At 46.8% G+C, this 72,089-nt stretch overlaps 1 protein-coding gene across 1 annotated transcript; it reads left to right on the plus strand.

Moving 5' to 3' along the window:
* Nucleotides 1–262: 262 nt before the first annotated feature.
* Nucleotides 263–46,665, plus strand: sdc2 (syndecan 2). The gene is made up of 5 exons (XM_056414248.1): nt 263–629; nt 38,671–38,782; nt 40,038–40,222; nt 42,355–42,484; nt 44,234–46,665. The coding sequence occupies exons 1-5, from the start codon at nt 570–572 to the stop codon at nt 44,395–44,397; spliced, it is 651 nt and encodes a 216-aa protein (XP_056270223.1). The 5' UTR covers nt 263–569; the 3' UTR covers nt 44,398–46,665.
* The last annotated feature ends 25,424 nt before the right edge of the window (nt 46,666–72,089 follow it).

Raw genomic sequence — 72,089 nt, forward strand, 5'->3', positions numbered from 1 at the left:
CATGGCCGAAGAGAGCGCACGCACGCACTCACTCGCCATGAACGTCAGTCGTGCGCGCGCACCGCGCGCTCTCGTCGTTATTCCCAAGTGAGCGCCGAGGCAGAGAGGAGAGCGCGAGAAGGCTCGTGCCTGATTTCGCTGACACAAGGCGCGCGTGGGGTGAGGGAGGGGGGGGGGGTGGAGGGAGGGAGAGACTTTGTAATTACGCCGTGGTTATTTGTGTATCTTTTTTTTTCGGTGGGGGAGGGGGTCGGGGTTGTTGTCACATTTACGCATTCAAAAAAGAAAGAAGTGCCTGAAGAGAGAGAGAGAGAGAGAGAGTGAGTGAGTGAGTGAGAAGGTGAGGGGGAGGGATAACCAAAAACGCAACACGTATCCGGTGGGATCCCACTCCTGAGAGAGAGAGAGAGAGAGAGGGAGGGAGAGAAAGAGAGAGAGAGAGCAGCGGCAGGAGTTGGAGCCTAGGGTGCGAATAAAGCGAGAAGGGAAGACTAAGAGAAGGAGGGAGGAAACATTATTTTGGACATTTCGCTCGCAACGACGCGGTTTTCAATTAACACAGAGGAATAATGAGGAACGTGTGGATACTTTTGACCCTCGGGCTGGCCGTCTTCCTCTCCGGGGAGCGGGTAAGTTTTCACTTCCATTTGTTTTAAAGCAAACTTGAAAACGTGGTTGAATAACTGTGCGCGCGTGAGGGGGTCCACGGACAGACCACTCGCTGCTTTTACGTGTCGTGTCGGCTTGTTTGATGTTTGTTGCTTCTTCTTTGGACATTGCGACTCGGAGAGCGTTTGCTGGTTCGCTTCCACTGTGTTGTGCGTGTTGTAAAATGATGGAATAAAGGAGTCCAACGTGTTACTTTGTAGCCCCCCCCCCCTCCGGATGAGTTTTTTCCCCGTTTGACGGGCTCACCGCCGCCGCGGAGCACGAGCCCTGCAGCCACGTCTGTGGGAAATCACACCCAGACACCGACATCACGCAGCGGGGCGAGCTCAAAGTGGAGCCCGCGGAGGTCAACGTGCTTTCTGTGTGTGTGTCCAGCGTGAAGCGGTACTTCAAAAAGAAACCTTTTTTGTGTGGATGAAGTTTATTCGACGAGCTGTGTTTTTCTTTCTTTCTTTTTTCTTCCCCCTCTCGCTTCAAACATCTCCCTTCCTTCGCCGTGTGTGACGTAGCTCCGGTGAACAGCGCGTCTCTAGAGCGAGCAATAATCAGAACTTTGGGACGTGGAAGACATAGAAGACGGATGAACGCGGGGCGCCTCCGCGTGAGGGTCGCAGCCGTGCGTGCGCGCGCACACAGCAGGGATTTTGTTGTCCCGTGATGTCGGTTCCATAGGTGACCGAAATAAATGCATCATCGAGGTGATGTCGACATTACTGAAGCCATTACAGCTTAAAACGAGCTTTGAGTGGCTCGGGCATTTTTTATTAATCGGGCAATATCCCAACTTTGACCCCTCCCCCACGTGATGCTTTTTTCTTGATTTTAGTTAAGTCCTAGACAGCGTTGAGCTTCCTGTGTGCCTCTGTGTGTGTGTGTGTGTGTGTGTGTGTGTGTGTGTGTGTGTGTGTGTGCATCATCCTGAAAAATTGGCTGAGGCCCATCAGAATGACATATTTTGGCACTTGGGTGTGCAGCCATCGTCGTTATTGCCACTTCCTGTTGTTCCTCTGTGGGCCTCCTCCTCCTCCTCCTCCTCCTCCTCTGCTGATTCAGACTGTTGTGCTTTAAAAATAATAATGACTTTTGCACGAGGTCACCCTCAGAGTACTTTGTAGTACACACGTTTTCTATGATCTATTTACAACCTAGTCGCGTGCACATGCACCCCAAGTATACACTGGGCAACCATAACACGGGAAAGGTAGACAGTACTTCTTATACGTCACAGAGACCCACAGCAATCAAGAGAGGCAGCGGGTGGTTTGCAGCACAAAGAGGATATTCAGGGATAGTGTCCCGGTCACATCAAGAGTACATCCCACATGCAGAAGCTTTTTTGGCTAATCCATAACTGGAATATGACACGATTGACCATCATCTTCTAGATCACAGGTGTCAAACACAAGGCCCGCGGGCCAAATCCGGCCCGCCGAATCATTGTATGTGGCCCCTGACGGCTTGAAAGACATTTGATCACCTTTTCTTAACCCTTGTGTTGCCTTAGGGTCATTTTGACCCGAATCAATATTACACCCTCCCCCCGCCTTAGGAGTAATTTGACCCCATTCAATGTTTAATGTCGGTGTTCTTTCGGTAGTCAACAAACAAACATAAAGTGCCTCACACTTAAACTTGGAAAACAATATTAATTCTAATAATTTTCTGGATGTTTTAATTGCTGGCGTCAAATTGAACCCAAAGGGTAAAATATGTTAGTAAATATAAAGGTAACAGGAGGGTGAAACATTGAATCGGGTCAAAATGACCCAAAGGCGGGGGGAGGGTGTAATATTGATTCGGGTCAAAATGACCCTAAGGAAACACAAGGGTTAAAGAAATTTAAGACAAATATCCCGTGCTCTTATTTTGAAGGTTTCAAATGAAATGGATTTATGTTATAATATTAGAGAAATGTTCTGATGGACAATATTTCTACACTCAAATAAACAATAATCAAATGCAAAGAGAGTTATTTAACAATATGTTTGAGTAGTTTATACAGAGTTACAGTTACAACCCTTTGAGGGCAGGCGTGATGCTGGTGTGGTGAAAATGAGTGTGACACCCCTGATCTAGATGATTTAAACACACATACACACTCACACACACACTTTAACCTGATCCATATCCCCCCCCCCCCCCCAAGGCCTCACTGGAACTTGAAAGGGGGTGGGTGGAGGCATTGATTCACAATATTGGCACTGGTGTTGACAAGTGGTTGATAACCTGCTTTAGGCACATCGGTCTGCGTGTTAGTTACCCTGTCACGTCGCAGCGGGACAGCACAAGCCCTCATCTCAAACACACACCGCTCCTGGCTCTGAAAAACTCATTATTTCATTATCGAGCAAGCGATTTTTGTGTCACCCGCAATCCCCCAAACGAGAAACCATTTATGTTCTGCTTGATCTTTGTTGTTGTTGTTGTTGATGGCTTGCTTATTTAGCTCGCAATGCTTCCGCAGCAGTGCAGCCCGTGAGCTCCCTGCACACGGCTCTGGTTGAAGATAAAGAAGGGAACAGGCCCGGTGTCACGTCTCTCGTCGGATGGGGTCAACACTCTGCCGACGCTCTGCTGCATTTATTTATTTATTCATGCCTCCTCGTTTCCTCTCAGGCTGGTTTTCGCCGTGTTTTCCGCTCCTCTGCTTCCAACTTCTGTGAGCGAGGAGGACGTTTCTTGTTTGCGCCTCGCCCCCGCGGTCGCGTCTCGGCGCGCGTCACTCACCGGATGTCGCGGCCTGTAATTTGTGTCGCGTGTCGGAGCGACGGGTGGGTGTCGCCCCCCCCCTCCCGTGTACGTCTGAGATTTTACGACGGCGGGTTCTCCGAGTGCCGTCTCGCCGCTCGCTCGGATGCCGGGGGACAAAAAAAAAAGGGGGGGGGTCTCTTTCGAGGGGAGGGTTCGGTTTGTTTTGGGAGGACGGAGGAGAAGCAGACTCGAGATCACACAGAAAAGTTCACGGGATTCGTTTTGTTTACGGACCGACGACCCCCGTCCGCGGAGACGATGCCGGCCCCGGAAGCCGTCTCCTCCGTCCTGTGCGAGTGAGGTCGGACCGCTCTGATGAAGCCGACCTCGGGCGGTCAAGGAAGGAGCGGACGTGCCAAGCCTGATAAAATCCCTCGTAGTATTTCGAGGGTGAAAAGGCCACGGCGGCCACCATTTTCTGACTCGAATGGTAGTTTTCCATTTCTCCTAATTTGGTGGTAATGAAACCAACGGCTCGGACACACGCGCTGACCTTCCTCTCAACTTCAGGCCGCCTCAAGGACATTCGCCCGCCCGACAAGCACATCTACGCCCGTCATGCTCTGAACGACCAACACGTTTCATTTGGCGCAGATCGACGATCTGAAGGCTCAAATGTATAAAAGCATGCGCGTTTTTTTATTTCTCCCCCAGTCCTCCCAGGCCCTCTTTAAGGCCACCGAGCAGAATGCGACCCGTCGACGTTTGTTTCACGGCACAAGGCTCCTGGTGCCTGAATGCACATGGAACTCTTCCTCTTTATTCACCGCCGATAAAAGCAACGCTCTTCATCTTCAAAAGAACACTTCATGGTCGATGCACTTCAACGACGAATAAGTGAAAGGCCCGTTTCGCATTAACCTAGAATTCCTCAAACTAGAGATGCAGTATTAATTTATTGTTTGCAACCAATCCGCCACTAGCACACACAGGAACACAGTTTTATGTCTTAAACCTGTGCACTATGCTGGTGTCCGACCCTTTGGGGGGGGGGGGGGGGGTAAGGATTAGAGGGGGAAGGGGAGGGGGGGGGTTGCATTCACCCGCTCCTCGTCTGCCAAGCATTATGCAATCGCTAATGGACTCCACAGAAGGCTGAAAGCCTAACAGCAACCGCCACCAACCCTTTTTCGCTTCTTTCTTTTTTCTCCCTCCCCCTGAATCCATCTGTGTCCTCCTGTGTTGTGACCATGCACACACACACACACACACACACACATCCGTCGGATAAACACACACTCCGCCGTGTTGCTCCGCTCTCTGCCAGCGTGGTCGAGATGCCCGTCATTACCACAGTGTCTCGGATGGGGCTGAGAACAGTGGCATTATGTTTCCCTCTCCGGCATCTGGAACGAATGAAGAGAAATAGTATATTTTTCTTCCCTTTTCCCCCCCCACACAAGATACACCCCCTTTCCTTTTGGGGGGGGGGGGGGGGTTGTAACCCTTTCCTTTCCGCTAGAATCCGAGTGCTTGCATTGCATTCGGCAACATCTGCAGGTCATATGTGTCTTTTGAAAGGAGCTGCTCCCTCCTCCTCTTCATCAAGAGGCTCTCACGTCCTCGTGCACACTGGTCGAGACCCACAAATAGTCGAAAACACCCCGGCGTGTGCGCGCGTGAGAGTTTACCGCCACGTGTTTTTAGAATACACGGCCATCTCGGCCACAAGGAGAACGCATCAGGGATCCGTGGAGCATCGCATGACGAAAGCTGAGAACATTTAGACTCCCAGCTTCAGTCGGTATGTGAGGGAGAGAGTAGGGAGATGAAGGGAGAGGACGGCACGGGGGAACAGTGTGAACCCAGCCTCCCTTTTGGTGTCCAGACTGGACCTGTCTGCAGCGCTGGCTGTGAGGCGTGAACAGTGTCTGACTCGGCAGGGTGACAACACGAAGGAGACAAACCCACGTGGTCAAAACGAGTGCTGCTGGCCGGTCCGCCTCAGGAGTTATTAGTCTCATTTGATTTTTTTTTAAAGAAAAGAAAAAGATCTCTTTTATTGTCCCCGAACAAAGATATTCAGTTTGATATAAAACCTAGAAGCAAATGTTTGGCCTTACATTAGTTTTCAGCTCTACTTTGTTGAATCTCACACCCTGGCGCGATACCGTTGTGTCGATTTTGAGAGAATCATACATGGCGGGGGTTTCTGAATTCAGTTAGTCCAAGAAATGTGTGTTTTGGTTTCTATATTTTGGCGGTCACCGATCACTGAAATCAGTATCTGCCGATCCGATAATACCGATCACCGATCACGGTGTCGATTGAAGCATTCTATTTATTGTGTAGCATTATTGCCTAGGACTATGAGGAAATACATATATAAAGCACCTCAAACATTAAAGAAATTACCGATTTCTTTAAACATTTAGGACTTTTACTTTGAAAAATGTCCTAATTGATACATTAAAATTGTTTGATTGCTATTGTAGGGGATTTCAGATATGTATGGAACACATCTGCATCATTCATTTCCTGGAACTCTTGGGGAAATCTATAGACAGGACTTGTTTTAACATACAAAAGTCTGACTTATTTTTATAAACTCTTCCTTGGTACAGTAAAAATGTTTTAATGTTAGCATAATTTAAGCTAAATCTCAGAAACGATCTATAAAGATACAAATTCAGTTCATTGTTTACTTGTATATGTTCGTGTATGATTTGTCGACATCTTATTTTGATAAACGGATGTTTCACGTGGTTCTTTCCGCTAACTTTGCAAAACCGGATGTTGTCACTTAAATCCTTCCGCTAACTTTATCAAAACCCTCGCGCTCCCGATGGAATGCGTTTCCCGTGAGCATCAGTCTGTAGGGGCAGACATGTGAGAGTCGTCTGAGTCGACCCAGAGATTCAACTCGGGGGACGGGGACGCCGCTCGGTGCGTGAGGTTTTGAGAACGCCGATCAAAACCGATAATGGGAATATCGGCCGATATGGATCGGCGCCGATCAGATCGGTGCATCCCTCGCGGTCACCGTGGCCAAAGAAGCAGCGCCGTTGTCCGAGCGCCAGATCCATCAGATCCACAGTCGGCCCGGCAAAGTCCTGGTTCCAGTTCCCCGTTGCCTACTCCTTTTCCTCCAGTGGGGCCTCCGGCTGCTCCTGGCCGGAGGAGGAGGAGGAGGAGGAGGAGCTGCCGGCCACTAGGCTACAACTGCAGGTCAAAGTCGTCAGTGAAGCCGGCTCTGGGTCGGTCAGCAATGGGCAGCAGGGTTTCTGGTGAACCTCCGTGACTTTTTCCGGTTCGTCCAGAACATCCTGGCCGTCCTGACAGGAGACAGCTCGCCCTGTATCGCTCCAAACCAAGAAAAGGTATTTTAAAGTTATTGTTCACACGGACGGCGGTGCGTTCAGGTTTCGTTTGTCGGCTCGTCAAAGAAGCGAGGTGAACTGCAAAGCCGCTCGTGAAACTTTCCCCGTTGACTTTGTTCTGCCGCACAGACAACGATCTCCAGGCCCCAAATGGGTTCCATCTGTACGCTGCCCTAAAAAACAAATGCCAGGCATTTTAAACAAATGACGTCAGTGTGTGTGTTTCTCTTTCTTTCCATCCAACTCCCAAGATCGCTGATTTAAAAAAAAAAAAAGCAGCACGGCACATTTAACACATCTGCTCTCTCGCCCCGTATTTACGAGCAAACTTTATCGCCCTCTAAAAAGACGGCAAGTTGATATCTGCATCGGCGGAGCAAATATACCATCGGCGTCTGGCGTTTCCGTTATTTCACCCCCGCCTCGAGATCACAACGGCACCCGATGAGCTTAGGCGTGTAACTCGTGCTTTCAGAGCGGGGAGTAACGCCCGACCGCAAATTATACTCCGTGCACGCACTTAATCTGGAGCTGTTTTCAGGAGGGGAACTCGGGGACTCCGGAGGGTATTTGTGAACGCCGATGAGCTGGAGAGGAATTAATTAGTGAGCTACCCCGCACAGTACGGAGCACTCTCTCCTCTCGGCGCACGCTGCTGTGTAAACTCCTCTTCTTTTTTTTTAGCTCTGTGACGACGAGAAGCGCCTTTTTTTAAAGGATACAATTAAGCCCTCATGAATATTCACTATTACCTACTCTTTGAAAATGCGGAAGGTTATGTTTTGATCGCCGTGTATTCATTTATTTATTTGTATGCGTGTTACTCGCATAACCCAAAAAGTATTAAACCGAATCGTGTGAAATTTGGTGGGATAATTGGTTATTATCCGGGGACCATTTGATTCGATTTTGGGATCGATCGGGTCAAAGGTCAAGGTCGTGAAAAGGTCAAAATCTTCTTTTTACCATAGCACGGTCAATTTGTATCCAATTGGCATGCAACTAATGCCACAATGTTCATAATTCAATGCCCAATCTTGTGATATGCGAAGGTATGCGCTCTACCGAGTGCCCATTCTAGTTCGAGATGCGCTCGTCATCGTCATGCATCACAGGAGAGGGAAAGAGGAAGTGGCGTGTGTTCCCGCCACGGTTTCGTGAGACGGTGTGAGACTCCTGAGTGCTTCCAGCTTTGAGTAATTTCCCTCGAAGCATGCATAACCTGTAATTTGATAACAAGCCGGTTGTATCCGATGTCTCCGGCGCTCCATATTCTTTGGGGCGAAAACAAACATTGTGAGTCTTGAAAATCACGGTTTGCTTCATTTCCTTGTTTTTTGGCTCGGAGGAACCGGGACGCCGAGGCCGCCGGATGACCGGTCCAGATGTGCCGAGCGCTGCAGTGGCAGGCGTCCGACGTTTGAAAGTGTGAACTGTGACCACACCGGCAAGCCGGTCCAGACAGTGACTCACACTGTGAGGCTGAGGGAGCTCCAGCAGCGGAGAAGGGGGCGCATTGGGGACGAAATTAAAGAAAATACTTGTTTTATTTGCGACTGAGGATCAAACTGAGGACCTTTTCACACCGAGTCTGAGACTAATGTATAGGCTCTACTCTGGAAAAAAAACATTTGTTGATGTTTTCTTTTCTCCAAAATGACCTGGACTGGAGGGGGGAGGGGGGGGGGGGGGGACAAAATGTGTGAACACAACTCCTACAAAAAGTTAAAGATTTCAAATCTATATTTTTTGCACACAAAAAGGAAGAAAAAGGTTGCTAGTTACTTTTCTATTTATTAGTTCATTGTTCTGGCCCCAGTTGTCCAAAAGGAATGGGAGGTGAATAACGTAATCTAAAACATGTACACACTTTGTGAGTATACCCCCTTTTTAAAGGAACAGTGTGCAGGATTGGGTTCATATTGCAACCAGCTTAATATCCCTTCACTCACTTCCTAGTGGCAATGATAAAAAAAAAAAGAAAATCAACATTCTACACTCTTGAACACATATTTATGAATATTAAAGTGCAGTTTGGCTAATAGAGACTCCTCCTCCCCCCCCAATACGACACACTGGCCCTTTTGAAGAGTATCATTACTTCTCTGCACAGTTGGCATCTTCTCAACATCTGGACTGCTGATTGCAGCTGCGTTGGATATTCTGTACTGTAGGACATTTTGATAATGCCAATAAAAGGAGAAAACAAAAAATACATGTCAAATAAACAAGACATTTCTTGCAGTGAATCTGACGCACGCAATTAACCGTGCGGCCCCGGGTCACAATGTACCCCTCGTACCGCACGTCGTGGTTGTTAACGCGATTAGAGGCGCTGATGTGGCGACTCTAACCAGGCGAGTTAATCTGGACTAATGCACTCTGTTAACAGCCATCTGTGATCTCCACTGCGACTGTAAACCCTTTCAGCAGAGCACGATGCCCCGGCAGCCAGCCCTCCATTACGCCGAGGGATTGGGTTTATCATCCAGCCCCCCCCCTCCCCTCAGAGGCTTTAGACCCAGGAAACCGTGTCAGATGGTATCCATTTTGATTAAAAAATGTTAATTAAAATACCGTTGCCGTGCGGACGGATGTGGGAAATAGCCGGAAGAGGTCTCTGAGCGAGCAGAGGCTGCCAGTCACAATGTGTCGTGTGCACAAGGTGGAGCGACCCCGTTGCTTATCACAAAAAGAGCAAACATTCATCATCATTCGTTGTCACACGCCCAAAAACGGTGCTCCCGCCGATCTAGCAACACCTGGCCGGAGTGATCCGAGTGATTCTATTGACCTCTTGCCCGATTGACAGCGGCCCTACGCCCCCAGGTGGTGGGAGGTCCAGCAGAACAAAACAAACAAAATATGGCTCTTGACACATGGCGGGACCCTTTGTAACTGGGAGTCTGTTGCAGGCTTTATCGTGCTTTTGGGGGTTTGGAAATTAGAAATTTCAACATTTATTACCTTCGCATTGAAAATGTGGAAGGTTATGTTTTGATATTTGTATGCGTGTTACTCGCATAACTCAAAAAGTATTAAACCGAATCGCATGAAATTTGGTGGGATGATTGGTTATTATCCGGGGACCATTTGATTAGATTTTTGGATCGATTGGGTCAAAGGTCAAGGTCATGAAAAAGTAAAATATTCTTGAATCGCATGAAATTTGGTGATATTATCCGGGGACCATTTTTAGATTTTTAGGATCGATCGGGTCAAAGGTCATGAAAAGGTCAACATCTTTTTTTTACCATAGCACGGTCAATTTTTATCCAATTGGCATGCAACTAATGCCAAAATGTTCATAATTCAATGCCCAATCTTGTGATATGCGAAGGTATGCACTCTACCGAGTGCCCGTTCTAGTTAACTTTGTCTTCGTTGACTTCTCCTTTTTAAATGTTTCCATATTGGCCTGTCCCTCTGGTTATAACCCCCCCCCTCTAATAAAAATGTAAGCCATTTTGACAGCGACGTCAGCCACGGTCGCAGCTTCACTTCTAATCCGTTTTTCAAGCTATGCCTGGACCGGTTTCCACGGTGTAATGGAAGCAAGCGGCCGCGGTGCAAAGCTTGATTGCCGCGGCGATGATGATTTGTTTAATCAAGTGATTGGGTCGGGGAGCGGAGCGGCGGCACGGCCGCTGTCCTCCGGGCTCGGCAGGATATCCTTTCCCTGGCCCCCGGGAGCCTCTTGGCTTTTCTCAGTCTCCGCGGGGCTTTCGAGGGGTTCATCACAATATAATTAAACGGTGGATAGAAAGCCAACGAGGGATCTTCAGAAGCTTTAAGCGGCTTTCAGCCTCGGAACATTTTGGCCGACTTCGGCGATCGTCTCCAATATCCGGCGTTCGCTGCTCATTAACCCTTGAAGCCGCCCTCGGGCAAACACACGGGAGGAAGTTCATCGTTTGAAAAGTTTAAAAGGGGGTTTTGACCACAGATATGGAGACATTGGGGGAGTCGCTCCAAATCTCTGGATTCTTCTTCCTGCGGTTTGGAGTTTAGCTTCTCTCACTGCGTTCCTCTTCGGACTTTCAGATATCTGCGCAGGGCTCCAGACTAACTTTTTTTACTAGGAGCACAGTGGCCCCTAACTTAAAATTTTAGGGGCGCAAGCAGAAAATTTAGGGGCGCACACAGGGTTTTTCCTGGGTCATAATGGGTCTTCGGTGCTCCCCAAAAAAAATGTTTGCGCGCTGCGCGCGCACCGTCTATTCAAGCAAGTCGAGCTATTGAGTGTGATCAGCAGCTGGCCGATCTGTCCATTCACGCACCTCACAGTTGTGTATTGATCAGACAAGAAGACACCCTTATCAACTCCAGTGGTTCCCCTACCATTATAACAGGGTGAAATCTCCACCCGCCACTCTGTAATTTTCGTCTACACCCCCCCCCGGCAACAATTCTCGGCTCGCGTGACAGAGCGATGCGCGCCGACATCGAAGTTCTGCCGTGATGCGCACACGGGTGAGCACACTCACCACCCCCCCCACCCATTGATTGAATGCATTCATAGAAAGCAGTTTCTTTTAGGAAACGGAATCAAAAATAAATATTACTATGCAGCACGTTCTCTTTTCAATACCATCTAGGGTTTGATGATGTTATGATTAGAGATGCACCGATCAGGTTATTGGTGCCGATCACCGATCACTGAAATCAGTATCTGCCGATCACCGATAATACCGATCACCGAGTCGATTGAAGCATTCTATTTATTGTGTAGCATTATTGCCTAGGACTATGAGGAAATACATATATAAAGCAACTCAAACATTAAAGAAATTACCGATTTCTTTAAACATTTAGGACTTTACTTTGAAAAATGTCCTAATTGATACATTAAAATTGTTTGATTGCTATTGTAGGATTTCAGATATGTATGGAACACATCTGCATTATTCATTTCCTGGAACTCTTGGGAAATCTATATACAGGACTTTTCTTAACATACAAAAGACTGACTAATTTTGATAAACTCTTCCTTGGTCCAGTAAAAATGTTTTAATGTTAGCATAATTTAAGCTAAATCTCAGAAATGATCTATAAAGATACAAAATCAGTTCATTGTTTACTTTTATATGTTCGTGTATGATTTGTCGACATCTTATTTTGAAAAACGGATGTTGTTTCACGTGGTTCTTTACGCTAACTTTGCAAAACCGGATGTTGTCACTTAAATCCTTCCGCTAACTTTATCAAAATCCTCGCGCGCTCCCGATCGAATGCGTTTACCGTGAGCGACAGTGTATAGGGGCAGACATGTGAGAGTCGGCTGAGTTGACCCAAAGATTCAACTCGGGGGACGGGGACGCCGCTCGGTGGTGAGGATCCCCTCTGACCTCTCACTCTGCGGCCCTCGCCCTCGTTGTGTCTCCGCTGCGGTGCGCCTCTTTTCACACATTAGCCTATAACCCCCCCCCCCGCTCTCACACACAGGCCAGCCTTCTTCTTCGGTTTTCGTCTCCTTTCTTCTTCTTCTGGAGTTAATGTCGGTTAGCAAACCAGTCATTCAGGCATTACTGCTAACTATAGTGGGCTGAAGTGTAGAACAAGTTTGTAAGCAACAAAAATATTTAATAACAAAAAAAGAAATCTGCTAATTTACTGGTCGCGCATGCGCGAGTTGATGAAACATTTACTCGCACTGTGTCTAATTTTAGGCGCAAAATGCGACCATTTGGTCGCAGTCTGGAGCCCTGTCTGCTTTATTTCACCGTCTCGCTTTCAGACATGTCGGAGTCGACATGTCCCGATTAGGCTGCGTCATAATACAAATAAAATGAGAAATGACATCATTCCAGGGCCCTATTGTGGAGAGAATGTGGAGCTCTGTTAACTCCATGAACACCAAGTCGACTGATACAGCGGGAAGGAAGAGTCGGCGGCAAAAATAACAGGGGGGACTTTTATTGTGAAAGGTATAGGAATGATACGCGTTCATCCACCGTATTACATCTTTTCCTTTCACCGCTAGTCGCAGCCGTGGCGGCACCTTCGAGCCCGTCGTCATGGAGATGTACATCCCTGCCACGGTGGGCTGGCGAAATCGAGTCGGACCGAGCCAGCGCATGTGCGTGGAAAGAAAGTGTCCGAGGACGACTCGGAAAATAGTTGAATGACGTCTGCTGTGGAGGAGCTTCGTCCAGTTTGAGGAAATTCCTCGGCCTTTCTTCCAAACCCGAGGGTAAAAGTAGAACGGGACATTTGAGTTTGCAAGGGGGGGGAAAAGTCGAACAATGGGAAGACACATATTTGCTTTGCGAGTCCACCCCGACGTCTTGGGTGTCGGATCCTAAATTGCTGAATGTTCCGACCCAACGAAGCTTCTTTTGCCATACGATGAGAACAAATACCGGCCTGAAAGACGTCGGTGACCACAAGAGACTCGTCCGGTTCCACCTGCAGCGCGACGAGCATCTGCACACATCTGTTTCCTGCTGGCGTTCTTGACGGCGTCTCTGAACACATCTTCTGAGTATAATTTGGCAGCACTCTAGAGTTTCTCTAGAGACCTCGGCGTGCTCAGCCCGAGTTAGTCAGGAGGTCGTAGAGGTAAAAAGAAACCGTGAGCGCAGGGTGGAGCGCCAGGCGGCCAGCGTCTCGTGTTGTTTCAGGAGAGCCAGACTGCACTCCTCAGAAAACCACACATTCTTGCAGAATTACAGCACGGGAAAAGAATCGTGGAAAAAAGGCGATGTAGTGAGCAAAAAATGGGAGCGTGGGGTTTGGCAGAAGCACTCAAAGACACTTTTAGCTGCAGGAGTTCGGTCAGCGGTGTCTCTCCCGCGTGGAGAAAAAGGACCCAGAGCAAAAAATAAAAGAAGAAGAAAGATGTCTCTCTTCCGTAGAAAAAGATTGTGCCCGTGCTAATTGTGTGTTTTTCTCCGTTGAACGTGCGTTTCTCCGTCTCTCGGAGTCTCGGCTCGTTCTTCCGCAAAGTCATTAAAGATTGAAAACTCAGCCTCGCTGTGGTTGAAGCACTGAGCCTATTTCGGTTGCCAAGGAGTCAATTATTTACAATGGGTGGAACATAAATAAGAATGTTGCCCCATCAATTATAAGTACGAGACACACACACAAGTAAGTCACACAAAATGATCGCCAAGAAACCAAGAGAAGACAGTTTTGTGTGAGCTTGTTTTTTTAATTCACCAGTTTATGAAAAGCGTGCAGTCCTCAAAGGAATCTAATCAAAGCTGAAAATGCAACATGTGACGCGCCCAGCAGAACGTGAGCGGTCTCCTCGTGTCCCTGCGCCGCACGTGTGTCTCTCTGTTGTTGTGGTGATGGGGTTTTTTTTAATCCCGGAGGTTAGACTTGCAGCCAATCGGGCGCTGCTGCGAGAAAAAAAAACGACAGTCGTTCCATTCGTTTGACTCGGCGCGGATCGCAGGCGGTGCCAGGGCCTGCGCCGAAACGTTGGGAACGACGATCGCGTAACCGGCGATCCGAAGCCGAACAACCCGGAGGCGCCAAACAACGGCGGTCGCCGTGCCGTCGCTCGCTGTTCAGCGACGTGTGGCGCGAAGGCGGCCGTGGCGGCGAGAGGCCCCGAGCGGCGCCGCGCCGCCCCCCAAAATTTTGTTGTTGTTTCACACCGATGAAGCGGCGGCTCGATGAGCTCGAGGAGGACCCGGAGTGTCTGCCGAGATGCCCGCAGCGTGTTGATTTAAACCTCTTGTTTACCGAGACGAATATTACACCTTAATATGTAACGGGTCTTGATACCCACTCTTTTTGGGATTAATCTGCCGTTTATATTTGGTGATATGTGATTTATTAATCAGAGTGGCTTCTTGTTTTTCCGTCCGGTCGTATTTCGAGTCGTACTCGTATCGACGGAATTAAATGACCCGACCCTCGTAAGCGATTTTCGCTCGCTGAGTTGGATTTCGGTCTGAGCTGCACTGCCAAGAGGTTCTGAGGGGCTCTCCAGGCCCGGAGCCGGGTAATCCTAAGAATCTGCCGGCTGAACCCCAGGAGACCCTTTCAACACCGCGTTAATACACACAGGTAACCGTGTAATGGTGTGTGTGTCTGTGTGTGTGTGTGTGTGTGTGTGGATCGATGCTTTCCCTCTGTGCCTGAGATCTGAAGTTCTTCTCCCAGCGTTAGTGGGACTCTCCCACCAGTGCCTCCGCTGAATGTGTCAGTGACTCTACTTTTTGAGCTATTTGTGGTGTTGTAGGGTTCAACAGATGTGTGGGTGCACATTGTCGCCGCAATAATCGACTGCAGCCCTCCGCCGGTGGGCCTGGCAGTACTTAAAACCCGCTGCAGGAATGTGACCCGCCGTCCGATAACGTCGCCAAGAAGACGCCGCGTTCGAATGCATTCCTTCGTCTGTGTTTTTAAAAATCTTTTAGGTTGCAGTCTAGAGATTATAAAACCCGAGTGCTTGTGTACGCCGAGTCTGGCAAGCGGCTGCGCCTGTGCGCCCATAATTAGACGTCATTAATGTGCAATTACATGAGTCATGCTGAGCCCACGTTGCATCAAGTCACTGAGGGCTGAATGCTCTTATTTTCATTTTCTTCTCTCCCACCGTCATGATTTTTCTTGCCCATCTTCGTCGAGAAGAAGTCCTGCTTTTGGAAACGCTCGATTAAAATCTGACTTTACAACGGTCAGAGGCGACATGTCTAAAGGCTAAACAGTTGAAGGAGCTTGAAGTAAGTTAAACATCGCTCGGGTCTCGAGGTCTCGCACGCCTGCAGTTTTTCAGGATCAGAGAGGAAACTATTTTTGAGGGCGCCATAGCAACGTAGAGCTATCCCTCCACAGGGCGTCGCCCCACAGGAGCACCGGGAGCCCGTCTCTCCTCGCCGCCGGACGGTTCGATAAAGAATCTCTCGTCTGTCGGGCCGACTTGGAGATGAACTGGAGGCAGCTCCTGGCTTTGAATAACGGCACTTTACAGAATTCAGAAAACGTCCTTCTGCCCGTGCGACCACGAAGGTCGCTCGTTCCGACGCTCTGATGCAACCCACGGGAGCGTCTCCTCGACCGAGCCCCTTACCGGGGGCCGGAGGTCGACGCCTCCTCGGTCTCGGTCTGGTAACGTTTAGTCGACAAAACTACTCTGTTAGCTTCAGGGGAAGATCTTGTTTTATCCTATCTTGTTTTGTTGCATTGAAAATGCGGAAGGTTATGTTTTGATCGCCGTGTATTTATTTATTTGTATGCGTGTTACTCGCATAACACAAAAAGTATTAAACCGAATCGCATGCAATTTGGAGGGATGATTGGTTATTATCCGGGGACCATTTGATTAGATTTTGGTATCAATCGGGTCAAAGGTCAAGGTCATGAAAAGGTCAAAATCTTATTTTTACCATTGGCATGCAACTAATGCCAAAATGTTCATAATTCAATGCCCAATCTTGTGATATGCGAAGGTATGCGCTCTACCGAGTGCCCGTTCTAGTTTAAAGTTATGTTAATGACATCAATGAAGTCACGTACAGGTGGGTTAACTTAAGTCACGTACAAGTCAGGTTGTATAGAAGTCTATGAAAAAATTACTCTACTTGTCTCTTGATTCATTCCCTCAGTCAATATTGTAAACATGAGTTTATGGTCTCAATCGCTCGTTTCAAGTCTTCTTTAATACAGCGTGATGTTCATTTACCATAAAGCCGATGATGCTTCATGGCGGGCTCACTGTGCCGAGACCAGAGACGTGTACGGCGTCACTGCGTCGGTCACTTCTGTCCAGTGGTTGCAAACCAATGGATGATGCCACGCCGACGACGTCCCCCCTATGCTATCAGTTTCTGGAGGGGGGTCGGGGGGGGGGGCAGTCTCCAGAGTACCAGTGATGTATTTCTGTTTGGTAGAATCGTGTCCACGGTTCACATTGTGTCCCTGGTTTGAATCCATGAGGATCACAGAGTGTTTCTGAGGCTCTTCTCGCACGGCGCTAATAAAGATATAAGAGCTCCCATGGCAGGAGTTCATTTGGTCATGCGGTAACACACACACACACACACTGCTTCGCTAAGGCAGTGTTACAGTGGGTTGAGGCCTTTATGTACAGAGGTCCTGACCCCCGTACACCCCGGCTAGCCGCTCTTACCATTCCCATTACTCTCATTCAGCATTTCTGGCATCGGTTCAACGACAAATACTTAAGACCAAAGAAGCTTGCAGCTCCCGTGACCATGGACCAGAAAGCTTTTCCACCGACGCTTTACTTTCATGGCATTTTCTGACCTTTTCAGCAGCAATCTCTGCTCTCTTAGAACACTCAAGTCGCCCGTGGACTTGTTGCTTTTGTCAAGCTGGTGACCTGCGATGGTTAATGGGCTTCTGGGAAATGGTGCCCACCGAATGGCAGCTGAATACTGAATATATTAAGCTGTTACATTTCTACAAATGTCAATGTGATTTGGCTTACGGTGTTTAAAAAAAATTCTGTAACAGAACCGGCAAGTTCCGGTTTCACTTCACAGTGTTAGTTTTATTGTGATCGTAGAATTAAAAACCAAAAAGAATCAATTATTTAGACTTTAATTAATATGAACAGAACAATGCGGCAACTCACATTTCACCGGCGAGCTTCTGAATCGGTCTCGGTACATTTGGTGACACACACATTGTGCCCCAGACGAGCCGGCTGGCCGACTATTAATACCCCGTGCGTACTGTGCCGAAGGCCCTTTGGACTCGTACGCCGAGGGGCGGCCGACGCTCGCTCACCCCTGACTCACCGCGCCGCGCATCGGCCGCTTCGCAAAAGTCTGAAAAGTTCACACCGAGTTCTTTAAAAAGAAAAATGCAGACGAAAAGCCCGAGACCTATCTTGTTTCATCTGATCAGGACTCTGTTGCTTTGTGAGTCAGGTGGAGGTGTGTGTGTGTGTGTGGGGGGGGGGGGGGGGAGTATGAAATGACAATTTGTCTCGCTGAGATGCAGCTGAGGATGTTCCGACCTCCCCCGACGCTTCCTGCAGGCGTGCCGTTTCATGTGCTTTTTCAAAAGGAGCCATGTCATGCTCAGCTTTCAGGTTCATACTTGTAGTTTACAGGGTTTTTTTATCCGTTAATGTTCACAGAACACAATATATTCCTCATACTGTCTTTTTCCGGACATACATGTTGCCTGCAATGCTTTAAGCTCCTGCCCCTTTAAGACACCCCCCCCCCCGAATGTGTGACATAGGAAGGGGAGCCTGAGTGGTTTGTTGAGCTCTCGTGTTTTCATATTTCTTGTTTGTCTTATTTCACAGCTTGTGGGTTGGCAGACCCTCCACACGCCCCAAAATGCACAACATATGCCCACCTTTCTTCAGAACGGCGTTCTACACGGCTCTCGTTCCTCGGATGTCACGACGGGATTAGGGTGGACCCAAATGCACGACTCAGGAGACAGATAATGCTGATAAAGATCCTTTACTTAAAGTATTGTCAGGAACGGAACAGACCGAATAAACAAACACACAGTGGAACGCTCAAGGGCTTGGTCTGAGAAACACAAGACAATCTGGCAGAGGACAAGTGGAAGTGAGGGAACCTAAGTAGACGGGGACTAATGAGGGAATGGGTAACAGGTGAGAAGGGCATGAAGACCAGGTGAAGGTAATGAGGGACTAACGAGGTGATCAGAGGCAGGTGAGGGGAGTTGGACTGACGAGATGGGAAGCAGGATCTGGAATGACATGATAGTTAGAGACAGGATGAAAACAACTAATACAAAAAGGAAGGTGTGGAGCTAAACTGTTACATCGGATCGAGCTGCAGGCCGACCGACTGACCCGATGTGCGTCAGCGAGCATCCGGCCGGCGAAGAAAAAACCACACATGCGTATTATGTGCAAACCACACATGCTAACACGCTCACTGCTGGTCAGGATTAGTCCTGGATAACGGGGTCAGAGGTCACCACCTGTCGCTGCTCTCCCGTCGTCCCGATGGCTTCCTGTTTATCCGTCCCTTGAATCGCCACCGGTCCCCCCTCTCTTTCTCACTTTCACACCCCGTCTCTTCCTGGCAGTTTATCACACTGACTCTTTGCGTTTGACCCCTTCCTCGCCCTCTCCGCCTCCTTCCTGTCCGTAAAAAACAAACGCGTTTCCCCCCTTGCTAGAGAAGTTACAGCACGTTTGCAGGCTTTATCCTTTTTCTTCTTCTTTCTTTCTTTTTAACCATCCTGTTTCTTATTTTTTTTTCTTGCACTCTCCCCTCCATCATCCCCGCTCACAGCGGAGTCCCGTGGTCCGCCGACGACCCCCGAGTCCAAATCTATCCTCTTACGGAAAAGGCCTGGAATGGGAATTCAATCGCTGCGCCGCAAAGGCTCGGACCAGATCAGCCGACGGAGCGGCGCAATCGTTCTCCTGCCCCCTCCACCCCCCACCCCACCCATCTGGCTTTCATCCCAGGTGATAAAGGCCTATTTGTCGGAGCTGGCAGCAGTGAGATTGTCGTCCTGGATGGAGGAATGTGGCACATCATCATTCCCCCCCCCCCCCCCCCTGCACGCTGATAACCGCATAAATAGCTACGTGTATTACCAGGCATAATAAATGTGTTTTGGGTGATCTGTTTTTCCATGTCATCACGTCCATCTAAAATACACGAGGTCAATTTGTAAACAGGCAAACCATTTCCAGTTTTTGTTTGAAGGATGGCTAATGTGTTCTTCAACCTTGTTTCCCGTGTTTCTCGTTCGTAATGGGTCCAGATATTCAGTTGAAGTCGTCCAGCTGCAGACGGGGTGCAACACACATCCTTTAAGGTTCCTGTTTGAAGCACTGATTGTGAAGTGTCTGACGGCATCACGGAACGGACCATCACAGTGAAATATGTTGCTCTTCTGAAATTCAGTCAATCAAGTCAAATACAATACAATATTACTCTATATAATATACAAAATTGAAAGACTGAAAAGGTATAGGTAGAAGCAAAAAATGCTTATGAATTCCTATCCTGAATTAAAATCAAAATAAATCAGAAAATTAATATAAAATAAAGAAAAAACAACAAACAAAATAAAAAACTAAATATATTTATATATACTACCACATACATCTTCCATATAAATATGTTTGAATCGAGACGAACCAGAACGGCTTTGTGTGAGCCGATTCGCACGTTTCCGTACGGTGCGGCGGGTTGAGCTTTCCAGAGCCGCCGTTCCTCCTCCGGTCCGTCCTCTGTATCCGTCGCGTTTAATGCGGCGAGGAAGACGTGCGGCTCGGCCCCGAGAGAGCTTTCACGTGGCGGTGTTAGTGATCTGACAAAGGAGAGCGCAGGGTTCCTCTTTTTCCTCTCCTTTGGCAGCAGATCGATCGGAGACACACGCGCGGAGACGAAGAGGCGCTGAAATGTAGAGGGAGGGGGGGGGGGGGGCACTGGACTCTATTAAGTCTGAAACCCGTCACTTAGTTCATCCATCATGCAAACGCCTTCGCACACCTTCATGCACACAAGGGAGCACAAAGGCAGACGCATGTTGCTGAGCGCGGGAACACACTCACACACACACACACTCACACCGTGTCCTGTTTTTTTTTATAGCGCCAGTGAAACGTGCGCGCTTCTAAAAGGTCGCCGCTGATGAACACCGTGCCCTTTCTTGACAAAGTGACAGAGAACACCAGGCAGTGGGAGGTGTCACGGACAAGAAGCCGCTCATAATCCGTCTGCTGCAAGAAAAAAGAGACTTCTCACAGAAGGTTGTCTTTTTTTCCCTATTGACCCGAAAAGAAGGAGAGGAAAAAAAGGGATTGACTAATTAACCTCCCTTGTGTGGAACAAACCGCTATTTCATCGGCATTCTGAGCTCAACGCGAGTTGACCCTGCGCCTCGATTGCTACAAGACAAGTTGATGAGCTTAGCTCTTAGACTGGAGCGCGTGATTAGTGATGATGAATGACTTTGACCCCCCCCCTTCCTGAGCCTTAAACTATGTGCACGCCATTGTTGCAGAGATTACGGGCACTGAGTTTAAGACACTTTAAAGTCCCCCTTTATGCGAGACACGCACGCCGTGAGCAGCTAGCGGCGGCCGGGGGACGGCGTGCGTGTCGTCTCTCGCTCGGCGTGTCGTGTCTTCGCGCGGCCGGCACGTGAACAAGTGTTCTGTCCGAGAACAAAGAGTCCGAGAACAAAGCATCCGCACACGGGCATCATGGAACAGATGCACACACACACACACGTACACAAAGCCTAATTATAGTGGTCGGGTTCAAACAAACACACATTCCAGTTGTGTGTGTGTGTGTGTGTGTGTGTGGGTGTGCGCGCACTTTGTTGACAAAGGCTCATGAGGCCGTGCCGAACACGGGACGCCGACTGACCCCAACGTGCCGCCGGTGACGATACTGTGGATGTGTGTATACACTGTGTAACGCGTCGCACGGAGAGATAACTACACGCACACACACACACACACACACACACACACGTGCTCATATAACTTCCATTGCTGCATGTGCACACAAATATTAATTTCCATTGAGCCGTCCAGCAGCAGCACCTGTGTCAATGCAGGAATGGTTGATATTCCAGGTGTGCTGAGGCTTGAGAGACGCCATTCATCCTCCTCCAGAGCACTCATGGAGGAACTGTGTGTGTGTGTGTGTGTGTGTACTTGTAAAGCTATCTTTGTGAGCACAAATGAGTTTCAGACCTGTTGCTTGGCCCTCCCTTTGGGAGAGACCTTCAAAGGCCTGTTTGAGGGATCGGGCCTGGCTTTAAGGTCCGGGGGTCTGTCATTAAATGTAGGTCAGGGGTCAGGGTTTACGATAAGGTTACGGTAAGGGGGGGCTCGGGAATGCATTATGTTAATGAGTGTCCTCACAAAGATAGAAGTACAACATGTGTGTGTGTGTGTGGCTTTTGGGGGGGGGGGACTGTGCTTGTATGACGTTGGGTCAATGCACAGGTCAGAGAAACCCGGTCTATAGTCTGTGTGTTCGTGAACATGTGGCAGCTCATGTGTTCATGTGCACACGCACATCTGAGGTGTGTGTGTGTGTGTGTTTATGTACCAAAGGCACCATGCTGAAAATATGTCTGTTGCCTGTGGCACAGGTGTTTGTGTGTGTGTGTGTGTGTGTGTGTGTGTGCTTATTTACCGAAGGCAAGGCGCTGAAAATGTGTGTGTTGCATGTGGCACAGGTGTGTGTGTGTGTGTGTGTGTGCATTCACAGCCGAGGTTTACACAACACGCGGCGCGATAGATCTCAGGTGGGCGCCCCGAGAAGCTCTGAATAACGGCGGCCGCATTTATTCAGGAATGTGTTTTACAATTCAAATGAACCGAGAGTTTGCCAAATCTGAAATAATGAACAAGTCCATTTCCTCATTTGTAAAAGCGTCTCACGCACTTATCCGTAACACCGAACCTGAAATATCTCCCAGGAGCCGAGACGACAATTCTTTCTCATCAGACGACGTATTTGTGTCATAAATCATCCGTTCGGTCTCAACGCGGTGCGACTTCTCCCCGGCGTTCCCCGGTCCTGGTGTGTGTGACCGTAAAAGGAGCGCCGTGGCTCGCGCCGCCATAACGTGAGCGCTGAGCTGCTCCGGGCACGAGGAGGAAGTGAGCGGCCACACATCAAAGCCAAACGCCGAGAAAGTGCAGACATGTCCGACCGCCGGCGGGGGAACCGAGGGCAGCGGCGTCCGGCGGCCATAACGGGAGACTTCCTCATCAGCGGCAGACACAGATCCACGAGTCGCTGGAGCGGAGCGTTGTTTTCTTTTCCACACACCTCATTGGCTGTTTATTGGCTGGTTACCGTCGCATTGAAAATGCGGAAGGTTATGTTTTCATCGCCGTGTATTTATTTATTTATTTGTATGCGTGTTCCTCGCATCACTCAAAAAGTATTAAACCGAATCGCATGAAATTTGGTGGGATGATTGGTTATTATCCGGGGACCATTTGTTTAGATTTTGGGATCGATCGAATCAACGGGTCAAAGGTCAAGGTCATGAAAAGGTCAACATCTTCTTTTTACCATAGCACCATATTCCCATTGGCATGCAACTAATGCCAAAATGTTCATAATTCAATGCCCAATCTTGTGATATGCAAAGGTATACGCTCTACCGAGTCCCCATTTTAGTTTAAAGTTATGTTAATAACATCAATGAAGTCACGTACAAGTCAGGTTGTATAGAAGTCTATGAAAAAATGACTCTACTTGTCTCTTGATTCATTCCCTCAGTTCTAGTTATTGGCTGTTTTCATGCCATTTATTACTACTTAATATGTATTCCGCCTCAGATATCATCATTGTTTTTATCGTGGTGTGCACGTTTACTTGATGTCTGTAAATAACGCTCCTTCTACTTCTGCATTTCAAACACTGACTGATTTTTTTCATAAAAACGATAAGAAGAATCCGCCCCGGCTCATTATCCAGTTAACTGTACCTGAAGGTGGAGTTCAAGCCTCCGCTAATAATCTCTGAAAGTCTTTTCCATCCCCCCCCCCCTCCCCTCTTCTTCTCAGCGGGCCCGATCCCAAGGACACGAGATAAAGAGAGCCCTGTTTTCCCTCTCCCGCACTCCCCCTACAGATGGTCTTGGCTCCCTCTCTTAAGCGTTCCTCCTTCCCAGCGTTCTCAAAGCCAGGAGGAGTCCGTCTGTCTGTCTGCGCGTCGGCCCGCTGACAGCAGCTCGAGCTACAGTTCCCCCCCCCCCTCCTCCTCCCCGAGGGCAGCCAGAGTGGTAGAGTCACAGTCACGCGGGCATTTTTTAACTGTCGGCGGATGAATATTTGCCGAGTGTTACACAGCGGAGGGCCTGGAAGACGAGAAGTGTTGTACAGGCACCGACTGGGTGTGTGTGTGTGTGTGTGTGTGTGGGTTGCACAGCGTCTTCTATTTCCCGCTCTCTCCCAGTGTACGCCGGCGGCTCCCGGGGAGAGCGCCTGCAAGAGTTAGCGGCGCAAGTATTCATTTCCCGCTCTCGCGTTGACGAGCAGCCGAGGGGCCGGAAGAGAGAAGCCGGGCGAGTCCTGGAGCGGGTGCAGGGGGACATCTGAGATGAGAACGCTGCTGCACCGATCGAGGGGCCACATGCTCGCTTCGTTGGAGCGTCCTATTCGGAAATGAGCAAATAGAGCATTTATTTATTTATTTACTAAATATACACTACCGTTCAAAAGTTTGGGATCACTTAGAAATGACTTTATTTTTCAAAGAAAAGCACTGTTTTTTCAATAAAGATAACATTAAATTAATCAGAAATACACTCTAGACATTGTTAATGTGGTAAATGACTATTCTAGGTGGAAACGTCTGGTTTCTAATGAAATATCTCCATAGGTGTATAGAGGCCCATTTCCATCAACTATCACTCCAGTGTTCTAATGGTACATTGTGTTTGCTAATCGCCTTAGAAGACTAATATCTGATTAGAAAACCCTTGTGCAATTATGTTAGCACAGCTGAAAACAGTTATGCTGGTGATGTAAGCTATACAACTGGCCTTCCTTTGAGCTTGAAGTTTGTAGAACAAAATTAATACTTCAAATATTAATCATTATTTCTAACCTTGTCAATGTCTTGACTAAATTTGATATTCATTTGATAAATAAAAGTGTGATTTTTCATGGAAGACACGAAATTGTCTGGGTGACCCCAAACTTTTGAACGGTAGTGTACATTTTTGACTGGGCGCGCTTTCGTCCCGATGCTAATGTTCTCCCCGGGTTGAGCGGCCACCGCAGGCTCCGCCGTTTATCCGCCGCGATTTGGTTTGGATACGACGAGAGAACAGAATCAGAGGGCCTCTGAAGTCCAGATGGAGGTTGCCATGGGAGCCAGAAGTGGTGATTCACGAAAGCGATAAAGTCCACGACGATTCTGTCTCGAAGCGTGTTTACGCGCTTTTCTGCCCGCGTCAGCCGTAATTGTTGCCTTCGCTCTCGGGCTGTGAAAATATCCGCTCTCTCTCTCTCCGAGTGACGTGCACACACAGGTCCACCGGGGGGAGGGCCCGACGGGGGCCACGTGATGGAGGGATCGGGTCCTCAGGCAAGAGAGCGGCTGCCGATCCTAAAAGCCCGTGGGCGGTCGTGGCTCAGTGGGTCGAGTAGGGCGGCGGTTCGATGCCCGGCTCCTCTCGTCTGCCGGTCGTTGTCCTTGAGAGAGACACCGAAGTCCAAGTCGATCCGGATGTAAACCTGTATGTTTATGACGACTTTAGTAAAGGTTAGACATGTTCACCGTCGCATTCTGAGAATGCGGAAGGTTATGTTTTGATCGCTGTGTATTTATTTATTTGTATGTGTGTTTGTGTGTTATTCGCATAACTCAAAAATTATTAAACCGAATCGCATGAAATTTGGTGGGATGATTGGTTATTATCCGGGGACCATTTGATTAGATTTGGGGATCGATCGGGTCAAAGGTCAAGGTCAAGGTCATGGAAAGGCTGCGGCGAAGGTATGCGCTCTGCCGAGTGCCCGTTCTAGTTGTTTAATTGGTCGGTAGGCTTAAATAGAAATGAGCACAAAAAAAACAGAGTGTTTCAGACAGACATGTGTGAGATAAATCATCTTTACATGAAAGCATGTCAACGTGTTTTAGTGGAAACACAAAATACACGTCTGGACCTGAACATGAGCGTCATGTGTTCCCTTTGAGTGGACGGCAGAGTATAGTCACGTTAGGAGAATAAAATAAAATAAAAGTGTTTCCTACAAAAACATTTAGTTTGTCGGATGTCGTTTTCCAGGAAAATATGACCTTGTGATAGCTTTTCATTTGCCCTCAGTGCACGTCACCTGAACTGGAAATGAAGTGATGAAGTCGATTGAGAGTGAAATCGTTTCACGTGACCACCACAGAAAATAAAGGGAAACAGACAAATGTCGTCCGTTTTTTAAGCTTCCTCCATTTGCTGCTGTTCCCTCTCTTCTTTCATCTCGCTGAGCGTGGAGAGAAGACGGTCCACGCTTTGAGGATAACGCAAAAGGAGGCGTGGTTTAAACACACGTGATGGACGCTCTCTGTTGCAAAGATAACAGAAGAGTTATATTCCGAATAATAAGACACATTTCAAATCAGGGTAGGAAATTTACATATTTTTTAGGGGGCAATTTTTGCCCCCGCTGACTGAAATCCAGGGGCATTTAAAAAGAAATTGACGGCACTTAACATTTAACGGTTGTTAAAAAATATGAAATATATTTATTAAGGCTTACAGTGTATGAGCAAGTGTCATAAAAATGGCAATAATAAGACTATTAGGTAGTAGTCTACACATTCAAAGTGTTTGTCTTTCGATTTTTTGAACAAAAAACAAACAGAAAACATAAATCAGACAATCAGATTTATTTTTAAACCACTATTAGCTATTTCTTTCAAATAATTTAAAATTAGATTTACAGATTTTTTGTGTGTACAGTTCAGGCAACACAGATAGGACACACACAACAAAGAACAAAAACAAAACGCTATTTAATTATCAGAATTAATAGAGGAAATTCTGGGGCCATGTGTTGCCTCTTCCTCGTGATATCAGGGGCCAAATCATATTTCTTAGGGCCAGTTTTGCCCTTTGCCCTCGAGTATTTCTGACGCTGTTTCAGATTCTACCGGCGGTGATTGGGCCGAGCGGGACGCAGAGAGCTCAAACTGTTTTTCCAAACACATTTTGTGTGACACGCGACCCGACTCCATTTTGAGTCCCCCCCCCCCCCCCTCTCCGCCGCTCGGTGCTTCCGGGTGTTTGGAGTCTTCTGAGATACGGAATGTAAAAAACAGTTTTATAGAAACGCACTTAAAGCTCCCCGCCCGTCTCGAATCCGAGCTTTTCTCTTAAGCTTCATATTTCTCTCCTGTCTGGAGGGAAGAAGGCTGCAGCAAATCGTTCTGCCCCCCCCCCCCCTCCCCCCTCAGCACCAGAGATGACTGGAAGGTGAAGCCCGTGTTCCCAGCGTCTAGAGTTTCACGGCTGACAAAGAATGGAAAGCTTTCCCGTGCGTATCACAGGCCGTTTTAACGGAGCGGAGGAATTTCCCCCTCAATTCCCCCAACGGGTGGACGGGCGAGCGGAGGAGGAGGAGAGAGGTGTACGGGAGGGAGGAGGAGGAGGAGGAGGAGGAGGAGGAGCGGGATGAGGGGGAGCGGCAGAGCTCGGCCGGTCGGCCTGGGAATCCAGCTTCTTGCACCGAGGGCAGAAAAGAGAGAGAGAGTTACGGACCGTGAGGCTGGAGACCACCGCACGGAGGTCTCCTCTCAAGAGGGCCACGCTGGAGCCACATGAGCTCCACATTGTCCCCCCCCCCCACCCTCCCTCCCTCCCTCCGCCTCCCTTTCCTCCTTCAAGATTCAAGATTCAAGATGTTTTATTTGTCACATACACACACAGGGTGTGCAGTGAAATGAAAGTGGCAATGCTCAGCAGGAATGTGCAAGGGCAACAAGTACACACTATTTACAATAAAAATGAGTTCTGGCAGCGCTGAGGGAGACATTTCTCGGCGAGACGGTTTACATTAACTTCACATTAAATCCGATCGGGGCCTCCAGAGAGCGCCGCTCGACAGAACCCGACAGCCTTTAATTAGAGCGGTGAAATATCCAGCGGCCTGAGATGAAGTGGATCGGCCGCAATGTGCGTCGCAGCTTGGGCGGCAAATTCAAAGCTGCTGCCGAGAGCTGCAGTTTGTTTTATTGTTGTTGTATTTGAGTTTTTTGACTGCATTTTCCATCGTTACTGACGCGAGTGTCCAAAAACACGGTCGGAGTTCCCTCCATTGTTCCCTCTCGCCCGCCGGCGGTCCGTCCGAATTGTTTTCGGAAACCGTCACATTGACTCTCATCCTGTCGGGAAGCAATACTGCGCGGCAGGAAGTCATAGCGTGTTCCGAAGCAGCACGCCGTGGTGGGAGGGGCTACGAGTTGGAGCGCTATATGACTACAGGGGACTCAGCGAGACCCTCTCAGCCTCTTTATTGGACCCATTTGTTAGCTTTGAAGTCCCAATGAAAACCACCAGTCCCCCCCGATGGCCAGAGAGAATCGATTTAGTTTCAACTGTCAGATTTGAATCGTGCTGAGAGTTTCCATAAAAATTCATAAATATATATATATTATATATATATTATATATATATATATTATATTATATAATATATATAAATATATATATATATATATATATATATATATATATAATATATTTTAAATATATATAAATATATATATATATATTATATATATATATTATATATATATACTAGCGGTTCTGTTATTTGGGCTTTGAGAGACGTGCTGAAGTGCAGTGGGTTCAGAAGATGTCGGGGCGGTCACTGATCCATCTCAGTGTAACGGCTCTCCTGCCTTCGATTGTCCCGCCATCTCAGACCGCTACTTCATCTTTATGGGGACATAAAGTCGTGCCAATGCGCCATTAGAGGCCGCTTGCATCCTTTGTTATAACGGCGCGCGGGGCAGAACAAAAAGGTAACTCGTCTCTCCACCTTTCACCCACGAGGAAAGGTTTAACGTTCACGATTTATCTTCAAAGGGCACTGAATGATATTTGGAAAAAAGAGAAACGAGCGGCTAATAATTCCTCTTTCTTTCTTCTTCGCTCGGTGCGAAAACCTCCCAGGAGGCCGAGCGGCTCGCCAACGAGACGAGAGACGTAGATGTTTTTTTTCCTCGGGAGCTGGTGGACCCGACCGGGGCCCAGATGCTGTGGGACTCGCGTTTGGCAGGAAGTAGAAGAGGATTCCTCCAGGAAGCCCTCGATGCTCGCTTGTCTGACGGCTGCGTCGAGTCAACGTTTGGGACCATTTCAGCCAAAACAAGTCGATCCAACATTGAAATCTGACCAAAACCAACTGTGTGTGAGCTTTACTCCCAATACCTTCTGAGCTCCTCGTGTGGTCCTCATTAAAACTGGTCAAGAATAAATACTTTTGGAAAAGGGGTTTTCCTCAAAGCAGCTGGGCGCTGCAGTCGGAATATTTCAACTGCGGAAAAACATTTGGTGCTCAGTTATGAGTGTTTAGCGCAGCAGGATGCTGTGTGTGTGTGTGTGTGTCTGGGATTGACTTAAAATAGACGACCGAGTCCATGTTGATGATAAAATGTGGCTCATTGATGTGTTTCTAATAGTTTTTGGGCAACAATGGAGCTCCGTGGTTCACAGGAATGAGTTAAAACCGTCTTTGAACGCCACGTTCAGGGTTCGTACGGTCATGGAAAACCTGGAAAAGTCATGGGATTTTAAAATGGTCATTTCCAGGCCTGGAAAAGTCATGGAAAAAACATACGTCATAAAAGTTTTGGAAAAGTCATGGAAATTTGTTATCATCACATGTTCATTCACGCGGAGTTTAAAATTAATGAATATGTTTTTTAAAGAAAGACGCTCAAAATATAAGCCGGCGTCCGCTCTCAATACGCAACATGTTCTAAATTGTTCATATTTATACCGAAATTTCAGTTTGGTCCTGGAAATCCACTGGTCAAAATGTGTAAGAACCCTGCACTTTGTCGCCGTTGGTTACGGTTCGACTTGAATAACGTGAACACACACTATCCCCTGGATCCGCCTTTTGATTCGTGCACATCTCCCCTCGTGGTCCACCTTCTAGGACGGCTGCCAGTTGCACGGCGCGGCGCAGGCGGGCACCCCTGGAAAGTTCTTGCGCCGGAAACCCCTTCCGGCTCCCGCGGACCCCCCCCCCGTCGGCTTGAGCCCCGTGGAATGCGGCGTATGCCTTTCTCTGTCAGACGGCCGCTTGTTTTGGAACAGGAGACGAGATGAATCGGAGCTCAATGCACCCACGCACGCGGCAGGAGGAGGGGAGGGGGGAGGGGAGGGGGGAGGGGGGTTGGGATGACATTTCCATCGGATGTATCTCAGAGACGCGTCCCCGACCTTACGGAATGTGTTCCCTTTCGGGGTTTTTGTTTTTGTTTGCCGATGTGCGTCTTTTAGAGGAATAGCAACCAAATCGATATCACGGGTTTTCCCCCGTGAGACGGGAAGGCACCGGCAGGTCTCGCGCGTCCTGAAATGCACACTTTGAACTTGCCCCGGGCTCTTCGGGTCAGAAGCGGAAACTCCCGGGCGAGGAGGCGACGTGGACAGAAGTAGGTGTTTTGAAACCGTAAATGTCGACCCCAGACTGCGGCTCTTCATCTCTTCCGTACTTCCCTTCCGCTCTCTGTCTGCGTCTGTCTAACCACACACACACACACACACACACACACACACGTCGGCTACGTGCCAAACAGCTCAGCTGGAGTTGCTCCAGACCCTCCGGGCTCCGAGAGAGTTTGATTTGTGTTGACTTCCTGCAGGAACTCCCCCCTCTCTGCAGCCCGCGGCTCAAAGACTATCAATTAGTTCCTTATTATGATCCCTGGGAGGGCAATACAAGTGAGTGGGTTCAAAGAGCACAAAGGCAGACACACACACACACACACACAAACCTGTTTTGTCCCCTTGAGAGTCCCAGTTTGGACATCCTCTCCTCCAGTCCTGGAGGAGGCTGTTCCTGCCCGCTGCGCTCTGTGTTTACGTTCCACCAGACGTCGCTCACCGCCCACACGCAGGACATCACGTCAAATGTAATAACTGCCCGCGTCCTGTTGTTTTATTTTTCATTCTCCCATCACAACATCGTCCCGTTTCCAGCTGTTTCCTTCGTGCTTCTTCCTAGAAGGCAGCGGCCGTCGGCTCGGGGAAGCCGGCACGCCGAGTCGCTCCTCAAAACTAAAGGGAGGAACACTAGATATTAGGAGCTTTGATTTTTTTCAATAAAAATACCCATCGGAAGGTTGTTTTTTTCTTCACCCGATGCAGGGTCCGTACGGTCATGGAAAACCTGGAAAAGTCATGGAATTTTAAAATGGTCATTTCGAGGCCTGGAAAAGTCATGGAAAAAAACTTAAATCATAAAAGTTTTGGAAAAGTCATGGAAATGTGTTATAATCACATGTTCATTCACGCCGAGTTTGAAATTATGAATATGTTTTTTAAAGAAAGACGCTCAAAATATAAGCCGGTGTACGCAATCAATACGCAACATTTTCAGAATTTTTCCGTTTGGTCATGGAAATTTGGTTTAAAGTCCTGGAAAAATCCTGGAAATCCACTGGTCAAAATGTGTAAGAACCCTGCCGATGATATCCTCAGTGTTCTTCAACAAGAGTCTGCTGGGTGTTTTAATGACATTTTACCATGAGGTTTAATTATTCATTGTTTCTGAGGCGTTTGTCGTGCTGACCCACAGCGATGAAGAAGGCCGCCACGGGAATCACCTTCAGCGCTTCTCGTCTCCGACATTAACCCACGACCTGAGATGTAAAGCGAGGGTTGGTAACGTACCGTGAAAAAAGAAGCTCTATTTGTTCTACTTGTTGAAATTCCCGAAACAACCCGACGGCAACCAGTGAATTCAACTCTCCGAACACAAATCTGGTGTCTGGAGTTACTTTCATCAGAACAGAGTTGGCAACACTGGGCTCGGTTGTTATCGTTCAATTTAAAGTCGAAACAAATAAAAACTCCTGATGGGTTCATCTGGATGAATTCACTGCGTTTAGTTATCATAGTTTTGATGCTAGCACAATTTGATGGAAGCAGACTAACCTGCAGGATCAGTGCCTTGTTGCTACGCCGAGCCCACTTGGCAACGCCACGTTCCCACTTTGCCACATGACCCCCCCTCCGCCCTCGTCCCCTCCTCTCCTCTTTTTGATGGACCCTGTCTGTTGTGCAGTGATGAAAGTCCAAAGAGGGGGAGGGGGGGGGGGGGGGAGTCTGGTCTGCTGCCCGCTACACTGTGCCGCCGCATTGACCCGGTGTATGGATCTGTGGCCGGCCAAGTGGAACAGGATACACTACACAGGGAGTAACTACTTCTCTCTCTCTAGTATTGAGTTTTCTCCTAGTTGCGGGTGTTTTTTTGTTTGCCGCTGTAAATGACCGTCGTGCAGCAGGACGACGAGAGAGAAAGCAACCGTTGATTATCAAACGTCGGCGGCGCAGCGCAGTTTCAGCAGGCGCGGGGCGGCGCGGCCCTCCGTCAAAGTCTCCATGCCGAGCTAAGCGCGGACACCCGCAGTACACCACGCAGCCACACGGAGCCGGAGGGTCTGACCCGTTCAGATCATTGCAGCCTCTCCTTCTGACTTTGATCCGAACACCGGCGTACGACTTGTGTTGTCTGTTTGTGTGACCAATGAGAGGAAAGTAAAGGAAGGACGCACGTCTCTTCTCAATGAAGCGGGCGTGTCGAGACGGTCGGGGACGTTTACCACGCATCTTTAGATCAGGAGCCTTTCAGTTCATATGGCGGCGACACTTTAACACGTCAGGCGAACGATTCATCCACGAGGGAACATCGACGTGGAATTCCTCTCCTGCCTCGTCGATGAGGCGAGTGAAAGTGTGTCTGTGCGTCGACTGTGGATTTATATAAATATCAAGAAGAGGAGCATTGCTCTCCGTTGTTTTCCTCTCTTCTTTCTGAGCTCGCTGCACTTCTGAGGGCGACTTTAGGAAACAGTCGAGAACCGGAGACGGCGGCGGCCCGATGGAGGCGGGGCTGAGACGCCGTCTGCCCGCCGGCCCCCGTGCACTCGTTTCCCCCCTTTTCCTTCTCTATGAAGTCTGTGTTATGATGTGTGTGTGTGTAGTCCACTCACGCCTTCGAGGTGTGTGTGTGTATGTGTGTGTGTGTAGTCCACTCACGCCTTCGAGGTGTGTGTGTGTGTGTGTGTGTGTGTGTGTGTGTGTGTAGTCCACTCACGCCTTCGAGGTGTGTGTGTGTGAATGTGTGTATGTGTGTGTGGTGTGTGTGTAGTCCACTCACGCCTTCGAGGTGTGTGTGTGTGTGTGTGTGTGCGCGCGCGCATTCCTTTTGAGGAACACCATTTCCCCTGGCCTGACTTGGAGTTGAGCTAATATTTGTTGTGTTAGAAGTGAGAGCCGTGTGTCAACAGGAGCCCGGGGTTGGTTCTGATGATATGCATCACCTCCAATCTCTTGTAGAGAGAGAGAGAGGGAGAGAGAGGGAGAGAGAGAGGGGGGGGGAGAGTGAGGGAGAGAGAGAGGCAGGCAATTGTTACACGACACACACGCACTGTAAGAACAGACAGGCCTTTCAACCCCCGCTAGGCATGGACATGGTGATTTTGACAGGCTTTTAGCAGAGCAACCTCCAGGCTACGGGGTTGTCTGCAGCAGCGGGTTATCCCCCCCCCCCCCCCCCCACCCCACGGACCAGACGGACAGACGGACAGGCGGTGTGGAAGCTGCCCTCCCGCTGGCTTATAATGACACAGTAATGACACAACGTGACCTCCCGGTGTGGTTGTCGGGCGACGTTCTCGTCGCGTTGAGGCTCCGGTGGGTCGTGTGTTTCCAGACGGGGCTTTAAGTGGCACAAAGTCGGCGTCTGCCTGTGCTTCTTTATTTTTAGGTTTTAGGTTTGAGGTTTTCCTTGTTTTCTCTCGATGCTGCCGTCACAGTGCGTTGCAGAGAACGTTTGCCTTCCACACGCTGGACCGCACACGCACGGCTACCATTGACGAGCGCTGGAGCGACAGAAAAGTTCAGCTTCATTCGATGAAGAGTGACTGAGTGTAATAGTATCAACGCCCTTGTGCTTGATGGCGGCTGTCGGAGTGAAGCTTTGTCCTGCGTGCTTTTTTCAAACAGGAATGTGATTGATTTTCCAGCCCCTGCCTTCCCCGATCGGGTTTGGCTTCTCACACAGACGACAGACACCTTTGTCGATGTTGAGGTCCTGCAGGTCCTAAAGTTAACACAACTTTAATATCGCATTCGCTTTTCCGTTATCCCAGGGGTGTCACACTCATTTTCACCGAGGGCCACACCAGCCCTCAAAGGGTTGTAACTGTAACTCTGTATAAACTACTCAAACATATTGTTAAATAACTCTCTTTGCATTTGATTATTGTTTATTTGAGTGTAGAAATATTATACATGAGAACATTTCTCTAATATTATAACATAAATTCCAATTCATTTGAAACCTTCAAAATAAAAGCACGGGATATTTGTCTTAAATGTATTCAACAAAAGGTGATCAAATGTCTTTCAAGCCGCCAGAGGCCACATAGAATGATGCGGCGGGCCGGATTTGGCCCGCGGGCCTTGTGTTTGACACCTGTGCGTTATCCGAACCGCTTATCCTATTTTAATGGCCGCAGGGAGGCTGGAGCCGATGGAATGCAGGTCAGAGTTCATCTCTTAAGGCACATATAGAGACAGACAACCAGTCACACCTACGGGCAATTTGGAGTCCAATTAACCTGAGTTGGAGCCGGAGAACCCAGAGGGAGACAACTGGTCTCAGTTCACTTCACTCTGCTTTACGGTGGATTTAAGTCTGGTTGGGCTCGCGGTGTGTGTGTGTGTGTGTGTGTGTGTGTGTGAGATAAGGGGCTGAAAGCAGAGGCTACCTGTAAATGTCACTGTTGATGAAGAGGGAGACATTTATCTATTGGAGAAAAACACTGAAATTGGTTAAACTCATGTGATTTATTTGTCAAATGGCAAATCTAATCCTCAAATTATATTTACAGACTAGCCGATGGAATATAGCGGCGCTTTTAACAGCTGAAGAGACAGCTATTTCCTTCAGTGTGTGTGTGTGTGTGTGTTTCCTCACATTCGTGCCGATTTGGTGTTGCAGAAAGCTAACCCGCTAGCTTAGCTCAAAGACTGAAAACGGGTGGAAAGGCGGCCGGTGGCTGGATTCCGTCAAACTCACGACGTAACGGTTTCTGTCCAAATGAGTCACTGGAACTATTTGATCAAACATAACTTGCCATCGAGGCGAGGCGATCGCCCCCGCACATCGCATCTGAAAGGATTCCTGGTCGTACAAAGAATACATCAAACTATCATTAGCGATCTGCTTGTGCACGTCATGCATTCAATCACTCGAGAAATCGGGTGAAAGTCAAATGATTATAGTTATGTAATGTCTTTGAAATCCTTTGTGGAATCGGCTCCAGGGGGATCCATTGTTTCTTTTGACTCTGTGTGTGTGTGTGTGTGTGTGTGTGTGTGTGTGTGTGTGTGTGTGTTGATATGCTCAATTGTATGTATAATCAGTGAGTGCATGGTTACATCCATTTGTAAAAAGTGTGTATCTGTGTGTCTTTATACTCTAATGTATGTATAATCAGTGTGTGTGTGTGTGTGTGTGTGTGTGGCCTCTATCTCATTAGTGCCCGTGGTCACCATTTGATCTGTGGCCCGCCCTCCTCCCGGTCCATTGTGCTCACATGGCCGATGCATAAAGAGCCGCGGATCGGCGCATGATCGGTTCTCCGGGCCGCGGCGGCGGGGTTGTGTGTTCGACTGTTCGTAGGAGACGAAGGCAAAAAAAAGTTACGATAAAGTTGCTTTCAACAAATTCCCCCTTTGATCCGGCGGCTCGGCGCGGTGAAAAGGCCTTTTCTCTCACAGAAGTCAGAGCCAGGCGGGAGCGGGGGAGACGGAGATCCGTTTCATCTCGCCTCTGTCTTTCTTTTCCTTTTTCCCTGCCTCTTTCACACCGTGGTTCAGGGTGTGGACTCCCCGCCTCTTTGTTATGGAGAGCGCCAGGCCTCTCTTTCTCCCTCATTACTTGACACAAGCACACACATGTGCGCGCACAATGACTTTAAAGCGTCGCTGAACACGCTCACAATAGAATCGCGGGTGTAATTGGAAATGCGCAGACGCGTGTTGAAAGGAGGACTTTCCCCCTCTGTGCTCTCGGAGAGCATCCCTATCTGAGATAACCGATACGGAGCAACCCCTAGGGTCATTGATCAAGCATGTTGGTTTTTAAAAAATCTTTAAATATAAAATAAATAGAATATATCCGAGTGCGCTGAAACAAAACAAGCTATCTGAAGATCTCGGAAATTCTATCAAATTTTCTTAATTTGCTTTGTGAATCCCAGTCAGGGGGAACTGGCGATGCTGAAAGCCGGAGATACGAGATATTATTTACTGACCTGAACACATTGGTGGACGACAACATCCCGACTTGCTTTTTGCCCTTGTTCAAAACACAAAATGTCCCAAACTTAATTTTTCTTAATTGCTATTTACCCGTTTTCTCGTCTTTCTCCCAGCATGCCTATCCTTTGCAATTACACCCCCTCCCCCAAAGAAAAGAAAAACGTGTTTCCTGCCAAGTTAATTGATTATATCCTTCAATCCAACTCCATTCAGCCCTGGGTTTATCAGCAGCACAACATCCTTCAGAGCAGACCTGGAACTGTAGCAACACACACACACACACACACACACACACACACACACACTATACTATTGTGGGGTCTTTCTTTTGTAAAGCGGGACTATCAGTGTAGAAGGGGCAGTGCAGCTGACCACAGATTGGTGAATAGGAGTTGAATGGATGTTGCCATGGATGCATTCATAGCTATTCCAGTCACATACATATATATATATATATACAGGGCTCCAGACTAACTTTTTTTACTAGGAGCACAGTGGCCCCTAACTTAAAATTTTAGGGGCGCAAGCAGAAAATTTAGGGGCGCACACTATAAATCGACTTGCAAAGTTTTCATCATCATTTTTACTGTATTACTGATAAATAATTTGACAATATACAATCTTATGCCTGTTTGCCTTCATGAACTGCAAAACATTCACAACAGAGAACTCTTCAGAAGTTACTGTATTGAGTTTAAACATATTTTAAGAGAAAACATACCTTGAGCATGTGCATGTTGCACTTCGATGTGGCCAATCAAAACATGTATTGGTTTCTAGAGATGCACCGATCAGGTTTTTGGTGCCGATCACTGAAATCAGTATCTGCTGATCACCGATAATACCGATCACCGAAATCAGTATCTTCCGATCCGATAATACCGATCACGGTGTTGATTGAAGCATTCTATTTATTGTGTAGCATTATTGCCTAGGACTACGAGGAAATACATATATGAAGCAACTCAAACATTAAATAAATTACAGATTTCTTTAAACATTTAGGACTTTTACTTTGAAAAATGTCCTAATTGATACATTAAAATTGTTTGATTGCTATTGTAGGGGATTTCAGATATGTATGGAACACATCTGCATCATTCATTTCCTGGAACTCTTGGGGAAATCTATATACAGGACTTTTCTTAACATACAATAGACTGACTAATTTTTATAAACTCTTCCTTGGTCCAGTAAAAATGTTTTAATGTTCGCATAATTTAAGCTAAATCTCAGAAACGATCTCTAAAGATACAAAATCAGTTCATTGTTTACTTTTATATGTTCGTGTATGATTTGTCGACATCTTATTTTGAAAAACGGATGTTGTTTCACGTGGTTCTTTCCGCTAACTTTCCAAAACCGGATGGTGTCACTTAAATCCTTCCGATCACTTTATCAAAATCCTCGCGCGCTCCCGATCCAATGTGTTTACCGTGAGCGACAGTGTATAGGGGCTCAGACATGTGAGAGTCGGCTGAGTCGACCCAGAGATTCAACTCGGGTGACGGGGAGGGCCGCTTGATCTCGGTGACGGGACGCCCCCTGCGTGTGATCCTCTGACCTCTCACTCTGGCCCCCCCGCCTCCGTTGCGTCTCCGTTGCGGCCTTTTTTTCACATTAGCCCCCTCTCACACACAGGCCAGCCTTCTTCTTGCCTTTCTTCTTCTTCTGGAGTTAATGTCGGTTAGCAAACCAGTCATTCAGGCATTACCGCTAACTATAGTGGGCTGAAGTGTAGAACAAGTTTGTCAGCAACAAAAATATTTAATAACAAAACAAAAAATCTGCTAATTTACTGGTCGCCGCATGCGAAGTTGATGAAAATTTACTCAACTGTGTCTAATTTTAGGCGTGGAGCCCTGATATATACATATAGTTCCATGTATGCTCTGTACGCCAGTGGTTGTGTTTGTATGTTTGCATGTGTGCAACAGACACCGGGCTCTGCGAGCGAACCCCTTTGAGAGAAAACTCACATTTCCGAGTCTTACTTCTTGGGACAATCTCAACTTCCACAGCCGTGTGTTTCCAACAAGTGGGCTCTGTTCGAACTGTGGTCTTTTCAGCCAATCAGTCCATTAAGCTGAAACACAAACATTCCCACAGCTCGGGCTTGTTGTCGAGACAACAACGATGCCGTGAGGGGGGTGAGGTGGAGGAGGAGGAGGAACGGGGTATACACGTTGTGATTGGCCACCTGGTCTGGATTTAAGTTCTAAAATGGGGGATTTGTTTCCCGCAGCTTTGGTCCAGACTGGACACATTTTGACAACTAATGGATGGATTGCCAAGAGATATTGTACCGTCACTCCAGATTTCTTTTCCTCTCGCGCCACAATCAAACTTCACACTTATCCAGTGAATCCTCCCGACGTCTACTGGGTGGAGCGGCACATTATTTCATCCTCACGGTCCCCAGTGGAGAGATCCTGATGAAGCTGGTGAACAACTGGCTCAATGAACTGTGAAAACCAAATCCTTTTGTCTCACTTAAAAGGAACCTCCTATAGCTGCCATATAAAACACAGAGTGAAGTTTGTTAACTGGCACTCAGACACTCGGATGAACGTTAGTGTCTGCTGTGCCTTTACACTAAATACAAGAGGCGGGTTGTTTAGACGCCGTGGACGGCACCGCTCAACAATACGAGCTTTGGGTCGCTAACGCGGGAGCATTTCATGTTCGACAATTAAATAATCGTCGGGCAAAGTGTCGGCCTCAAAGCAAAAGGGTTTTTTAAAAGGCCAAATGGAAACGTAGCCACTCGACCTCGACATTTAGCTGTCGGTGGTAAAAAACACTGAAAAAGTGAGCTGTGTGTAAAGAGTCTGAGGGATGGGGAGGGTCTTCAGTTTGATGGTGGCGATGTCCCAAAAGAAGACAAAACTAAACGCGCCTCATGTCCTCAAAGTCTTGTCATCCTGTTGTTTTCACAGATAGCAGACGCAGCCAAGACCTCTCAGGTGGACGACTTGTACCTGGACGACGCAGGATCAGGAGGGTACTACCCCGAAGACGACGATGACTTCAACTCAGGGTCTGGCTCAGGTAAGACCAATATATATATATATATATATATATATTTATATATTTATCTACACTACCGGTCAAAAGTTGTATAATGCCTCAATTTCTCTAAATGAAAGACCTACACGTTTAAGGGTCACAATGGTCGGTCTTCCTTTGTTAATTGCCTTTTTCTTGCCATTATAAGAGCAATATCCGACTTCCTGCAGCACAGTACTGTCCCCATAAAGCTTCAGAGGCCGTCGTAACAGTCTGTCCTCACACTGCTTTACAGGCAGTAATCAACACAAGTTGAGACACCTGTGGGAATCGTTAGCATCAAATTTCGAGGCTTCATTTACTTCCAGAGCAGCTGCAAGTCGTTAACCCTTAATTACTTGTTCCCTGAAAAAAGGCCGTTTTGTATAACTCTGAAATTTACATTATTTTTCAGTTGTTGGTAAGCTAAACATTTTTGTTTTAATCTCTGGCAGTGTGCCGCTGACCTTTGTACCATTTCAGGTTATTCACTGGATTTGAACTGCTTAAATTTCAATAAAAACTGGAGAAATGGGCGTGTTCTAAAACTTTTGACCAGTAGTGTATGTATGTATACATATATATATATACATATATATATACGCACACACTTTCACTGCATTACTCACTTGCAAGCTCATGAGACAATCACCCAGAGGTGTGATGATGTCATTCATTTTCAAGTCTGCTGCAGGTAGGTTTTGCAAACAGCCCCCCCCCCACACACACACACACACACACACACACACGCTCTCACTTTACCTCTCCATTCTCCCATTCTCTTTGTCTGTTCTTCCTTTCACCGCCCCGCTCTCTCTCTCCCTCTCTCTCTCTTGTGAGATTGCTCCATCACCCAGACTGCTGTGGGCAAGTGTGCACATTCCACACTTCTTTTTCTTTTTTCATTAGCTCATCTGCCTCACTCGCTTTCAGCACCTCCGGCCCTCATTCATTGAACAGAAGTAACAAGGGAGTTGCACAGAGAGCCGTATTGGGTAAAAGGGGACAAGACTGTGATCAATGGCTCTTCCAATACTATTACTCCCCCACTCGCTATTCCATAGGAGACTCAAACTGTAAATAATGCATCCAAGCGTTGCAGTAAAGTAAGACAAACGACACGACAGTGGGTGTGAAATATTAATGCACGTCCATATTTTATCTTCGTAACATAGTCTTCACGCCATGTTCACATGCGAGTCATTTTAACCCTCTTGGCCTTTTTAACCGGAAGACATTATGTGCCTCTTTCTCCAAGGTGGCGGTGAAGAGGTGGTGGTGGTGGAGGAGGCGGTGACTGTCAGCATGGTTTACATCCAGCCCAAAGCGGCGGTACCCACCCAGGACGCCACCAAAGATTTCACGCCCAGGGTGGAGGAGGCCACGGTCCGAGAAAAGGCCAAGGAGAAGGAGAGCACGCCCAGGAAACCCGTCAGAACAGAGGTAAGAGGCCCGACACACACTCGCATAGGAAACCCGTCAGAACAGAGGTAAGAGGCCCGACACACACTCACATAGGAAACCCGTTAGAACAGAGGTAAGAGGCCCGACACACACTCGCCCAGGAAACCCGTCAGAACAGAGGTAAGAGGCCCGACACACACTCACATAGGAAACCCGTCAGAACGAAGGTAAGAGGCCCGACACACACTCGCATAGGAAACCCGTCAGAACAGAGGTAAGAGGCCCGACACACACTCACATAGGAAACCCGTCAGAACAGAGGTAAGAGGCCCGACACACACTCGCATAGGAAACCCGTCAGAACAGAGGTAAGAGGCCCGACACACACTCGCATAGGAAACCCGTCAGAACGAAGGTAAGAGGCCCGACACACACTCACATAGGAAACCCGTCAGAACGAAGGTAAGAGGCCCGACACACACTCACATAGTTATGTCTGGTACAGCTTTGGAGTTACAGAAATTCTAATGATCATATATATCGGTCCCATTTTTTCTTTTTTTTTACAATCGTGACCAAAAAAAAGTACTGAGTCCCTCTCCGGTGGACAAGCTACTTATAGCGAAGATGTTTCACATTAAATCTTAGAAATATCTGTATATATGCAGCTCTATCGATTATATATCAAGTTAGCTAACGTCAGCCGATTTATCAGGAAGAAAAGAAGCACATTTTCTCCTGTTTTTAACAGTTTCTTGAAGAAGAAATCCTTTATGATACTGTTGACATGCCCACATGAGCATCTCACATTTCTTAAAAAACTTACAGCATCCAAAGACTAAAGATATATGAAACTATTCCGTTCTCACATGTAGAACAATGTCATCCCTTGCTCTTATGTTTGAAGTACATAAGACGTCATCGCACTTGGAGTCATCTTGTAACCACGGCGACCCGTTTATAACCGTCGCGACTCGACAGAGAGACGACGCGGTAGCCGACCCGGAGCGACATCAAATCCTCCGTAACGCCGCGGGGTCACGAGGCCGCATGCTGGTTAAAGATCAAGCGCTCACGTCAATTCCCAATATTTTTTGCTCCATTGCAAATTATGGAGGATTACATCTCTCTCAGACATAATCACATATTCTGGAACCATCCTAGATCTCACTTCTGCGGGACGCACTCTTCCCGCGCCGTACTGGATACTACATCTGTTGGGGATTAGTCGTCAAGGTCTCGACCCCCGAGGCCGGGTCTACCTGGCCCGGTTCCCCTTTTTTCCCCTCTCTTGCCTCCGTTCCTACCCCCTAAGGCAGAATGCACTGGCCCAGATCCATTGTGGTCCTCTGCAACCATCTCGAGTGTTTTTGGGGACGTACAAACAAGAGGTACATTGGGCCCGTATCCTTTCCAGATGCTTCTTTTCCTCGACTCCAAGAAACAACTGCTGTCCACTGGCTCCGTTTTTCTTTTTAACTACTTTTTTGAGCCTTGCACTAATCTTTTTTTGGCAATCTGGATTTTCCTCTGGCCAGCCTCTATAGGTTTCACTAGCCAGGCTCCATGTTGGTCCCCATTGTGCTCCTTTGACTGGACTGACATGCTAAGTGGACCAGTAACCCCCATCTCCCTTTTACTTCTTCAAGATTCTTTGGAGGAAATACACTTATTTGATACTCATTCGGAAGCTGGAGCAAGCAGTTAGCTTAGCATATATATTTTAAACAAGTGGGACAGATCCCCCGCCTCAAACAAGTTTTAAAATCCACCTACAACCCCCTTTAAAGCTCATGAATAAACTAGGGCTGTGAAACGATTAAACATTTTAATCAAATTAATCACAGGTTTCTGTGGATTAATCATGATTAATCACATATTACCGATATTCTCGGTATATTTTTGTGAGAACATAAAGATTTATGACAAAAGACGGATATATACATTTATACACAGGGGTGCACATCACTTTTTCAGTGAGTTACTCAGGTGAGTACCGGGGGGGGGGGGGGGGTGCTAGTGAGAGTGTGCTCACCTGCATCGGTAACCCTAATCCTAACCCTAACCCCCTAACCCTGCACTAGAATAAACATGTGCTATCTGGGTTGTTTGTTGTGCAAACTCCTGCAAATAATAATTCTTCGCTCCATCCTGTGTTCCTCCTCATTCAGGCCCTGGTGCCGGTCACTGAGGACATGCAGAGGAACCAGGTGACCAGTACGACGAGTGCCCCCGGCTCCCCCCAGGAGCCCATCGAGGTCCGCACTGAGAACCTCTTCCAGCGGACGGAGGTGTTGGCAGGTATGCGTCACAATAAACAGACGGCGATCGGCGGGCGTTGCTACTTTTGGACCGTTTCCATACTGATTTGAGCTTTTAATGTTAAGCTAAGCTAACGGTGAATTGGCATTAGCTTCGTATTTATATTCCAGTCTCGAAAAAGACGCCGTATTTACAAAAATGTCAAGTTGCCCCTTTCATATTCCGGCTCACGATGGAAGTAGCCTTCCAGTTTGACATTCTACCATAACATTATTTGATGCATTTCGGCGGCATTTATTTAATTTGCCTTCTCGCGTTTCCCAAATTCGTATACACGCTACAACATGTCAGCTTGTTTCTGGTAAACAGCGACGTCTTGAAAAATCCAGGAAATATATTTCCCTAATGTCTCCCACATGATCCCCTTCTCAAATAATAACCATTTTTAATGAACTCCATCTGCATCCCTCCGTGGGACCGGGTGGAGTTCACAGCGTTGTGGGGGTTTCGAGTTTATCGCTTTGAATACCGAAAAAGAGGAATTATGGGAATGGAAATCTCCGTGCTCTCTGATGCCGACTCTCTCTCTCTCTCTCTCTCTCTCTCGCTCTCTCTCTCTCTCGCTACGTATCTGAGGCGAACTCTGATTGGCACGTCACTTTGACTTTGTTGTGATATCCACGCGGTGTCGGCAATATGCAGAATCAACATCGACCAGGACGCCATCAGCGAGACGAAAGCTCAACTCGATTCTCTCTCTTTCTGATGTTCTATGAATAACAGTAAAAACAAGAGACTGTTGCCAGTAGAAAGTCTTTGGATAAAGCTTGTAAATATATATTTTTACAAGCTTTATCCAAAGACATTCTACTGGCAATACTCTCTTTTTTCCCCCCAGCAAATTCAAGTCAGAGTTTCTATCTAACGTAGAGCTGCGTGGGCTAAGTCACCGATCCGATACCAGTGTGTTTAAAAGTTAACTAGGTCGTAAATCCCGCTCCAATATCTAATATCTCATTTATATTGCTGAGAAAACATCTCCCTCAAACCACTCTATCCATTCAAGTGTCTCTACATCTCGTAACGACATTTAAACGCATCAGGATAGCGTCCGCGACGCCCGCCACTCGTTATAACTCGACGCGACCCACGCCGCTATTCGCTCCGTCATTAAGCCAATCAGGGCCGAGCCGTCCGCCGGCAGGATGAGAGTCGGTTTACATGAGCTGTTCGTTAGCAGCGGATGGGAACCGGCTCTCATCCTGCCGGGTTCGACACAGCTGGATGCGGTAATGGTTTGCACGTGTGCGGTACCGGTCGGTGGGGATGCTCCGTGCGGGTGGTCCCGTGGAGCGTCGACGTGCCGGTAAATTATACGATAACGTGAAGTCTGACAGTTGCATTGATTTGGACCCGATCCAGCTTATTGAGCTGGAATCAGAACCACTCTCAACATTATGTTCACACAAAATAAACTAACTTCCAAATATCTGCCAAGTTTATCTTTGGTCAAAAACTCTATTGGAAACACTTTGGCGGAGGGTTTATTTTCCTCCCGAAATCCAATCCGTGGAACTCGTGAGAGGTGAAGGACCTCTTCGTGTCGGCCGTCGCTTGGGAATTGAATTAGTCTTTGAAAAGTGGCGCAACAATAGCTCACGCCACACTAATGCAATGGATTTCACGAGACCTCTGATGACCTCCTGAGAAAGGGCCTTGAGGGCGAATGGAAGGTCTGCTGGACGTTGACCGTCTTTGCCCTCTTTCTCTGTCTCGGCCTCCCTTCAGCTGTGATTGCAGGCGGCGTGATCGGCTTCCTGTTCGCCATCTTCCTCATCCTCCTCCTGGTGTACCGCATGAGGAAGAAGGACGAGGGCAGCTACGACCTGGGGGAGAGGAAAGCCTCCGGCTCCGCCTACCAGAAGGCCCCCACCAAGGAGTTCTATGCATAAAAGCATCGCGCCCGTCGGATCGGCCAATCGCGAGTGACCGTGAAACATCGCCACGGCAACGGAGGAACAACGACAAAATGTTTTTTTCAAGTTGATTAAGGGGAAAAAATAAAATAGCATAAAGGAAAAGCTTTTGCATAGAGTATTGTAATTAAGACCTTTTCTTTCTTCTTTAAAAACGGAAAAAAACGTGAAAAAAGGAAAACCAAGCATTTCTCATTCTATGGCGAATCTCAGTGTATTTAAACATTTTGTGTATTATTTTTGAAAAGGCTGAAAAAATTGAAAAAACGGGATCCGTAACGGCGAGGAAACCCTTGGCATCCGTCTTCTGAGCGGTTTCTGGTCGCTGACCACGTCTAACTGTAGCCGTATGTTACCTGTAAAGAAAAAACAAACAATTTAAAAGTGGAAATAATTGAATATAATTATTCTGTCTCAACCCTACTTTCATTTTTTATTTGTATTTTTGTCCTAGCATGTCTGTTGTTGATCTCTAAAGGTGTATTACATTAATTTATCTTTTTTCTCTGATGTAAAAAAAAAAAAAAAGAAGCCTTTTTTGTAGTTTTGATGAAGCTCTCCGGTCTTCATATTAACGCTGGTAACGGTCGGTGCAAATGTTCCCTTCAGGTTACAATGTTTATTATTTGCTCTGGCGTCAGTTTCCTCGTCAGCGCTTCATTATACCCCGTTTATCTGTTTGTTCTCTTCTCATTGTAGCCTTTTTCCTCTCCTTTTTGTTTTCGACAGCGTTTTTTTATTGACACACCAGGAACAGGTCTTAAAAAGCGAAGAAATAAAACAGGGGAGAAAAGATAAGCGCGTCAGGGCTGGAGAAGAAGAAAAACAAAACCACACATTTTCGCTTTTCTGTTTGATTTGTAGCCGAACTTCTCTTCTATTTAAACGCGTTTCTTTTCTTCTCCTCCACGTTGCACATTCGCTGCTTTCTGCTTCCTCTCCGCGGATTTAGGTCCTTTTTAGCCCACCGGCCCCTCCCCCCTCCCCCACATGTGCCCCCTTGAGTTTAGTGACCCAAACTCTGCTTGCACCCTCTCTAACCCCCCCCCCCACTCCCTCGCTCTTCTTAATCAGATCGGAGCACGGTCAGTCGAGTTGTCAACTCTCTCTCTCTCTTTCTGTTTTGTTTTTTACTCAACGGGGGCCACAAGCGCAGCCGGGCTGTTTATAGTCCCCGTCCCGGTGTTGATGCTCGAGGCCCTCTTTAAGATCTGCTCAGCCTGAAGGCCCCCGCTACTGCACCGGCCCCCCACATGCAGAGCACATACCTCTGCAGCAAACATCCCCTCCCCCGGTAGGAACCCATCTTCTCTCGGAGGGATTGATAAACCCGGAGAGTCTACGGCTCCAGTGTTGCTCGTGAACGCTCTGTCGGCGAGACGCTCGCGCTGAGGGCCACTCGGCGTTTGTGCGGTCGGTGGAGGCGTCTCAGAAGAGCCCCCCCCGCCTCTCCCGTTGAGAGAGGACGCTGTTCGCCGGGTCTAAAAGCGGAGCGTGGAGCCCAGCGGAGCTGCACCCAATGGGAACGCGGCTCGCGGCCACGTGACCTCCTCTTCTTCTTTTCTTACGTTACGTCGACACAAACTCGCGGGAGTTTTGTTTCGCGAAGTTGCCTTTTTATTTGTCTTCTTTGTTTCGCTGTCCATGTGAAGTAGATCCAGCTTCACACGGTCCGAACTCCTAACACCGCCCACCACAAGCTGTACGTCCGCCATCCTTCACGGTTCTCTCAATCTGCCCCCGGGCCCGATGTTGACCCTCTTCGCCCGCTCTCGTCATAAAGCGCCTCTCGGTCCTGAACTATACTGAACAACCCAAAGACTCACAGTATTTCTACTCTCAGACCACCCCCCCCCCCTCCACCAGGCCACATCATGTTGTTTCCTCGTTCTCTCTTTTCTCGTCACTCATTTAGTTTCTTTTCTTTTCTCTCTTCTCTCGTTTAGAGACCTGACCTTTTGAGTCCGACTGCTTATTGGTATATGAAAAGATATATAAATATATATAAATGTATATTCACAAATGTTTTAAACCTTCAAAGTGCCTACCATTTGGACATGTAGTAGCTGGAGGTGAGCGCGAGGCGGCTGCGCACACGACGGAGGGGTGTGAACGACTTGGCTGGCATTCTGTGAGCACGGATGACTGTAATGGTAACTTTTTTTTAGTCTTACAAAAGCTGACAGTATTGTACCTATAAGTTGAAACAACACTACTGAATAAACATTGTGGCCTAATATCCAACCCCCTGTGCCATCTTACTTTCTTTTTTTCTTCTTCTTGTGTTTATTTTAGGTCTGTCAGCGTTAACGAGTTAATCTATGCGATTAATTTGGCCGCGTTAACGCACTAAAATATTTTAATGCAATTAACGCAACTTTGTTTACTTCCGGTGTTCGTTGAAGTTTTTACACTCAAACCGAGTGTCAAACCGCGGCAGTGCGGTTTAACACTGTTTCCGTTTTTAAAACAATTATTTCTCCGCGAAAATAAGGAGCATAAATCAGTTTAACTCGTGGATGAATCAGTCGGGTTTCTTCCTGCTCCTCCTTCCTCCCGTCTCCCCCTCTGATACACAGAGGAACAGAGGGGCGACGTGTCGGGGGACGCGGCGCCGAAAGAACTCGTCACACGAAACCTTCACCGTGATTGGTCAATCCGTTTGTCTGTCAACATGTTGGGGAAAAAACAACCAATGAACACTCAGTAAATCACAAAGGACCTCCCACCTCACAGGTGAGGCTCATTAGCAGCCTGTCAGTCAGAGAGCAGAGAACACGGCGCCAGTACAATGAGCCTCATTGAATAGAGCTGAGATTGTTCTGGAATGTTTGATGTAGAACACGTGGGTATTTGTCATATGCAAACGCCTTTAAAAGGTGAATTTAATTTGTTTTGTAAAATGTATAAAATGAGCCCAGCCTCCAGAGGGTTAACGTGACATATTTGAATGTCAGTCAGTTACCAAGGCCACTGGTTCTGCTGCTGTTCAATGTTAAAGATGACAGGACCAATGGGTCTCAATATACTTCTTTTTTTTTACTAATCTGATGTTTCACTGAAGAAACAATTTGTCATCCACAATATTAAATACCTCGCTGGCACTTTATAGGTAGGAGCCTCTTTGAAAACACAGCTCTGTGTGAAGTTTGGTCTTTAAAAAGAATTAACTTTTAACTTTTAACTTTTAATTGCGATTAATCGCGATTAATCGCGATTAATGATTTTCAAAATGTGCGATTAATTAGTTAATTTTTTTTAATCGATTGACAGCCCTAGTTTATTTACCAAGATATTTGATTCTTCATTCCTAGCAGGGTTCATGAAAACCTGGAAAAGTCCTGGAATTTTAAAATGGTTATTTCCAGGTCTGGAAAAGTTCTTGGGAAAAAATAAAATCTAAAAAGTCATGGAAATGTGTTATATTCACATGAGTGAAATAATTAATATGTTTTTAAAGAAAGACGATCAAAATATAAGCAGGCGTGCGCTCTCGTGCTAGTTTTTTGTGTTTTTTCGCGCTGTAAGTGAACGCACCTCAAGAGTTTTATATATATATATATTGTATTATTTGAATCAAACTTATGTCTCATTCATTTGTGTGATTTAAGGTGTGCTGTATGCTTTGGAATCCTCATTGATTGAATCCTAAATGTTCTCACTTTTTCATGTATACACCGAGATTTTACAAAATGTTTGGTCCTAGAAATCCGGTTTAAAGTCCTGGAAATCCATCGGTCAACATGTGTGTGGACCCTGTTCAGACCAATAGGAGTTATTTTCAACGCTGTATTAATATGAATATCAACATTCCAGCTGTCGTTAAGTCGGTTCAGTTGTTTTACTGAATATAAACCTAGAGAGCAGACGCCCCGCTTTAACAACTCCAAGTTAGACAAACAAGAAACAGCCTTTTATTCAGGCTTTAGAGATGAGAGGCATCTTATTATTTGTTCTACTTGGGACAGCTGGCCGCCTCCTCGCCTACAGCCTGGATGCTAAACTGAGCCCGCCGTCTCCTTGCCTCCTTGCCTCCTTGCCTCCTCGCCTCCTCCTCGCCTCCTCGCCTCCAGCCTGGATGCTAAACTGAGCTCGTCTCCTCCCGGCTCCAGACTTAACAGACAGACACCGGAGAGAACTATCAATCCTCTCATCCAAAATCGGAAGGAGGGGGAAAAAAGGAAAATATAGATGTGAATAAGCGTATGTTTAATAAAACTGTTCCTTTGCGATACTTAAAACCTCATATCAATGAGGGTGCCGCGCTGCTCTGTTGTATATAGGGGGGAGTGTGTGGCTTTAAATGTAGATATGATGCATCAATCCTCTCATCTACAATCTCTACGGGAAATAAAGAAGTGGATAAGAGTATTTTTGATAAAACATCAACTATTCCTTTGCAATACATACAAACCACAGTCTCATATTATCAATTAGGTTATAATTAGTGGCTTTAAATGTATATATGTTTCATTATACACACGTTGGAGCTAGTATTCCCTCTGGGAAGCATTACCACGTGTTGTTTCTAACAAGTAGAAAACAGGCGCCTTGCTTCACGGCTCATTAATCTCCTTTTCTTTTCTTTATTAATCCCAAACAAAGTACTCATTTAGTTAATTATCCAAAACGTAAGACGTTCTTATTCTAAAGCCAAAACCACCCCCATAGCAAAGATATGTATGTCTGTATATCTGTGTATTTAGAGATGGAAGATGGAATGTAAAAAAACTGTAAGGCTGCATTTTAATACTCATGAGCACTTTTGCTCTCTTACCCTTTACTTCAAGTCTAGAGGGGATTATCACTGCAGATGAGTAATCTGCTCCCAACATATATCATTCTAGTGACCTCATCTCCTCTGTGTTAACGAGGGAGATTAGAGTAACGGGGGGAGGGGGGGGGAGATAATCTCACGCAGGATTGCACATCTTGAGTGGGACGAGAACGAGCAGTGAGGCTCGACGTGAGGCTTCACGCTCATTAACAGCTTCGCTTATTTAGAGCTAAGAGCCAGCGTGAAATATCTGCTTCTATCTACATTTGATGGAGTCTGACTGCGTGGTCATATCGTGGTCATATCGTGGTCATATCGCGGTCATATCGTGGTCGTATGGTGGTCGTATCGTGGTCATATCGCGGTCATATCGTGGTGATATCGTGGTGATATCGCGGTCATATCGTGGTCATATCGCGGTCATATCGTGGTGATATCGTGCTCATATCGTGGTCATATCGCGATCATATCGCGGTCATACTTATTTAAAACTGTATCCAAAACTGTACATATAGCACCTATCTTGTTCCTATACACATTACCACCTTCTGTATAGTGTTTTCTTCTATATGTTGTATTTTTCTTTCTTATTAAAGTGTTATTTATAAACTGTTGACTCTTAGAGCCCCTCATCAGATGTCCAAAGTGTCTGGACTGTTGGTCTCTAGGCCACAAATGGAAAATAAAACCTTAAATCTTGATACAGGCCGCTCCATCACACTGGGGTTACTCACACAGCCTGCATGTGTGCAACAAAAAAGAAACAAGCCCACCTTGGATGAAGAGGAAGGAGAAGAGGAAGTGAACGTGCATATGCGGCAAAGTGTGTGTGTGTGTGTGTGTGTGTGTCCTCTCCTCTCGTATCTGACCTGCGTGGAGACGGGATAAAGCCATACCTGTGACATGTTGTTTTAAGTGAATACTTCTCTTTCTGCTCTTTTCTAAGGAATCGGTTCACTCTGTTCCAATTTGCAACTGGATATTTGCCCAGAGGCAGTTTGTACAAGACGACCCATGCGGCGGGGGGGGGGGGGGGGGGGGCGGAGGGTGGGGGTGGTGCAGCAGGCGACCAATGGGAGAAGCCGTTGATTTTGAAGCTTTCCCTGGTCCAGTGTGTTCCCCTCTGTGCTGCATGTGTTTGCCCTTTCAGTCCCCGGTGCGTGTCAAAGTGCAACCAGGAGTATGTTGTCGGTTCATTGTGTGTGTGTGTGTGTGTGTGTGTCTGTGTGTGTGTGTGTGTGAGTCGAGGAGAAGAGAACACATGTAAACCACACTCAGCCAAAGATGAAGGTGGACGGTTAAAAAAAACAAAACACTTTTTAACCTTCTCTTCTTTCTTTTTTCGCCGTTTCTCGGTTTCTATCTTTCCCTTCGTCCCTTTTTTCTCCCCTTTTTCTTTCTTTCCGCTGCCTTTGTAGCCGCGCGGCTAATTCAATGAAGCTGGCGGCCCGTCGACTGGTCGTCAGCGCCAAGCCACGCAGAAACGTCAGGGGAAATGGCGTCCAAGGTAAACAGGCTGTCAGGCCTCATTAGAATCTCATGGCTGGAGACCGAGCCCGGGCCCGGCGAGGCTGGACACGATGATGAGAGCACGGCGAGGTTCAAGTCGATATTCTCGCCCGCCGCCGTTGGTCGTAGCGAGGTCGCACTAAATCTGATTTAATTGCCTGTGTGAGGCGCGAGCTCTATGTGTATCTGTCTCACGGGGGAAAGAGGACACAGCAACACACAGAAGTGCAGCGTGACAACAAGCACACCTTTTTATTCTCACTCCTGAGAACGCCTAGAAAAAGAAAGGAAGGAAAAAAGAATCAACCAGGAGGAACAAATTAAATGTTTTAGGGTTTAAGGGCCCTGTCTAACATTTGTGGTTAGTTTCAGACCAAGTGGCAGATGTACCAGATGCATCAATGGTTGTGAAATGAGGTGCGGTCAGCGGTATTTTGACCATTATCTTCACCCACAAAAGTGCTCACAAACAATTTCAATAACTTTTGCATCAATAATTCAAAAAATTCCAAATATTTTTTTAAAGAAAATAGCCGTAAATGTTTTTCAGAATTCACACCACGACTTTATCCACATCTGTTGCCGTTTAGCCTAAAAAAATAAATAAAAAAAGCTAAAAAAGTCACTGCATAAATCTGCGTTGCTTCTCCAATTTGCCGCATCTGCCATTTAAATAGCAATGAGCCAGATGCAAGCACATGTGGCTCTTAAAAGGATTAAAATGGTTCAATTAATTTAATCCCAAAACACAGTGATGATCAGTTGAGAGACTACAAACAACCCCTTAGCCGCTCGCGCTTTACTTAGCGCCCAGATTATGTCCCATTAAACCAAATAAAGTGGATATGGACACGCTGCTAATGCACAAGTGGCAAGCACTTAATTCCATGCACTGAGTTCTTTAAATAACGCCTTAATAATCTGATACAACACTAACTTGCATTATAATATTGATGATGTATTCGTCATCCTAGCTTACCGTGTTAGCGTGTAAACGTTAGCCAAATAGCAGGAAACACACAGTACAGCAGAGAAAGACTTCTGCACATATTTGGTCTGAAGTATTGGACAGATTAAATATTCGACCCGGAGGCAACGCTCCATATGAAGGTGAAGGGATCGCCAGAGTTATCAAAGAGGGCGGGAATGTCGGCACCACATTCAGGAGGCGTGGAGGTATTTCACAGCTGCGGAGGGAAAGCCGGCGGGTTTCACCCTCCAGGGACCAACGTTGGACCCAGTTCAGCTCCCAGTCTGAAACAGTTACTGTAAATAGGGCTGTTTCCACAAATTGGATTTGATTGATGTCGTTGGGGTTCAATAACAACGTTAACACATCGCAGCGAGCACATTTAACCTGGTATTTCTGGATAGAAGGTCGACTTCGCCTATTCGTCACGGAACGATTATATAACAGAGGTGAGTGAAGAAATCCACATGGGACCGGATCAAATTAGCAAGAGTAAGTTGTAATTATTATGCGGAATATTATGTATGAATTTAAATGTCGATTAAATGACTCAGAACATGTCGTTATAAAAGCCGTAACTGAGTCAACACAGAGGGATACGAGGTGTGTTTCTTGTTCCTGGAAACATTGGAACTAGTGTTGGTATGTTTTTAACCACAAGTGACTTTCTGACTGCAGTGATTGTACCTGTGTCCTCGTATTGTTTTGTATTTTATATACTGTACAACTGGCCTTCCTTTGAGCAACAAGTTTATAGAACTAAAATAATATTTTAAATAAAAATCATTATTCTAACATTGTCAATGTCTTGATTATATTTTATGTTCATTTTGAAATAAATAAAAGTGAGAGTTTTCATGGAAAACACAAAATTGTCTTGGTAACCCCAAACTTTTAAACGGTAAGATATATATATATACATATATATATACATATACACATATATATATATGTATATATATATGTATATATATATGTATATATATGTATATGTATATATATATATGTATATATATGTATTTATATATATATTTATATATACATATACATATATATATATATATATGTATATGTATATGTGTGTGTGTTAATCTAATGACGTGGTCGTCCCTGCTGTGAAGACACTGGGAGTTGGTGACTTCTGTCTCAAGCTGAATGCTCTTCACTGGATTTAAGGTCCTAGTGGTCAAAGAGGGCAGAGGAGAGGAGCAGTGTTCCTCCCCCGGTGAGGGAGGTGAGCTCAGCTAAATACTTCTGAGGATCAGAGGTCTCATTGCCTGAAGATGCTCTCCGGAGGTGAATCATGTCTAAAAGCTGAAGGAATGAAGGAACAGCAACAATGTGTTGAATTTGCACCAATCCGCCGTGGGCTTAGTCTCCATCTCCTTTATTATCATGCCACTCTTTAAAAGCTCTGAGTCATGTGTGAAAAAAAAAGGTAATTTGGCTCCTGAGGTTTTAAAGCTTAATGATGCTTTTTACATTAGGCGCGGAGGCATAAAGTAATTATGCAACACTTTTGCTTTGTTGGGATGATCCACTGGGGAATTTGAACAATTTTAATTTCCTTTGGTTGAAATCGAAAAACAGAGCCGGGTCCAGGTTAGGAATGCAACGCTTGGCTGCTGCTGCAAATTGGTTGTTGCGATTGTTTTAAACATTAAGCAATTAAGTCATCACTGCCGCATAAAGAGCCACACATTGGGGATGGAAGAAGAATGTAATGACTGCTGCTAAGTAACACATTCAGATAATGAGAAAAGAGTTTGTTTCCTGCACTCGGTTCCAGCTAAACGTGACCGGAAAGCCATAAAACAACATGTTTGAGACTCCGCCCCCTTGTTGTTGTGGGCCGGCCTATATGGGCTGGCTCAGTGTCAGAAATACACGAGGGCAAAGGGCAAAACTGCCCCTAAGAAATATCATTTTGCCCCAATATCACTATGAGAGGGGCAAAAAATGCCCCCATAATTTCCTCTAATAATTATGATAATTTAATAGGGTTTTTGTTTTGTTCTTTGTTGTGTGTGTCTCGTCTATATCTTGTAACACAACACAAATCAATAAATATCATTTTAAATTATAAAAAAAAAAAAAATTATTTGTTAATAGTTGTTATGTTTTAAAAAATACAATAAATAACCACAAAAAAATAAGAATTCAATTTAATTTGATTGTCTGATTTATTTTTTGTTTACTTTTTGTTCAAAAAATCTAAGAAAATACTTTTAATCTGTAGACTGCTGCCTAATAGTCTTATTATTACCATTTCTATGACACTTGCTCATATACTGGAAGCCTAAATAAGTATATTTATTATTTTTTAACAAAGGTTACATGTTATTTCACAAGTTTCAAAAAATATATAAATGTCCTACCCTGGCCTGGCTCCACCCACCTGGATCCACTCAAGCCCACCAAGAAGAAGGAGGTCTTGCTCTTTGGCTGGGTCATAACTGAAGCAGAGGAGGAATTTATTTGATATCCTACATGTAAGCTTGTTATTGAAAATAATATACTGGAAAGGTACGCCTCGCTGTTTAGTCATCAGCAACATTTAGTTTAATAACTGTGATTTGATTCAATATTTGTTCTCTAACTCTAGCCGACGATAGACCCATGCGTGAAGGCTAACTCGTGGTTATTCCCCGACAGTCGTTTCAAATGTTTGATGAATAAATGCAAAAAATATCCTCCATGTGTTTTTAAGTTCCCTCTTTAATCCTCAATATTTCCGAGTACACGTCATTTGCCCGGCTGAACACCAATTTGCCGTCTCCGTGCTTCCGCCGGTGACCCCGTCACATCGCTATTAAGTCGTGCGTAATTCCCTCGGGCAACGTCTGCAGAAATACAGATTCATGGAAAGGGTTCATAAAGGCAAATCAAATCTCCCTGGAAACACTCGGCGAGTCGACAGCGGGGCGTCGGCCCGAGACCCGCCAGGACCTCAAAGTCTGAGGGTCTGTGAGTGTGGAGACGGGACTGGGCCTCACGCCTGTAGAACGGGAGGGAGATGGACTCCACGTCGCATTCTTCTACAGCTTCTACCCGCCAGTCAGATGGCAAAACAAAACGATTGGAATATGAGCAATAACCCAACACAACCTCACTGCACTTATCATGTCCAATATAATTAAAAACTGTACATATAACCACCTTTCTGTATGGTATTTTCTTCTATATTTTGTCTTTTTTCTTTCTAATTATAGTGTTATTTCTAAACTGTGGACTCAGAGCCCTGCACTAGATTTCCAAAGTGTCTGGACTGTTGGTCTCGGCTCAAGTGGCAAATAAAACCTGGAAACATTGAAACTTGAAACACATCCCGACAGCCTCTGGTGCCAAGTAATAACGACTTGTGTGTGTGTGTGTGTGTGTGTGGCCCCGACCGTGACGAGATGTACAGTTCAAAGACCGTCTTCAGGGTTAAAAACGGGCATCGCCATACAGACTGAACTTGGAGTGTCTCTCCTCTCCTTCTCCTGCCGTCACCGTCACAGGTGAGCTCTTCTACAGATGTGGACTGTTGCAGGAGAAGTTCACAATGCTTGTTTACTTTAGTCGTTGTTGTGTTTTGGGGGATTTGGTTTTAATGCTGCTTGCCGGCGTTGCCATCTGTGAGTTTTATGCGGCCACGTTGTGCTAAAGTGTCATTTTTAACGAGGCATGCTGCAGCCTACCTTTATCCATATGCCGGATTAATGATATGCTCTTGCGGGTGGCGTGTGTGTGTGTGTGTGTGTGTGGGGAGGTGTATATGTGGGGGTGTGGGTGTGCGTGTGTGTGTGTCTGTGTGTGTAGGGGGGAGAATGTGTGGCCGCCCTTCCAGCCAATGATGCAGTTAACGTACTTACTGTTGGTGCCGGTTACAATACCTCTGATGATGATGTTATTATTTGTATTTTTGGTGATATTGCAAAATAAAAAAATACAGGAATATTCACCCTAAACTATAAGAAATAAATAAATAAAAAGGAGATTAAATGCATCAATCTGGTCTATAACAGGCTCGCTGAAGATTGACCTCTTTTTGTGTGTATTTAAAGCATTTTTGTTGTAGCTTATTCCGTTTAATTCAAACTGATTTCACCCACATTACATTTACATTACATGTCATGATCGCACTGATTCATTTAAACACCACATTCAGTTTGGAGCCATGAACATTATTATGATTTACTGTTTCAGTTTTACAGCCTGTGAGCACACACACACACACACACTGTGAGCACACACACACACACACGAGTGTGTTCCACCCCCAAGGACGACCGCTCCCTAGCTCTGCCAAAACATGTTCCTCTTGGTTCTTCAAACAAGCAGAAGTATCATGTTCAACAATGTTCATAGAATTGAGCGCCAAATAAAAAATATAAACAATCTGCTCAAAAAACAACTCAAACTGTCTCATTCTTCTCTGACGTGATTTGGAGTTTTTTGGCCCGAGAGTCGGCGGCTCGAGACGAGCTACGCTGACCCCAGCGGTTACTCGGCTGTAGCGTGAATCACAAACCTCCGGATCACACAGATGAGGACGTATTAAACCCTCTCGTCATACGCTTGGTGCTCGTGGGCCGCTGTGCAGCCTCTCCGGGAGGCCGCACTAAAGGTCAGCGTGCTAGCATTTGCTAATTGGCTCTAAACCCCCAAAAAGTACGGTGGACGTCTTTAGTGTTACAGGTATTTGGTCATAAAGTGTTGGACAAAGTTCAAGGGTCACGGAACTTCTTGCAGTTCATCCTCAGGAGGATTTAAAATGTCGGAGCAGACTCTAGTCTAGTAGGAGATCCGATAGCTGGAGGAGGGATGTGCTGGAGGAGATAGAGGAAAAGTTAAGGGATGGTCACTGTCAGTAGGACATTTCCCCCCGGGGGGGAGGGAGTACTATGGATGGTCTGTTCCTAATGTCATGGAAGTAGTAAAAAAGTTCATTAAAACCCCCAATGTCAGATAGATTGTTGTGTATTTTATGCAGTCAATCATTGCAGTGCAATACAATATTATTCTATATAATATACAAAACAGAAAAACTGAAAAGGTATAGGTAGAAGTTAAAATGCTTATATATTCCTATCCTAAATTATTACAATCAAATAAATCAGAAAATGTATATAAAATAAAGAAAAATAATAAAGAAAATACAAATTATATATATATATTATTTTTTATATGTATATATACATATATATATATATGTATATATACACATACATCTTCCATATACTGTACATACGTTTCAATCACACTTATAAACCTCAAAAATTGTTTTATAAATAATCCTTTTGAAAACCAAAAAGGAGTTGACCATTCTTATATCCATTTTAACGTTGTTCCATAATCGGACTCCTACAGCAGAAATACATCTTCTTTTAATCCCTTTTTTAGCCTTTTCTACAGTAAACTTACAAACATCTCTCAAATCATATATACACTCATGTATTGAAAACTAACTTTGTCCACAGTCGGGCAGTGACTTTCCTTTAGCTCTGTACATTGTCTGCATTATTTTATAATAATTGGCAGAAAAAAAGAGGAAAAATTTGTCGGATTGACAAAAAAAAAACGGCGGCCTCTAATTGGCTGGGCGCCATGAACCTCTGTGTCCAATTACAGGGCGATTAATACAAATATGACCGAGAGAGAAAGCAATCAGAGTTGTGGAGCGAGTTCATTCTGGACCAACGCGGCGGATTAACCGACCGAAGAGTCTCCGACGGACCGCCAGAGATGAAAGGTGACGGCTGTAAAAGCTGCGTAATTACTCTCTGCATGTTACGGAAAACTCTGACTGGTACAATTTAGAAATGGATAACATAATAATATAATAATATAAACTTCCACACACACGACAAACTCAATTTAGAGAAACGACACGCTGCCCACTTTGCCACTTCATCGCGGGGATTCTTGATTAAACACTGAGTGATTATGAAAGCCAGAGCGCCACCTCGCCTCCCTTTTGATGGGATTTGGAAATCACACACACACACACACACACACACACACACACTTCTCATCTTCCCCAGCTACAGCCTGCAACGTGAGACTAACCATCGTTTCATTTGAACGCAGCCGGCTCCTTGGAGGTCCGTTGAGGGAAAATGGAAGTTTTGTTTTTGATTAGAGCGCCTGTGATGGAAACGTTTATCATCATGATACACTAATTAGATCTGAAGCTATGGGGAGCACAAATCATATGGATTTGTGCTGGGAGCCCATGGGAACGCTCCGTTTTCTGGGACTGGGATACTCAGCCGATGGTTTGAATGATGTTTTTTACTCGAGTTAAAGCCATTTCACAGACTGCGTCTGCACTCAGTCACTTTTTACCATGTTGAGTATTCAGTATTTAGTGTGGTCCAAGTGTCGGGAACGGTGAAGGATTTCAGACCCGTCCATACGGTTCGTGGTACGATTAAAGCGGAAGAGGGAAAGATGAGATGAGGAGTGGAAATTGCTCACTTTTGAAGCGGTGAACTTCCTAATAAAACACGTATACATCTCAATGATAGCGGTCAGTCAACACGGCGATCCCATCTCATTGGGTCTTTTTTTCTCTCATCTTCATCGTTTTATTATGTATTCATCGCTTTTTTCCAGTCACTGACCTCCGGCAGACCTCTCTCGGAAGACCTGGCTCTGCACCGCTGCCTTTGTTCTCATAATCATGGCGGCGGCGGCTGATGAAAGCCTCATATCTCCAAATAAATCGCCTTTCCAGGATGGAAAAAAAAAAAATTAGAGGGAGGAGGAGGGAGGAGGAGGGAGGGGGAGTCTTTGAAGTCAAAGCCGAATGGAGAGACGCTGGAGGTGATGCACATGAGTGCAGCAGCCAGACTTAATGTGTGTGTTCACGCTGAGATCACCACGTTAACCACGCGGCGATGTGGAAGTGGAGGAAGCGTCCCCGGTGAGAGTCGCTGGAACACGGGACCTCGCTGTTTTTTGGTGAGGACTGACCGGACGGATCCGCCGACTACCAACTATTCATACCCTCTGTCATTCTCACTGAATGTGTTGTAACTCTGTCATGATTCCTTCAGGTCACATGACACATATTCTCCTGTCCATCCGGGAGAGGGATCCTCCTCTGTTGCTCTCCTGAAGAGTTCTTCGCTTTTTTCCCCTGTTCTTTTTCTATTTTTTGGGAGAGTTTTTCCTGATCCGATGTGAGGTCAAAGGTCAGGGATGTCGTATGTGTACAGACTGTAAAGCCCTCTGAGGCAGACTTGCATTTTGTGATAATGGGCAATACAAAATAATTTGAATTGAATCATCTTGCAGCGTCCACCATGGCTGACGTGACCTCTGCGTACGGACGAGGGCAGCATGATGACACGGGTCAAGGTTTTTTTATTTGCCATTTGTGCCTAAAGACCAACAGTCCAGACACATTGGAATTGTTTTGCAGGGCTCTCCGAGTCAACAGAGGAACACATATTAAAAACACACTGTACATAAGGTGATAGAATATACAGTATTAAGTACAGTTTAAAAAAAACATGTTATCAACATAAACAGGAGAGGGCAGAGGTTAATAGATAGATAAATAGGCTAATGCTGAGTGCTGTTCAGAGCTTGTGAGAAGAAAGAGGGGGAAGGGGACCGTTATATGGGGGTATTGCACTTTTTGAGAGGTGGGGGAAGGTTATGTGGGGATATTGCACAGATTGGAATATAGAACATTTTCTCAGATTTGTCAATAGTTCTGTTTTGCCGTCAGTCTGACCGGCAGGAAAGAAGCTGTTGAGGAAACACGGTTGATATCGACGATGTCGTCCTATGGACTCACGCCGCAACCTTTTTGAAGCTCCAAACAAAAAGACGACCTCTCAAGTATTTCACCTCGATGACCTTCGGTCGACGCAGACACAGTTTTGTTCATGAACCGTGAATATTTGTTCCCGACGGGCCTGGGTCTGCTCCTGGCGTTGGGTCTCCCCCCCCCCCCCCCCCGATGCCGGCTGTCTGCACATCCGCATCTGCTGAGGCCCACAAAGGGACGTTGGGCCTTCGCGAGTCAAATCCTTTGCATCTCTGTTATTTCCGTTAGCCACGCTAGCTTCTAGTCCTCGGGATTCCAATCCTTCTATCCACCACCTCGGTCTGGACTCAATCATCTCCACTTTGCCGTGAACTCTGTACAGATATCCGCGGCTTTGGTGATTCCCAGGCTTTTTATTGCGGCGCCCCTTTTTTTCTCACTCCAGACAGCGAGAAGCATTTTGCCTCGCCGGGGAGGGGAGATTGACCAACACTCACTTCTAAATGGACTTCTTAGAGTCACACGTCGGTCGTATTTGATCAGACTGAGAAAAGAAAAAGCTTCGGTGCCTGCCTGAACTCTGGAAAAAGCAGATTGCACATTAAAGGTCGACTGAAAATATTCATATAAAAAAAATAGCGGTGCATGATATCAATACTATAAATGGACAACAGCGTTTCTGTAGCTCTGATTGGTGGAGCTCGAGTCGTACACACAGAGTGTCGCTGATGTGTCGGAGGGCAAGAGCGACATTCAAGTAGTTGCAAAAAAAAACCTGTCTAATACTGTTCAATCATCATCCTCCAATCAGGTTTCCTTCTCTCTCGTCTCCTGAGGCGCTTTCATTGTTCCTGACAGGCAGGATCTCTATTTTTATTTATTTCTTTTGTTATCCCGGCTGTCAGATGTCTACGGCAGGCGAGTCCAATTACAGCGAAATGACACTTTCACTGTCTGTATATAGACTGTAGTGTGTGTGTGTGTGTGTGTGTGTGTGCTCTCAGAGGAGGGTTGCACTATGTGTGTGTCGTCTTCATCCTGCTAATGATCAGCTGTGCTGCTCCCTCAATTCTGTCTTTCACTTGGTGTGTATTTCATCATTCGGCCTGATGCGTTCAATGCCTGTTGGAAAACAAGCAATCAAGCACTTCAGCGGCATCAAACACACGAGCCGCTCATCGTGTGCTCATCAGAATCATCAAAAACAAGTGACTTTTTTATATATAATTATTATTGTGCGTATCACTCGTGTGTGTGTGTGTTTAAAAAAAAGGATTTTTTGGGAACGCCGCCTTCTCATGTGACAGCTGATAAGTTGTGTGACACATCGCCCAGCATGCACGGCGGGCTTCAAGCCCCGCCGAGCACTCGCCTCCGTTTCTATTCTGATTCTTCACTCGAGCCTGCGCACCTTTTCATCCGTCTCCGACTCAAAGCATCGAGCCGGGGGGGGAAAAAGAAGAAAATAATAAAACAACAACAATAGAAGAGAAGACGACGTCGCTGATTGAGCTCCGGCGACAACAAAAGAAGATAGATCCCGAGGAAAGACATCGGCCGTCAGCAGACGGCGGCTCGGTGTCGCCCGCTTGGCCGACCGCTCTCCTCCTTTTGTCTGCTTTGTTTCCTCCACCCTCTACCTGCTGTTTGTAATGGCTGAGTGGAGGCAGGGGGGGGGTAAAAGTAGAGGGTGAGTGAGGATGGAGGATGGGAGAGAGGAGAAAGAAGGAGGGAGAAGGGAAAAAGGGAGATGCAAAAAAGGGAGGAGGGAGAAAGGGAGAAAGGGAAAAAAGGACAAGGGAGAGAGGGGGAGGAGGGAGAAAAGAGGAGAGAGAAGGGAAAAGGGAGAGGAAGAAGGTTGAGGGGAGAAGGGAAAAGGGAGAAAGGGAGCGAGGGGGGGTGCTCCCGTCTCCAGGCGAGGCTTTAATGAAGAGCCTTTGAAGTGTCCTCCTCCAGAGGGACTCACTTCCTCCCTGAAGACACGCCCCCGTTCCCGTCTTCCCCATCTCTCCTTTCTCCGATCCCTTTTCTTTCGTCATTTCCACGTGGAGAGCCTCACCTCCTCTCACCCCTCTCTCTCCTCGTCCTCCTTATACCACCAGCATGCCCCCCCCCCTCCTTTAGTTCTCCCCCCCGTCCTCCCCTGTGATCAGGACATGGATCGTGTCTCCACTTAACTGACCGTGGTGGTCCCATCCCGGTAGCTCCGGGACTTTGAAGCCCCCGTGACTGCAGGGCCGGAGGGATGCTTTGTAAATGAAGAAGAAGAAGAAGAAGAAGAACGAGTGGGAGGGAGGGAAGGGGGAGGGGTGACAGCAGTGCTTGAATGTGTGTCTTTCGCCCTGAGGTTGCCTGGGTGCACGTATCTATGTGTGTCAAAGGCCCACATTCAGACAGCACACAAACACACACACACACACACAAACACACACACACCAACACACACACACACAAACACACACATATGCCTCCAGACTCCACAGAGATAGTGGTCCCCCCCCCCCTCCCCCCATGGTACCACTCTGTTATCTCAACAAAGTGGCTCCGCGGGCGCATTTTTTTCTCCCGCCGCTGTCCACCCGTGCATCCAACCTGTCTTCCTCATCTTCCTCGTCTTCCTCGCGGGTCATCCTCCTCTCCTGCTTTCTCCTTCCACACAGTCTCTCTCCATTGGCCCCTCCCCCAGCTAATTGATCTGGACTCCCGGCGTACGCTATCTCTGCGACTCCGGCCCGAAGCGATCTTATTGAGGCTGCCGTGTGCGTTATCACAAGGGATACACACGGCGCTGCACGTGGGGGGGGGGGGGGGCTTTAGATTGCAGAACTTTTAGATTGCAGAACTTTCAGAGTGCGGCGTGAACTGCGAAACATGTGATGTCACACGCTGGCCCCCTGATTGACAGCCGGTGGCATTCGGAGAGCAAGAAATAAGCAGCAAAAAGATAGATATGGAAATATAGACGTCAACAACAACACGACGGCTTCGCAAACGGCAGGTTTGCCCTTTAAGGAGTGGCGTTGATGAGAAACTCTGGAGGAAGTAATCACATGATTTAATGAAAGCGGCAATAGCGCACATTAAAAAGATTGAATTGCAAGTCCCGAGTTCAAAACGTCACATGAAGCTTCTCCGAGGAAAGTTCGTCTCCCGTCGCTCCCCGTGGACAAAGGCCTGAGTGTCTCTCTTTTTTATTTTGTATTCTCATTTTACTGACAGACGTGGTTCTGGTTATCAGCGGCGAGGCAAAGCTCCGCCCCCTGGCTGGAGGAGGAGCCGTGTGCTCTCCGCAAAAGGTCAAAGGTCGACGTTGAGTCGGCTCGAATTATGACAGTGACGTTGGATAAGTATAAAGAATACTCTGTCCCGTTTGCTCTCCATCATGACGAGTTTCTCAGTCACTTAAAGTTGTGATTAAACGTAACATTTCACGGCGAGAGCCTCTGAATCCAAACTCCACAGAGCAGCTTTTTAATAAATATGATATGAAATATATATGAAACCCACAGCTTGCAGTTCTGCTTCCTGCCACTGGTTTAAATTGCGACTTTAGCTACGCCATGACGGCGCTGGCTTGCAGTCATCAGCTGTTGTGTTCGTTAGGGGGGAGGGGGGGAGGGGGGGGGGCTGGCATGGGTGCATTTGAGTTTTTGTGCAGCGGCCGGGGGTCTCAGTCCGTGTGATCACAGCCCCTCGTCTCATCCAGGCCTCACATTTTTCCGGCGTGGCCAGCGAGAGATTAGCGTGTTGAAAGGAAACATTAGCGCAGCGCTATGGTCCTTGCACCTCCAACACCACCACCAACACCACCTCCAACACCACCACCAACACCACCACCAACACCACCTCCAACACCACCACCAACACCACCACCAACACCACCACCAACACCACCTCCAACACCACCTCCAACACCACCACCACCACCAACACCACCACCAACACAACCTCCAACACCACCTCCAACACCACCACCAACACCACCTCCAACACCAACACCACCTCCAACACCACCACCAACACCACCACCAACACCACCACCAACACCACCTCCAACACCACCTCCAACACCACCACCAACACCACCACCAACACCACCTCCAACACCACCACCAACACCACCACCAACACCACCTCCAACACCACCACCAACACCACCTCCAACACCACCACCACCAACACCACCACCAACACCACCACCAACACCACCTCCAACACCACCACCAACACCACCAACACCACCACCAACACCACCACCAACACCACCTCCAACACCACCACCAACACCACCTCCAACACCACCTCCAACACCACCACCACTTACGCCCGCTTGAGCGCGACACCCTCGCTCTCTGCCCCCCCCCCCTCTCACTCCCCCCCCCCTCATTTCCAGTGCGAAAGGAGACCTTTGAAGAATGTTTTCATAACCAGCGCTCCTGGAACCTGCCACCAGCTCATCCTGCTGTTTTATCGGAATATGTTGCATAGCAATAGTCAAATCAAAGCATAAAAAAAAGATGTTTTAAAAGTATTAAAGCTCTTTCAGAGGCGTTATGAGGAACATGGTTTGTGTAACCGACACCTCAAACGTCTCGGGACTCCAGGTCCGCAATAACCTGAACGGCAAAAACAGGGAGTAAAAATAAAAAATGTCTTCAGGCCGAGTGAAGCAAAGAGGTTTTCTTTCTGCTTCTTTCTGCTCATGTTCTCTCACTGAGGCGGTCGTCTGAGGTTTTGAGTCCCGCTGCTCTGCTTCATGCCTGGAGAACGGCTTTGATTGTTAACCCATAAATGATTCATTGAGTCATATTTTTAGGCTGAAAGCCGTTTTGAAATGATGTCTCTACATCAAGTGAGCTGTTCAGTATGTGTCCATAGTCGAGTTTGGGTGCTTTAAGATGCTTTAAAGTATGTATTTCCCTGCCTTGGTTCTCTGGGGGGAGGGCGAGGGATTCAATATGAACATATTGAATGCTCATATTCTTATATATTGTCCATGGCTGGATTTTGATGGAACTACGGATGATCCGAGTTGACCGTGAAGTATTTGGTGAGTGGGAAGGCACGGAAATAGTTTGTAATGGCGCCTCAATTCCAGCTGTACTGTGGTCTCCATCTGTTATTGAATCCCCCCCCCCCTTGTGTCAAACCGTAACACAAAGATACCCCTGTACACTCAGCTCTCGGCTTTTAAAGAATTCACCTGTGCGAGTCCTGAAAGTCCGGTCATGCACTATCGTCACAGAGCTAACGGAAGGTGAACTTTCTTTTGTAAGTCGCGGCGCCGCCAACGAAAAGTTATGTTTTGTAGCAACTTACGTTAGCAAGGTCGGTTAAATCGCTTGGAATCAAGAATTGCAAAAATGGCGAAGCCCGTGCAGGCTTTCTTCATGGCGGCGTATCTGAATGTGCTATCTGCTCCTCCTGAATGCATCCACGGTCTGAATGGAAGCTATCGAAGTCGAGATTAGCTCCTAGCTTATTTTCCGAGTGGCACACACACACACACACAGTAGAGCAGGGGTGTCAAACTCATTTTCACCGTGGGCCAAATCAGCATCATGGCTGCCCTCTTAAAGGGCCGGAAACACTTTATAAACTCCTCGAACATATAGTTAAATAACTCTCTTTGCATTTGATGATTGTTTATTCGAGTGTAGAAATATTGTGCACAAGGAAATGTCTCTAATATTATAACATAAATCCATTTAATCTTGAACCTTCAAAATAAAAGCACGGGATATTTTCTTCAATTTCTTTAAGAAATGGTGTCTTTAACGCCGCCAGGGGCCACATAAAGCGATACGGCGGACCGGATTCGGCCCGCGGGCCTTGTGTTTGACACCTGTGCAGTAGATCTTCCTAAACAGCATTTTGCCTTGTAGAAAAGCCGCGGGATAAAGTCCTCGTATCAATGTCGCACCTCACCTGATTTCAACATCAGAGATGCTTTACGCAAAAGTGTCTTCAAAGGAGAGCCCACTCGGGAAAGACCATTTCTCCAAAGCTCCGACACAAAAGAGCCGGATGATTGATCCGTTCCTCGTTTAGTTTCCCACCCTGGAGCCAAGTAGGTGGGCGCTAATGTACCCGTCACCAGAAACCTCGGACCACACCGAAGCCAGACGTCAAAGAGGACCCTTTGAGCACCAATTACACAATTACCTGCCTCACACACACACACACACACACACACACACACACACACACACACACACACACACACACACACACACACACACACACACACACACACACACGTAACTGCATGTGCAGACCTGTAAGACAAAGAGAACACCATCCAGTCACGTTTCACGGTGAATGGATGGTCTGTGTGAGGAAACAAAAGGATTCACCGTGTGGCGAAGAGGCATTTCTTGTCTCTCGCTCTGATAACGGCTCTGTTCAGCTGCTCCGCGTCGCAGCTCCTTCGCTCACAGTTCTATGCTATGCTCATTATAGAGCGAGGACTCTCTGTCTGTGAGTTTGTCCTTCGCATCAACATTTTCAGTTGTGTAAAACTACCAATATTCAACATCTTCACAGCTATTTTCTCGCCGAACTGTGTGTAAATGAACGTGTGCAAACCACAGAACGCTACAACGTTAGCACAGGCTAGCGCTCAGCGATACGGGCGCCATTCAGAAAACGAGCCGTTAAAAATCAGCTTCCTCGCGTACAGAGCGGACACAGCAGGAATTGAGTCTTTTTTCCCCTCATGAATCGGCATCATTGTGTAGTTATTTCAGCAAAATCAGTTCACGAGACACAGTGAATACAGCCCGGTGCTATGAACCCAGACCGGGCGGCCGTGGTTGATGACACATCATTGGTGTCGACATAGAAGTAGCAAAGCAGTGGGAGAAGCATTACTGTAAGTATATAAAGTATGGCATGAAATAAACAAACGGTTTGTGGCTCCATGCCGCTGCCGGCTGAAGATGACTGGCAGCTCATCGTGAGAGAAGCACCTCCCAGGCTCAAGACTCACTCAGGAAGTTGGATTCTCAGAGCATTTTAGACCCGAGATGCTTTGCGTAAACAAAGCCCGACGGTCCAGAGATGATGAGGGAGGAAAAAAAGAGGAAAAAACTGAAGCAAGGAGCTGAACACACACACACACACTGTTAAACACACGCCACGCACACTCCCGGCTGTTTTCCCTTTTTGACTTATTGCTTTGCGATGCACTTTTCACCTTCAAAACATTATGAAAAATAAATACGTCCACCTCCCGCACAGAACTGAGACGGCTGATATAGAGCCGACGATCTCTGCGCGTTTATCTCCTCTTCGCAGTATATTTTCTCGCAACGATTACTTTGACGAGCAGCAGTAATTGTGGCAGTGACACGTTTCATAAAGAAGAGGAATGAGCTTTGATAGTGATCCTGGCACGTCGGAGATTTCGCACGCTCCTCGAACACCACTTTTCCGTGTTTTCAGGTAGCGAGCGCCGTTGTATTTATGATGATGCGCTTCTCATTTTCCCAGTTCTCTTATTACCTGAAAGCCAGTGGAAACGGCTGACTGTAAATCACATGCGTGGGGTGGGAAAGATGAGGTGTGAGCAATGCGGATAACATTTTATTCCTCAACTTCAGAAAACGGAATATGAATATATTGTTCCTCAGACACTCTTCTAAAAATCGCTCTCTCGTAGTTAAAATCAAGGCGTATGAGACTCGCTTATTCAAGTCTCACACTCTTCACTTAGATCTATATTCGGATGCCAAATGCTCAAAGAAGCCTTTTATTGGGAGTAGATTGCGTGGCTCAGTCCAAAACATAAAAGACAAACCGATCCAGATGGGCCTCCGAGATGTTAAACCACAGCGTTAGAGTCACATATTTCATTTTTCATCAACTCATAAGCCTCCGTAGGTTGGATAAGGAAAGTAATAAAGTTGCATTATCTACATCTGACGGTAAATATATATATATATAGAACACTATCACGATAAATGCAGAACATTGACTTACTGGTTTGCAATAATCCGCCCAACGGCAGACTGAGCTGTCGGGGAAAGAGGAGCTAAGGGTTGTGATATCACAGCCGTGTAAAAGAATAATTTTGGGGGGGATGGCACTCCAGCTGTTTGCTCACCAGAAATGTACACAATACACAACACACAGTTGTGTGTTGTGTATTTCCAGCAGACAGCGCGCAGTTAGCAGGTGACCGCAATAAATCACTCGGCAGCTTTAAAGCATATATTTCCCTCAGGAGTCGGCAGAGGACGAATCGGAGCTAAAAGAAGCACAAATATTTTGCTTAAATATGCCATTTTGACACAACCATGAACAAACAACCTTCCTTAAAGTTCCTTGAAGTTGCATTTTTTTCTAATGGCCATCAGAGGGCGGCTCCTCTGGTTGTAAAAAGTCTGATTGTGTGGATAAAATGACTCGATTTACTACTTCGGTAAACGTTGTGAATAAAGTACATTCTGTCGCCTCGATCGATAGTTTAAAAATATTCTTCAATGCAGCGTGACTTTAATTTAGCTCAATATGGTCTCATTTCGAGTAGAATGAGAAAGCAGGCTTTGTTTGGATGCCATCAGAGCCGCATACGGCGTCTCCGACACCACGCCGCTCAGTCCAGATGTGGTCAAATCCCTCAAAAACAAGATGGCGCTGGTCAAAATGTGACTGTCTTGTTTCTGCTGCCCCCAGTGGCCAAAGAAACCCAAATCATTCTTGCAATTTTCTGTTAAAGGAAGAACTGTGTTTGTCTCCCTCCGTTGTGTTGTTGTCCTTGCGGTGTTGTTGGACGTGTGCTGCAGGAACACAACACGTGGCGTCTGGAACATGGCGGCGCTGCAGTGCCGAGGTCACTTCCAGCAGCGACTATTCTGAGCTCAACCTTTCTGTTTATGTACTCCCATGTTATGTTTGGGTTGCAGATCGCAGTCGAGAGTCGCTGAAGCTGTTATGTTTGGACCTCTGACTCCACCCTGAACCGGAGCAGCGAATCACCTCCGCCTCACCCCCGTCTAACTATACCCTTCTTTGAGAAAACTGCATTTCTCGCAAAGCCGCTTCGAGGGAAACCACTCCCTCGTAACGCTCTGGTGGTCGCATGCAACTGCTCAGAAAAACAGACAGCGGCCTATTAGCGCCACATTAGGCTGTGAAACGGGGGGGGGGGGGGGGGGCATTCAGAGGCAGGTGAGTGGCGGTCAAAGAGCACATTGGTGGTTGTACTGAAATGTGTTTCTTTTTTATATTTCTATCCCTCTTCGCCTTCATCTCCCCGGGGTTCTGATTCTACGGCCTTCGATGCCCCCCCCCCCACCCCCCCGGACCCGACTGTGACCCGAGAGGAACGCCTCGTGTGCGTAACGTATCGTCAGCAGGCCTGTGGGGAGATCACGTGTAAATGACAGCTCGGCTCAAAACTAAAGAAACACTTGAAAAAAATGTGAAGTCAAAAACTCTAAATGTTATCTTTCATTATAATTGGCATCTGGAGTGGTGCTCTCTCTAATATTCAATTCAATTCAGTTTATTTTGTATAACCCAATATCACAAATTACAAATGTGCCTCAGAGGGCTTTACAATCTGTACACATAGACATCCCTGACCTCACATCGGAGCAGGAAAAACTCCAAAAGCATAGAAAAAACCCTTTCACGGGTAAAAAGGGAAGAACCTTCAGCAGAGCAACAGAGGAGGATCCCTCTCCAGGAGGGACAGAAGAACATGTGTCATGTGACCAGAAGGAATCATGACAGATGACAGAGTTACATAAACATTCAATGAGTATGACAGGGTGTATGAATATCTCTTCCATATTGTAAGTTAGTTGTTGCGCGGCTTATTTTAGACTTGCAGTTGTGACCTTTATGTCTGTTCCCCCCCACGGACACATTGTCGTGTCACCCGGTCACAGCCAATCGGCTGCAAACGGTCCGGATCTATATTTGATAATAATAATAATAATAATACATCAAATTTCTATAGCGCTTTTCATAATACTCAAAGACGCTTATTTGATATTGATCATCTGCAAACTGAGTGAACTGGTCTCAATAGTTGAATCCACATATTGCTGTGACGAGACCTTCAACCTGTTTTCCTGTGGGGGGGGGGGGGGGGGTCTGGTGTCAAGGACATTTCTCTTGATTATAGTTCAGTAATTTCCCCTGAGGGTAGCGAGAGACGCCGCGGGAGTTGATTCCTGTCCCAGAGTTCCAAAGGGCATTTCAATCAACGACACCAAATCACACAAACACTGAAACACTAATGCTGGATTTGTTTTCCCGTGAATCCCCCCCTTGCGTGTGAAGGCAACTCCAATCCTGGAACGCTGTACTCGACTGTGTTGTCGAAGAAAACAAAATAATTGGGTCTGATTTCACATAAATCTCAAGGATTCCAATTCCAGACCAGGTGTTTGCCAGTTCAGTTTTCTGTACTTTGATCTCTCGAACAAACACGACCTTTAATCCGTTTGCTTTTCGGAGAGACTCCCTGGTGTTTGAACACCGACAACAATGTACTTTAACCTCCGCTCCGCTATTGATGCACAGGAAGCTGCTCAGCACCGCAGCGACAGAGCAGGACCGCGTTTCCATTGGCCGGCATCGTTTGACCTCCTTTGTGAACTTCTTCGTCGACGGACGTATACGCGCTCTCTATTGCTCCTCATCCAGACGACCTGCTGTCTGAGGCTCACTGCTGAGAGACAGGCCTCAGACATGTATGTGTATGTATATATATATATATATATATAGATATATATATATGTAACAGTTTAGCTCCACACCTTCCTTTTTGTATTAGTTGTTTTCATCCTGTCACTAACTATCATGTCATTCCAGATCCTGCTTCCCATCTCGTCAGTCCAACTCCCCTCACCTGCCTCTGATCACCTCGTTAGTCCCTCATTACCTTCACCTGGTCTTCATGCCCTTCTCACCTGTTGCCCATTCCCTCATTAGTCCTTGTCTACTTAGGTTCCCTCACTTCCACTTGTCCTCTGCCAGATTGTCTTGTGTTTCTCAGACCAAGCCCTTGAGTGTTCCACTGTGTGTTTGTTTATTCGGTCTGTTCCGTTCCTGACAATACTTTCAGTAAAGGATCTTTATCAGCATTATCTGTCTCCTGAGTCTTGCATTTGGGTCCACCCTAATCCTGTCGTTTTATATTTATATGTATATATATATATATATATTTGGGTATATATATATGCAGACGAGGAACACAGCTCTATTGTTTCCACGGTGGGGGGGGAAACTGCCCAGGGAGCAGAAAGGCGCCTTTGTTTCTCCTCGAGACTAAAGAGAGGTGGGCGCACCGTCGCTTGAGAACACTCCTTGTCTGGACTGCACGCCCAACAGAACCGTAATAAAGCCCTCGGGTTTTGTGTTACGTCCAATCAGCATACCAGGAGGCCGTGCCTCGGAGCCGGAGGAGAGACGGCCTCATCCTCGCCATCCCCCCCAAAAAACGGGAGATTCCGCCGCACGTTAATCCTCCTTTCATCTGGCGCTGAGATTACTTATCTTCGGGGTAGTGCACGAAGGCCAAACGCACGCAACACACACCTCTCATGGCGAATGACTTAGCTTCAGTTACTGGAAGAGAAGCGGGGATGATGGTTTTAATGGGGGCTTGGTGGGGGTAGTAAAGTACGTCTGTGCTTGGTGCATGATGGGTAACACAAGGGGACACTTGACGTGTGTGTAATTGAGAATCGCCGGTATTCACGAGTACTACGTAAGGATGAGGGACGCATGAATGAAATCCAACACACACACACACGATGGTTGACGCGGACGCTCAGAGGTTTCTGGGGGCGGGGCGGCAGATTGGAGTTACGTCACACGGAGGCTCTTTCTAATGAGGACGGGTGTGATGGCGCTGCGGATCAAGTGAAAATGTGCAAGACTCATGTATTTTTACTTTACAGGCGTCCTGAAAAAGGCCATCTTTTGTGCCGCATCGTCTTGTGAAAACATCGATCAAAGCTCAAATGCGTCGCACCTTCTTCAGAGGAAGAACATCATATTTTATTTTACCGGCAGCCAGATGAAAATATCTGCTGACGGCACGTGAATCATAACGTGGTGTATTTCTGAGTGCGGCTCAACTTATTGTTTCATTAAAGGCGTCTCGGAGGACTCTCTGTCATTTGAGGCAATCGGGCTAAATGTAGCTGTAAATGGAGGTAGACGAGGTGGGCGAGAAACAATAACTCCATCATGCACCTCTCAAAATAACTCCTGGAATGCAGTAATCTACTGGAATTGCAGGCACACACTCGTCTGGAGAAAGTGGTGAGAAAGTTCTCTCCCTTCGTTTACACCCTGAGAAAAACTAAATCAAGGCTGGATCACAGGGGCCGGCATGTCTTTTAATCCGGTTGTGAATAAAATGTGTAACTTTCAAAGTGTTTATTCAGAGACCTGTTGGAGAACTTATTGTTATTGTGAGAAACCTTTTATATGAACATAATGACTGAAGTGGCATCCGGAGCGAGGGAAGAACTAAAGAAACAATAAATTACATCATTATGCTTCATTACACAGGACAGTTGACAAAGTCTCCCGGGGAAACATCTCGTACATCTCATTTGCAGCAGCAAACGCGTTGTGAAGGAAATGTAATATTGCCCGGATTAAAGCTGTCTATT

The sequence above is a fragment of the Pseudoliparis swirei genome, chromosome 1 (assembly GCF_029220125.1).
Source record: "Pseudoliparis swirei isolate HS2019 ecotype Mariana Trench chromosome 1, NWPU_hadal_v1, whole genome shotgun sequence".
In the NCBI taxonomy this organism is placed as follows: domain Eukaryota; kingdom Metazoa; phylum Chordata; class Actinopteri; order Perciformes; family Liparidae; genus Pseudoliparis; species Pseudoliparis swirei.

Excerpts from the sequence above, each read along its gene's own strand:
- sdc2 (XM_056414248.1), top strand. The coding sequence starts at position 570 with ATGAGGAACGTGTGGATACTTTTGACCCTCGGGCTGGCCGTCTTCCTC. Across the intron at positions 630-38,670 it reads TCTTCCTCTCCGGGGAGCGG|ATAGCAGACGCAGCCAAGAC; the intron begins GTAAGTTTTCAC and ends TTGTTTTCACAG. Across the intron at positions 38,783-40,037 it reads CAACTCAGGGTCTGGCTCAG|GTGGCGGTGAAGAGGTGGTG; the intron begins GTAAGACCAATA and ends TCTTTCTCCAAG.